The sequence below is a fragment of the Wasmannia auropunctata genome, unplaced genomic scaffold, assembly GCF_000956235.1.
Source record: "Wasmannia auropunctata unplaced genomic scaffold, wasmannia.A_1.0 LD336106.1, whole genome shotgun sequence".
NCBI lineage: Eukaryota > Metazoa > Arthropoda > Insecta > Hymenoptera > Formicidae > Wasmannia > Wasmannia auropunctata.
Window position 1 is genome coordinate 669816 of NW_012026784.1, and position 71645 is coordinate 741460.

The 71645-nt window shown below is 41.8% G+C and overlaps 6 protein-coding genes across 9 annotated transcripts in view; 3 read left to right on the top strand and 3 right to left on the bottom strand.

Moving 5' to 3' along the window:
* The first annotated feature begins 1486 nt into the window (after positions 1-1486).
* Positions 1487-4410, top strand: LOC105450952 (vesicle transport through interaction with t-SNAREs homolog 1A). The gene is made up of 4 exons (XM_011691094.1): positions 1487-1629; positions 1767-1825; positions 2741-3088; positions 3175-4410. Exons 1-4 carry the CDS (start codon positions 1536-1538, stop codon positions 3325-3327), a joined length of 654 nt encoding a protein of 217 aa, XP_011689396.1. The 5' UTR covers positions 1487-1535; the 3' UTR covers positions 3328-4410.
* LOC105450935 (long-chain-fatty-acid--CoA ligase 1) lies at positions 4284-25193 on the bottom strand. 3 transcript variants are annotated; one of them, XM_011691068.1, is made up of 9 exons: positions 24761-25193; positions 23983-24128; positions 15894-16017; positions 13946-14282; positions 12481-12949; positions 7945-8235; positions 5514-5735; positions 4865-5182; positions 4284-4691 (listed from the first exon to the last, which is right to left on the bottom strand). In XM_011691068.1, coding segments are annotated over exons 1-9 (2046 nt in total). In that variant the 5' UTR covers positions 24762-25193; the 3' UTR covers positions 4284-4553. The 3 variants fall into 3 exon arrangements, with proteins under 3 accessions (XP_011689370.1, XP_011689374.1, XP_011689382.1); XM_011691072.1 differs by lacking the exon at positions 24761-25193 and adding an exon at positions 24207-24704 and having other exon boundaries at positions 23983-24120; XM_011691080.1 differs by lacking the exons at positions 23983-24128; positions 24761-25193 and adding an exon at positions 17751-17926.
* Positions 25194-25531: 338 nt separating this feature from the next.
* On the top strand, positions 25532-27895 carry LOC105450958 (bone morphogenetic protein 2-like). Its single transcript, XM_011691107.1, has one exon. It carries the CDS (start codon positions 26404-26406, stop codon positions 27565-27567), a length of 1164 nt encoding a protein of 387 aa, XP_011689409.1. The 5' UTR covers positions 25532-26403; the 3' UTR covers positions 27568-27895.
* A 44-nt stretch (positions 27896-27939) lies between these two features.
* LOC105450972 (microsomal triglyceride transfer protein large subunit) lies at positions 27940-35197 on the bottom strand. Of its 2 annotated transcripts, XM_011691129.1 has the most exons (6): positions 34976-35197; positions 33988-34158; positions 33212-33235; positions 32541-32734; positions 30527-31195; positions 27940-30060 (listed from the first exon to the last, which is right to left on the bottom strand). In XM_011691129.1, exons 1-6 carry the CDS (start codon positions 34989-34991, stop codon positions 28309-28311), a joined length of 2826 nt encoding a protein of 941 aa, XP_011689431.1. In that variant the 5' UTR covers positions 34992-35197; the 3' UTR covers positions 27940-28308. The 2 variants fall into 2 exon arrangements, with proteins under 2 accessions (XP_011689431.1, XP_011689441.1); XM_011691139.1 differs by lacking the exon at positions 33212-33235.
* Positions 35198-46432: 11235 nt separating this feature from the next.
* LOC105450984 lies at positions 46433-48379 on the top strand. Its single transcript, XM_011691150.1, has 3 exons — positions 46433-46864; positions 46945-47016; positions 47895-48379. The coding sequence occupies exons 1-3, from the start codon at positions 46517-46519 to the stop codon at positions 48030-48032; spliced, it is 558 nt and encodes a 185-aa protein (XP_011689452.1). The 5' UTR covers positions 46433-46516; the 3' UTR covers positions 48033-48379.
* A 14381-nt stretch (positions 48380-62760) lies between these two features.
* The window catches only part of LOC105450992 (cone-rod homeobox protein), a 14655-nt gene continuing 5770 nt past the window's right edge, over positions 62761-71645 (bottom strand). Inside the window, exons 3-4 of the mRNA XM_011691164.1 lie at positions 67367-67803; positions 62761-63265 (exon numbers count right to left, since the gene is read on the bottom strand). Coding sequence (XP_011689466.1) covers positions 62761-63265; positions 67367-67803 — 942 coding nt within the window. The remainder of the gene's footprint in view (positions 63266-67366; positions 67804-71645) is intronic.

The window sequence follows — 71645 nt, forward strand, 5'->3', positions numbered from 1 at the left end:
TCGGCGGGAGTTTTCGAGCTTCTGACGAGGCCCGCTGTCCAGGATTCCGTGCCTCTTCGCTCAGCAGTTTTTCACCTTACCAACAAGCCTCTGTCGATACGCGCGCTGGCTAGGATTCCGTGCCACCTCTTCGCTCAACGTGTTCTCCGCGTATCGGCGAGAGTTTTTCAGTCTCTATATCGAGGCGCGCTGGCTAGGATTAGTAGGATTCCGTGCCACCTCTTCGCTCAACGTGTTCTCCGCGTATCGGCGAGAGTTTTTCAGCCTCTATATCGAGGCGCGCTGGCTAGGATTAATAGGATTCCGTGTCACCTCTTCGCTCAACGTGTTCTCCGCATATCGGCGGGAGTTTTCGAGCTTTTGACGAGGCCCGCTGTCTAGGATTCCGTGCCTCTTCGCTCAGCAGTTTTTCACCTTACCAACAAGCCTCTGTCGATACGCGCGCTGGTTAGGATTCCGTGCCACCTCTTTGCTCAACATGTTTTTCGCGTATTGGTGGGAGTTTTCGAGTCTCTGACGAGGCGCGCTGACTAGGCACGTGGACGTGGTTTGTATCTGTGCTAATCGTGCATTATATATGCCACATTCTTTACCTACAATTTGTGGATGTAGTACAGACATGAATTGGAATGTCATTTCATCAGAAACATCGTAAAATAAAAGTCATTTATTTATTTTCAATTTGTGCACGTAGCATAATTAGCACGGACCACATCCACGTTCTCGTGCTATGATTTGACAATGTTATAAGCTTATAAGATAGACGTGATATGTAGTTTCTTTTTTAAAAACGTGGACGTGGGGCGCTAGTGTCCGGAGGAGATCGCCGGTCCCACCCAAAAGAAGCCGGCGTGGCCGCTCTCACGCTTCTCTCTGACGCTGCGAAAGCATGCGAAAGTGCACGCGAGGCGAGCGCTCACCGCACATCTAACGACGGCCGATCATTGGAGGGACGCGGCGTGATTTCGGCAGCGCAATTGGCCCGCGAACAGTGACGTGTCGCTTTCGTGGCTCAGATTTCGAGGATCTCGCTTCATCTCGATTCGAATACGCATTCCGAAATGTACCAAAATGTAATATTAAAAATCATATACATATAGTTTACGTGCGCTTGAACATTATATTTTCTGAGAGGAGCTGGAGGAAGAATTAATTGTTGGCTATTTGCCAGAATAATTGTCACAATTGCGAAATAAATACTTAAATAACGATCAGATATCGCATGTATATAAATAACTACGCGTTTGATCTCTGATCTCATTTTTTTTGTAGTTTCCAGAGCAATTTTCTCGAGCATAAATGTCTGAAAAAAAAGAGCGTAAACTGAGTTGACCCAGTTCACAAGTCAATGAGTTTATGACGTTTTCGCGCACAAAAAACGATCGCGCGGTGGAGAAAAGTGATCTCGTCTCTTATTTTTTCTCCCCCCTCGGTTGCGATACCGCCTTGTAATCACCGCCTCGCGGCGATTCTCGATTCTCTCCAGTCGCCAACTGGCTCGCGTCGATAGTCGATGGCGCACACCCGTGTCCAAGATGGCGTCGCTCGTTGACAACTACGAGCAGCAGTACGCCGTTCTGACAGCTGACATCACCGCAAAAATCGGCCGGATTAGGATCCAGAGCGGCGGTAAGAGACATCGTCGGGAAGACGGCGGTCGAAGGGATGTCGCGCGTCTCGCGCGGCAACCCGACCGGCAACGCGGCCGTCGCCGAGGTGTCGGCGTTAAAGAGCGATAATCAATATATAAGTGACGTAATTTGTAGGTGAGAAAAGGGCTTTCATCCAGGATGTGGACCGGCAAATTGAGGAGGCGCAAGAGCTGGTAATTAAATTTGCGTGTTTACCCTAATTGGAGCGGCGGCGAACTGGGTGTCGCCGGATCTCGGTCCGTCGTACGCTCGATTGTATGACGCAGGGTTAGAAAAACCTGCGTTTTGCTATCCGCGTCCAGGACGCGTATATTATTGAACCGTTCGCAATGAATTACGATCGAAATTGTCCAATTATTCTCTGAATTTCTATTGTGTGTGTTTTTTTTAAAGGAAAACGGAAGAATTTCGATCGAAATACATTCCGAACAGTTCCACGTATGTATAAATACACGCCCAGTTCTTTTCATAAAAAAAATCAAGATACAACACATTATGGAAGTGGATACATATCAAATTCAGTCGGATCCATATGAATATTGATTAAGATATTAACCTTGTTAATAGAATAATGCATTCATGAATAGTTAAACCTGAGATTATCTCTGTCATGATAGAGAACATTTAAAAAGATTTTAGTAATCTACAAAAATCTTACTGTTCCCGACTCTTGCACTTATTATTATACGTGAATTTATTATCTATTTTTCTTAACATGGAATAATTGTTCTTCAGTTGTTCCTTCCATCCATTAAAAATTTTGAAACCTTTTCGAATTTCACAAATACATATATACAATATTTCATCTTTAACTTAATTTTAAATAAATTTGTACAAGATTTAAATTTATTTAAATTTGCTACTCAAACATTTTAAAAGTTAAAAAGTTATGAAAAAATTACATTTATTAAAAGGAAAAATTGATTTCAATTAAAGTAACCAAGAGATGATATTTAAAATTTATAAATTCTAAAAAGCAAAAGACTGACAGAGAATCAGGAACAATCATATCTCAAAATATGTTTCGTCTTCATTTGAAGTGATCCATGATAAAACATTTGTCTAACCAAATTATTTATAATTTGCAGCTGGAGCAAATGGAACTGGAGGTTCGTGGGATGAACGGAACGGCACGCGATCGTCTGCGTGGTCGCGTAGAGAGCCACAGAGCCGAACTGAAACGCCTGACGCAAGAATTTCAAACAGCAAAGAAACCAAAGGAGGACGTTACGGAGATCACGGTGGAGGAGTCATGGGATAATAATGTGACGGAAGACCAAAGAAAAAGACTGCTGGACGCCTCTGAAAGAATAGAACGGTCGGGGCGAACGTTACAGAATGGTTATCGCATGGCATTGGAAACTGAGGAGATTGGCTCTCATGTGCTGAAGGAGCTTCATGATCAGCGGGAAACGATACAGCGAGGCAGAGGGAGGGTAAGTTACTTATATGACTACTTGTGATTTACGCGAATTGCATTTAAAAAAAAAAGAGCATAAAATCACTAATGCTTTTTGTTTAGTTACGCGAAACAGATGCGGAGTTGGGACGAGGGTCTCGATTGTTATCGGGAATGATCTTTCGAAGCCTTCAACAGAGAATTATTTTGGCAGGAGTAGCATTAGTACTTATAATTGTCGCGTGCATTGTGATATACTATAGTTTTAAGAGTTAAAGAACAGACATTTTTTTTCTTCGGTCAGATCCACCAAGATGTGGTTTGGAAGTCGTATTTATTATCAGAGACTTCAAAATGTTATTTCTATCAAATTGCGAGGTAATTCTGTATTATATCGTCTAGCAAACTTTCGAACTTGTTTGTCACATTTTGCTACAGATTACTGGTCTCTTTCCCGTATTCTCCCATCGATTTGACCAGCATCGGACGACTGAACCATGATCTCTTATACAAAACCAATGTCTCAAGCGAGCGAGCAAGCAAAACTGGCAAAATGTCACGAAACAAGAACAAAAGAATCCGTTTAATTGTTATGTAAAGTCTTGTATAAAAAAATATTGACCCATTTTCATAAGGTGAATTTTAAAACGGTTTTACGATTCTTGTCCATTTTGTACGAAGTTAATTAAAACTGAAAACTGTATTGAACCAGTGAATGATTACCAAATGAATTATTTTCACAAGTAAACTGGAAAGGAATCGTAAAACCGTTTGAATGCTGTTATCCGAGAATCTTGATCAGCGGTTAACATTGCCCTGCGTCAAGTTCTGAAGATATTCCGAACCACACAAAATATATTCAACAAGAAATGTATTTATTAAATAATAATTCAAGGTTCTTCGACGTGCGCCGAAATTATCGGCGCACACTGAAATATTACCTCTTCCGGGTAATACTCGAGGATATATTACCTGTTCGAAGTTAACAAACTACTGTGTAATTGTTGTAATTTTGACCTGAGCCGTAATCGGGTGAGTTCACTGCGACGGTTCACTCTACCGGTTAAAAATGCATTCTATAATTCATCTCTTACAATGAGAATAACAACAGTCACTGTGTTACATTATTGAAGTAATGCGTGGGTAAGGATCGAATTGTAAATACATTCATCACCGAAAAAATATTCCAAAGGATGCTTGTAATTGAGAGAAAGAGAGAAACTAGACGCGCCTAATAATAACTCCTTTTATTACTTGTTATGTTATCATTTACCTTAAGTAGCCTAAACGGTGCTTTTTTTCTCCGTCTGCGTTCCCTAATGTACCTGTGAAAATGATAATAAAAGTATCTCGAGGATATTAACGAATATTCGATGACAATAGTGATTTCGGTGAGAGAACAGCGGCGAGGAAAGGCGCTTTGCTTCCATCTCTACCATCGAACGTTTTCCTTCACGTTTAGTGCTGGTGCGGACGAGCGATAGCACAGTCGCTCAGTCTGGTCAGTCCAATTGTTGATAGAGATCCTCTATCTGCGGTTTGAAGTACGCTTTCAGTTGAGGCCGTTTCGATTTCAGCGTTGGTGTTAAAAGCCCATTTTGTACGGAGAACGGGTCTGGATGGAGGTAGAGATCCTTAACCTACGGAGCAGATAATCAGGCGTCTATTAAATTCTCAAATTATCTCTTCTATGTTTCATATTTTTCCGCGTTTAACACGTTTTTATCTCCTACTAAATTAAATTAGATTAAATGAATTTGATGTCTGAATTTTTCAGGTAAAAAAGAAAAAGAAATAAGGGACGACAAAATACCTGTTCAAAGGATTTCAGACCGGCTTCTTTTCCCCACGCTAACATGTCGTCCAAGATAAGTTTTTTGACTTCTGAATTGGCGCATAGAACGCTCAGTGTACCGGGTATGCCATTTTCCACCGCCCAGCACTTGATTACGTCTACGTCTGGTACTACTATTGCTATGATACAGGACTTCAATGATTCTCCGTGGACGAATACTTGTTGTACATACTGACTGCGTATGTAAATGTTTTCGATTTTTTCCGGCACGATGTACTCTCCTTGCGACAGCTTGAAGATATGCTTCTTCCGGTCGATTATCTTTAATGTTCCATTCTGGAAGCAATTCAGTATATAAATATAAGTATAAAAATTATTTATATAATATTAAAAACTTATTAAAATTATATATTAAAAAAAAAATCCCAGTTATCTGATTTTGTACCTACTTAAAATATAGATCATTTATAAACCCTAACAGAAATTCAGTTTAATACTGAAAATTATTTATTTGGAGTATTAAAAGCAGTGTTTTCAGTGCTTTTAATATTCAAAATAAATAATCACTACCTTCCAGTATTAAATTTTTACAAGGAAAGATCTAAAGATACATTGCCAACAATATACGGTTATTATGGATGTAATCGCGATAAATTTAATTGCTTACAGGCTGCCACATGCCGATATCCCCTGTGTGATGCCATCCCTGTTCGTCGATCACCTCGACAGTTTTTTCCGGATCCTTGTAATATCCCATGAAGACGTTAGTACCCTTGACGCACACTTCACCCTGGTTGTTGGTCGCGTAGTACTCCATCTCCGGAACGTCGACGAGCTTGACGCAACAGCAAGCCACCGGTGGTCCAACGTGTTCTGGCACGTGATCGCCCTGCATTCAGACGAAGACCAGAAAATAGAAATCCATAGAACAAATTAACAAGAGAGGTAAAGAGAGATTATTCTTATTTTCAGAAAGTATATCGATCTATTATAGTTAAAAGCGATTCTGTTATCATTTTATAATATATGCAAAATATTTAAATATAATGAATCGATGTATCTTCCGAATACAATAATTTAACAGCGTGCAGCTAATGGTTTTGTGATGGAGATGGCACACCACGTGCCCTGGCACATGGCTCCAAAGCTTTGATTCGATGAGCTGACAGAAATATCTACGACTGCGGCGGCTTTTGCCGTCTATATATTTATGTCGATACTCGCGCCAAGAATAGAGAGAGAGAGAGAGAGAGAGAGAGCACGCGCATCACTTGATTATTAGTCAGCATTCAATAAAAATATCGTTTTAATTTCGCCAGTTTATCATCGCGGTAAACACTTCCGCCGTTCTAGACATGAGTACCTTTTTTAAATTTCAACCATCGATGCTCGAAGATAATAATATACCTTATATATCCACTAGATTTAATTAATAAAGATAAGTTGAAGCGAAACAATAAATCGTTTAATTTTAGAAAGAATATTGATTTATGAAATGTATCGAAAGTTACACGTTGCGTAGGAGACGCGGACACTTCACTGTGTAATTCGTTACAGGCTGTTAAGAACAGGTTACGCGCGTTCGCGTTCTCACAAGCATAATGAAGGGCAAAGCGGTATTAATTACCAGAGATTTACGCTTGGATGATTAGGGTGGCTTATACGGAGCAGCGTTTCTCAAACCGCGCGCGATGCGCTCCAAGCTTCCACGGGTTTGCAATAAAAATAAAAATTGTGTCGTAAATTTATCTACTGGATGAAGATAATTTTTTCACACAGCTATGTCGATTGGCGAGAGCCAATAAATACACGACTCTGCGAAATGCGCCCTGAAGTCAGAGCGTTTGGAAATTGCCAGAATTATTTGACTATACGTATTCAACTTCGGATTACATTCAACGGCGATATAAAGGCCGATTTCATCAAGAATCATGAATTGTTTGTTGACGAAAAGTCTGATAATGGAATAAATCGATTAACGCGGATAAACGTTCGGGGGCAGGAGCACATGTGAGGAATTTGCGGAATTTTAACGGAGATCTATGTACATCATGTTTGCGTCTCCGATGTTTCTGCATAGCGCTGATTTTGTCGCAGTGCCAAACGGCGTTCGATAAAGTAACGGGCACTCGCTTCTCGCAATACTCGAACACTCGTTCTCGGGTTTGTAACGTTAGTAATAGAATCGATAAAAGTTCTCCATAGTAAAACGATATACTTTCCACGTGGCATTATCCAGCTTGTTGTGCGACGTTATTTATCGGCGATAGCGGTAGTTTGCGATATTATAAATAAAGAAAGAAAAGCAAACGATAGTCTCTATAGTAGCCGCTGCGTTATATAAGAAAGAAATCTTTTGAGTTATTTCGGAGTTCGGTCAGAGTTTGTACGATTCGCGGCGTGTTTAGCGCTTGAGCTTGACGGTTTTCATAAAAAATGCATTCGCAAAGCACCTATTGACCGTGGTTTGTATAACTATCGCCCTCGTGGTCTTATATCGCGATCGAAAGGTCTTTACATGCGCGTATATCTACATATATGTATTATCGTGATGCGTAGGATGTTAACGGTCTTATAGACGTACGTCAATCACTAAACGCTCCATTTTCCACTCTTTTCCGCCGAAGAATATAAAGAAGATTCGCACAATTGTATTATCTCAGTTAAGAGAAATTCTTTCATATTCCGCAGAGTGGAAGAAATACATAATTAAGGAAAAACAAACAGAATAAATAAAATAGGTTGAAAAATATAGAACTGAGATAATTGCGTACATAATTATACAAATGCAGAGATTGCAGAGATGCAGTTGTGCTTGAGAAAGCAAAAGACTTATAGATTCTTGGAATCGTATAATATAGAATGCAATCAAATATGTTATAAATGAAATACGTAACAAGAGCGCGAGAAATGTAGGATGATGAAAGGGCAGGATATAAAGGTCCAAAGTACACAAAGACTCGCGTTAGACGATATCGCGACCCCATACTGTCCAATTAATCGACTTGAAAGCTTCGTGGAACCGAAGCGTGGGAGATATTTATACGGGCCGGCCGTAAAATCGCGCCCACAGTTCCGGCGATTGATTAAACAATTACCTGGATGGTGAGCGTTATTGGCGCGGTGCACTCCGTTTGGCCGTAGCCCTCGACCACGACGCAGCCAAGGGCGCACCTGGTGAACGTGAGGACGCTCCCCGCCAGCGGCGCGGAACCCACGAGCATCAGCCTCAGCCTGCCGCCCATCGACTCCTGGATCTTCTTGAACACGATCTTGTCCCATATGCTATTCATCCTCACAATGCTCTTCTTGATCTCCGTCTCCTTCGCCCGCATGCCCATGTTGAAGATCATTCTCTTCAGAAACGAGTTCTGCAGTTCGGCTTGCACCTGCAGAACGCCAAGCGAGTGAAAATCACCACTGGACGAGTTGATGTAGACCCCACGTTATTAAGAAGATACAAGTAGAATATTCTATGATATTCTCTATGATATTATATAACTCCCAATATATTAAAACACCAAGTAGACAACAATAAACTATTAATGTAGTGTCGACTATGAAATTCAAACTCCACTGCCGTTTCATCCACGAGAATACAATCAAAACAATTATTGAGATGAGACCATGACATTTACAAATTGTAACACAGAAAAGAAATAATATAATTTTGATCATAAATTTGACTAAATATTTTAATATCATATTTTAGATATCTTAGTACGCAGTTTTTAGCTTGGTAGCTACTGCTATACTACTAGCTTTAACGGAATATTAAGTATTATAAGAGACGTGCTAACCACGCAGTACGTGACATTTCCTGTGTGATATTTCCAATGATATCTCCTGTATATTTTTAACTTTAGAAAACATAATGTAATGCCTTCTTCTGCGGTACTAAATGTGCATCATTGCACTTTGATATATTTAGATGAACGTTATAGAATATTTTGTTATCATATTATTATACAGCGGAGGAAAATCTATTTGGATAATTGCGACGTCGTGTCTTGTCAATCGGCTATCAGCGCGAATGATGATGAATATATGCACCTATATACTGCAGATTTTCAAAATCAGTAGAGAGAAACATGAGTCAAATGGCGAGAATTATTCGCCTTTCTATATATTGTCTCTCGTCGATGTGAGAATTATCACCAGATAACTCGCACGAAGCTCCGCATTATCCACCAGATAATCCAAATATATAATATGATCTGATATGTCGGCCAATATAGTGTAACAACAGATATAACAAATAGAAGACACAAAATTGTTAATATAATTTTAAATATGTAAAACAAGATCCACTTGAGCCACACGTTCCGTGTTATACACCACAATCCAATCAAATCATATGGTATTATCAGTATTTCTGAAATATAATAAAATATCTCCAAATTCGTTGTAACACAAAATAGAAAATATAAAACTAATATAATTATAAATATGAACAAATTCATTTTTTTTAAATATTTTAATATTTTAGTACACAGCTTCTAGCTTGCTAGCTATACTGTCATACTGCAGCTTTATTGAAATCTGAACTTATGAAACGTGGCAACCTCAGTGTCATTTTTTCCTGTATATCCCACACGGAACATGAGTCATGACATTCATTAAGTCTCATGTCCATGATTTAAAATCGGTCTGTGAGATTTCGAGCGAATAGAAAATTAACCAATCGCATTTATCAAATGCCAAATTGCTCAAATGTGATTGGTCAATTGGTCTCTCTGTCCGAGATCTCGGAATAATTTCTAGTATTACGTAAACGTTGAACTTTAAATATTGATAATCTCTCTAAAATTCTCTAAAATTCCAGTGACATCTATCTTGCTGAAAGTCAGATAGATCTTCAATAGAGATCCATACTACATCTATGATAGATCCTCTACAAATCTATCATCGACATTCATTAGACATCTGTTATATAATACAGACTTGATAATCTTGATATGCGGCACCGCCAATAGATGGAGATAGCAGAATTCTAATTTTCATATTTAAAAATAGAATGGAATAAAAAACGTTGCATTATAACATACATTATGCGAGATTATTCACTTAATTGTTTTAATAAAATAATTTCTTGAAGGAGAATTTTCAAAATTGGCCTCCAAGAAAATAAGTAAGATATGTTTCTTTGACAGTACAATTTTGTTTATTCTGTGTGAAAATTAATTGAAACGGAAAATGCGGAATTATAAATCTAGTAGGAATTTGTGGAAAGTTTTATTGACATCTAATAGAGGTTTCGAATCTCCATGATGGAGATTCTATTAGAAATTTTTGTTCTAATATGGGCTAATATGTGTTTATTTTAGCAAGCGTAATGCCTTCTTCCGTATTACTAAACGTAACAATGTTAAAAATATGCGTCATTGCACCTTGATATATTTAGACGGAACATTATAGAATATTTTTGTTATCATAAGCGGATTTTGCTATCATAAAAAGGAGACAAGTCTATTTAGACAGCTGCGATGTCGCATTCTATTCTGGCTGTCAGCGAAATGACGCTAAATAGATTTATAGGTATGCCGCGGATTTTCAAAAATCGGTAGAGAGAAACGTGAGTCAAGAGGCGAGAATTATCCGTTGTCTTTCCATTGTTTCTCGAAGTGAGATAATCGAGGCACAAATCGCTACGTGACTTGTCTATCAAATTTTATGCAAACTCAGCATAATTCAGCGCTCCTCTGTCGCAGCACCTGTTACGCGCGTCATCGCGCACGTGCGCGCCGAAAACGCGTGACTATTCCCGTTTGGCTTCACCCCCAGATTTCGGAAGCTTTTTAAAGCCTGGAATTTAACAAGGGGGCGTATCGTCCCACGACGAAAGACACGCGAAAATACGTAATTCAACGACACGATGCTCATGCCTTTCCGCACCGCGTGATCGAGTATCTCTAATCTCATTCAGACAGAGTCACACCGTCTGGAATCAGTTTCGCATCTATTTCTTCCGCTTTCGCGATGCAGCATAAAACGCCTGACTCACGGCAAAGGCCCCGAATATTTGAGATCTCAAAGAAAACAGTAAAAGCTTCTCTATTTTCGTAAAAATTAATATTGCAAATTGAAAGGAGACTGAAGCTATGAGAAAACCATTGCATTATATTTTCTCATAGATTATTTCTCATAGAAGGATCACAACACATCAACAATAAATAAGAAAGGATATCCCGAATTATACACGAAAAAAAAAAACGATTTTGCTGAAGTATCCAAAAATTTAGCTACAGATTTAAAAATAATTTTATTAGTTTGTAATTATGTAGAATGCTCAAAGCATAATGGACAATGCCGCAAAAAATTTTGACATTCTAGCAATCAGCTTGAGTGTCCCATAATTATTTTCAGATCTGTATGTAATTAATTTTCAGATACTTTAGTAAAACCGCTTTTTCAATGTACTTTTAATTTTTTTTAGCGTAAAAAATGCATAGCATATCATTTCTGAATTATATCAGGATTATAAACAACTGACTGTTAAGTGTTTCACGTGCAGATGTTACGAAAGGAGCGTTTAAATTTGAAATCGAAGTCGAAATGCAATCGCCGCGTTGTAAAAATATTGAATGGTGTTGTGGAAGTGCAACTTCCGTTTAATGTGATGAACCACATACAGATAATTCCAATTATGCAAGCGGAAATACATAAGGACTATTTAAACTCACTTAACTTCAACGTTCAAAGAGAAACATTGAAAGAAGGAAACGCCCACAAACCTCGAAGGCATCGATGTCTTTTTTATAGGAATTTATAACGCTATTGACATTTCGCCGATCGTGTAATATAAGAGAATGATTGTTCGCGAGCCATTTTAGGTCGAGGGAAAAAAAAAAGATGTTGACGTAGTAACGCCCCACGACAACTCCCAGGTTTTAAAAATAGGCGGAATACGCAGTCATCGGTCGCGAAAGCGCGACCGTGGATTATCTAATCGGAAAAATCAATACGGATGGATTTAGAATCGTGTAACTTTACGACATTTACCTCACCTACGTGAAATTAACGATTGTAATATTAACACACGCGAATAACATGTTTTGATGGATTCTATTACGATGGTTTAAACAACGGCGGATTCATTAGCCACATTCTTCAGGTATTACGACGGTACGAGACGGGCCGTATGACACATTTATCACGCGATCCAGTAGTCGTGAGAGCAAGTGCGAACTAAAAATAAAATATTACAGATCAACGCAAAACGCACGCGGACAACAGCAATAAACCACTCGAAATAAACTGCCAGTGATAAACAAAATGCAATCGCGCGATCCGAACGTGCGATGATTTCGAAATTTAATCGTTATAGACGGAAGATACTCCGCGGCGGACAGACGTTTCCTCCGTAAAAGTTCATTGAGCATCATTGAAGTTTCATTTCCGTATCCTTCTCTCTGATTTTTGCGGAAAACCATTTTTTTCGCGTTTTTTTGCAACTATAGACATCATGTTCATTCTTCTATTTGAGAGCATTAAAAAAAAAAATTGACTTAAGGCTTGAAAAATGTCTTAAAAGAATTAATTAATGAGACATAGATAAAACAATTATTTTGCTTTACATCTCTCCAGAATTCCTTTTCGGAAGATCTGAAAGAACAAAAATATCCGTGGCTCACCTTGTCATATACACGATTCAGCAGCCTAGGCACGGCCGGCATTACGGTAGGCCGGAGAGCTTTCATGTCCTCGGGCAGCTTCTTGATGTCACCGCTGTAGAAGCCGACGCAGCCGCCCACCATGTACATGGTGTTCTCGCAGCAACGCTCGAGCATGTGGGCCAACGGGAGGAAGCTGATCATCGTGTCCTGGGACGTGATTCCGTGGTCGCCCATCTGCATCAACACCGCACAATTGGATGCCATGACGTTTTGGTGGGTCAGCATCACGCCCTTTGGGTTGCCGGTGGTGCCAGAGGTGTAGCATATCGTGCAGAGGTCGGACGGCTTCGGCGGTAGCTCCGGATGGTTCCTCTGCGCGCCGAGGCGTTCGATGTCGTCGAACTTGTACACCTCGACGCCGCGGTTTTTCGCCCGTTGATTCGTCGCCGGCCGCGTCTCCTTCACCACCACCAGCTTCCGTAGACATCTGTTAAAGTTTGAGAATTGATTGAGATGACGGAAGGAACGCCGCCCGTATGTTTTTCAGCCGCAGCAGAACGCTACGCCTTGTATCGTCTAGCGCTCTTGGCAGCGTTACAGATTAACACTTTCAACATTGGGCTTTTAAAGCTGTTTTCGGGGGGAAGGCGGCCCTGAGAATGTTCTCTTTGAGGAAACACGGAACGTGTGAACCATCTGGCTTCCGGCTCGCGCGTTGCGTCATGTGAAGAAAAAATTGTTAAAAAAGGTATGTATTCTTTACATGTATGTACATTCGTCAAGTACGCTTAAGGTGACAGTATTGATCTGGTAACGACGGAAACACACTCGGCACACACATGTATTTTTAAAGATAAATGGATTTTGCGATATATTTTCTTTTATCTGAGCATTATTACACGCAAACGTTATTAGATGGTAATGGATTGTCATCACTTAAAGGGGAAGAAATTACCCCATCAATTTAGAGGAATACGTTTACACATTAATTATTCAACATTATCGTGAAATCAATATTTCGGCATATTAAATTACGGACTGAATTACACGAGTCTTTTCTATCGGCATGCTAAATAAAGCGGCGTTTAATTCTTAAGCGCGTGACTCCATCAATAATCGATAACGTCGATGTAGGTGGACTTGCCGAGTAGTATAGTCGCGCGAAATAAATTTTCCAGGGAAGTGCCAATTATGATTGGATATTTGTGCGCCGCTCGAGCTTTAAAACCGATTGCAAAGTCAAACAACTGAAAATAGCATATTAAAAAAATTGCTTATTTAAAGATAGGAAAATATATATATATATATATGTTGAGAGAGAGAAAGAGAGAGAGAGAGAATAGAGATATGCACAGGGTAATCTCAAAATTAATTATTAACGATATTGAGGCCATTAGAAAGCAATATATGAATTCATTGTAGTGGCTGAAAGACATTTTCTTCGTGCAGCACGTTCCAAAGGAAGATTTACGTCACCACGTACCTCGGCGCTTTGTCGAGGAGCAAATTGCACTTTTGGTCATCTTCGCATACCACCAGATTAATGTCAGCCTGATTTATGATGTACGCGCAGGCGTCCGGACCCAAGGTGTCGTACAATGGCACCACCACGAGCGAGTACGAGTAGCATGCCTGCTCGGTGAGAATCCACTCGGGACAGTTCTGACTGTACAGGCCTACTACGGTTTGTTGACCAGGGACCAGCCCCAGGGATACTAGGCCGGAACCAAAATTCTTCGCCCTGAGCAGCGTCTCGTTGTAATGAAGCCATTGGTATGGTTTGTTGGGTCCGTCTCTCCAACCCAGACAGGGACCGTTATCTGCGAATTAAAGGAATGCTCGTATTAATACTATTAACTAAGAAGAGCGTAATTACATTAAATATTTATGGTATATGTCCGATATATATCGTATTATATAGCGATCAATTAAAATATCTGCCTATTTAGAATACAGTAAAAATAAAAATGTTTTATTTCTCAAATTATTACACAAAAATATAACATGAAATTTTGATAGTGGAAGGCTCGATAGAATACAAGGTCTCTCTATTTTAATATGTAAAGCGATCGATATTATATATATACGAAATAAGAATATATTGATTATTTCGTTCATCAGGCAAGATTTTATGCCAAACAATTTTTGTGGGATTTATAAGTACATTCCGCCTTTATGCTTGTACATCATATAAAATTCATAAAAATTAGCTATAAGAACTCGTTTGGCGATAAAAAATGTCCACATTTATTATGAAACTCCATAATGTCGTCGTAACTAAGATAAGCTATAATTTAGTATATTTACAATTAGTGAATCAATTACGACATATGTTATCGTGTCTTTACAATTCATAGAGAAGACTTTTTTCAGATCTGTGTATCTAGCTAAAGTTTTAGGTACTTCAATAAAATCGTTCTTTTCGTGCACATGTTCTTTCCGTTCTTGGAACAATCAGAAGTACGTCCAAACTCGATCTAGAACGGCGAAGAATAGCGCATGCCGGATAGTCGTTCATGAGATTTTTCGTGCGATCGCCGAGCGAGCGGACCATCTGCAGCGAAGATTATCGATCTTCAGACAGGTCCGTGTCGGCATTGTCTGCCGTCGCCGTTATAAGTTACGTATAGAGCAGCGCGACAGGTGTCGGTTGCGCGGGCGTGGGTTACGCAGAGTGGCAAAAATAAGAGATACACACGCGGGACTGAAATAAACTGTCAACCTTCGTCGGAAAGGTCGTCGATTCGGCGACGACGACGAGGCGAGGAGAGCTAGGCGAACCGTCGTCCGCCACCGCGTACCGCTATAATCCGCGCCGATAATTCGCGGTCGTTAAGCACCGCCCGTAGTTCGTGCGCTCGTTATAGGAAGCTACTCGCGGCGACGGGCTTGTTTATTTCGCTTTATAGTACGACCGTGTCGCGCGCGTTGCTTGCCAAACGAACCGCTAAATCGACACACGCAATTGCGAATGTCGCGGGTGTACGTACGGACGCGTGAACGTCAAGGTTGATTCCACGGATCTCAAGCCCTGTGTCTACGATGCTAGAAATCGCTCTGTGAGATCTCTCGGAGCGGATTTCTAGCAGCACAGACGCAAGGATACGCAAAGATTCCCGATTGATTAGCAAATTCATGATTCAGCAAGATATTCAGTTGTTACCCACAATATTAAATTTTTTCAATCGACACTAAATACATTAACACGTATCGATTAATTAAGGCGCGCAAGACGTTGATTGAATACTTATAATTACTTTTAATGTTCGCGAACGATTCTATTTCCTCATACAGACCTTCTAAAGAACATTCAGAGAATGACCTTCGTCCTAAAAAGAACGTCTTTCTTAATTCCTAGGATAAACCGTGCTGTGTGGACTGCGCTTCCGGAGGATTAAGGGAGCTTTGCTTCCCCGAAGATAAGGACTTACTAGACTCCTTGGCGCCGCGACGAAAGCCCTCATACAGGGTGCGCGTATCCTCGTAAAGGAAGGTAACGAATTTGCCCTCCTTGCCCTCCTTGTAGAACTTCGACACTCGGATGTGCTCGTTGCCCTGCGAAAGAAGAGGTGAGAAGCCATGTGAAAACATACATCCGGTGCACGCTCTCATTACGTAATCCCGAATGTGCGGCAAGAGTGCGGCACTAAATTTAACCGCGGGGAATGCACGCATACGCGGACCCGCGTGTATCGGATCGTCGTGTCGCGTGCGGCAGCAGCTGATTACGCGGCGAAACAAAAGGGCGCAGGTGAAGGGACGGCCGCGCATATCGCGCGGCGTACACATACACATACACGCGCGCGTTTCCTATATATCGATCATCACCACTGACCGACGCCGCGGACGTGGGCTTCATCGACGTGCTTGTGCAACGACGACGTCGAACCACCCACATTCCCGACGCACATACCGTCGGCGAAACATCCCGTGTACAAGGGGCGTCATTGAAATAGCGCACGTATCCTTGCGCGGTAATTTGCAGCTTCTTTGCGTCGAAATATCCATTTCTTTAATTAACGAGCGACAAAAGGCGATCTGTTTCTTCGGAATTGGGTTTGCAGAGTATTTGGATTCTCGAAACCCGTTTGCAACCCCCGCAATGCGAGAAAATATTTTCGGCTAATCGATATTTAAAGAATTACGTTTATAAGCAGGAAATGAAAAAGTGACGAGCTTCTCATTTTGATTGAATGAACCACGATGTCTTAGCTTCTAATTCAAGTTCACGTTTTTCAATAGAAATCTGGCTTCTGATTTATTCGTGTATCGAATACAACATGTTGTGTTTGTGTAAAATATTTAACGTAAACGAAATAAAGCAGAATAAATTGTATGTATAAATAAATATATGATTGTTACGTGAAGCGTCATGAGACACGTTTACATATTGCGACTTCTATCACAATTACATCATGCACTTTCATTATTACGATGTGATAATGACTTGCATTTTTACATCAACGTCACAGTAATCATGGGATATAACTGAGAAAAGACTTAATGCTGTTAGCGTAATTGTAAACGAAGGATAAGCCGCAGTCATTTGTTACTTAAATAGCAGTTGATATTAAGTATGATATGAAATATAAATTTTGTACATGCGTAATTTAATATTGTAATTTATCTCAAAGAATGCACGTTAAAACGTTTACATCAAAATATCATATTAAACGTTTATTAAATGTATATTACAATATCATAAGAAATTTGCATTTCTTTACGATAAATTGCATCTAATTTGTATATTTAATATTGTACGCACGTGTAATTTACTCAATCGATTAATCGCGTTTAATTTTATTTAATTAATTATATTTAAACGTGAGCTGCGGATAGCTGTTTGAGTGACGTAAAATCATTTCTTATGTATCGAAGGGTTTGAAGTCATAAATGGATGTAATATTGATAAAATGCGGGGTAATAATAACGATCATCCGTCTTCTTGAAAAACCAATAACGTTAAAATATGCCTCGTGGCACATTCCTAGTTTTGCCTACGATTCTCGTCACGAAACGCACTTTGGCGACCCACTTGTAGTAGTTTCACGAGAAGGACACAGAGTCGCTGTTACCAAATATCAAAATACAATTTTCGCGAACTTCCGCGGAGAACGGACGAATGAAAACTCATGAAAATATATTTTACGGAGGACATCGCGATTTACGAAAACACAGGATTCGATGGTCGCCAGGTAGATGCGAATAAGGGAACGAAACCGCCGCGCGTATAAATCGCGGAACCGCGCGAAAGCTCTCTCTTTCCCCAAAGAGGGATCACTCTCCACCTTGAACGTGTCGGATTGATCGCCGAGATCTAACGGCGGGTGGATTGGCTCGTGAAAGAAGCAGCTTGACGACATCCTGCACGTGCAGCACGCACTCGTTAACGGTACGCGCACACACGCCGCCGGGTCTCGCGGGCTCCTCGCGAGAGATCGACTCTTCTTCGCGCGGGATACAAGACCAGGTCGGACCAGCCGGACCAACGCGCCCGCGGCCACTGAATTCAAGTCGAGCTTGTAGCCCGAGTTTTTGGCCCGTGGCGCGGATGTCAAGCGGATGATGCTGCTCGCCGCGTGAAGGAGATACGTGCCATGTTACTGTCAATATCATCAATCATCCTGAGCACGCTGTCCGGATAATTTGGATGAATCAGATGCATCTTTCAAATTTTTTTATAAGGAAACTCCTAAAGTATTTAAAGTATCTAAAGTAAAAAGTATCAACATTTTGCATCTACTAAAGATTTTTATTTATTCTTTTATTATATTTCTCTACTAAAGTCCAAGACACTTTTCATTTACATAGAGATGTGCAAGAGTATCCGGATATTGCTTGATTTCGGACAGCAGATGGTTATTCGATAAAAAAATATATCCCTCTCTGTCGAGGTACATATATGTACGCGTGGAGTTTTTCAGGAAAATTCAGATCTCTGTGGCAGAGATTCTGTACGAAAACAAACAGTTCAGTTTCTCTCTCGTTTTCACACTACATATATATTTCGTATCATCTGAAGTCAAATTCTGCATGCCTATAAATTATATGGCTTCAACTGAATAGATGTGTTTGCTTTTGCAGATTAGGAATATTAGCTTAAACCTTAACTCTTCTGTGAAACGTGGAATTGATTAAGTACAATCCGGAAAATTTCTAAGCGTTTTTACTAAAAAAATCCATTATTACAATAGATTGTGTAAATCGCGGTGGCGTAGTTTATATGTTAACAGCATTAGCACGGGATCGGCGGCCAACCGGCCTTCGCAAGGCCCATCGTCCGTGTGAAGATCCTCAACTTGTTATAAATATAGTGCGTCTCGGCCAAGCGTCGTCGTCCTCGACTCTCGTCGCCGAAGAGAGTTTTGGACGTTCGCCAGTGCGAGTATGGCCGGTCGACGGCACTCGCATCAACACTCGTTCGCGGTAGTGTTAATTTTCTTTTCAAGTTACCGTTTCTCGTCGTGAGTAGGTATTTCCTCTAAAAAGTCCGAGATCGTCTGTCACGGCGTGTTTTACGACAATGCAGCGAAATATGATCGAACGGAGACTCCGAGATTTTCATCATCCGTTTTATGGATCACTGACTGGTATTCATTGGTGGTGTGAAACAAAAATCTGGCCGGAGGAATAAGAACGGGTAACGTAGAATATTACGTCGCTTCGAAACGTTTGAACTACTTTACATAACTCAAGATACCTTCCATATAACAGATATTTAGAAACAACTTGAATGCTGATTAAATTGCTAGTTTAATCTCATAGATTTTTGAAATAATTGTTTCTTAAAAAATGAAAAGCATTCTTAAAACAATAACAAGTTTATCAGATTTCAACCCGATTACCGATTACTCAATTTAAATGAGGAATGATTATTGAAATCATGTTACATTTATTCTCATAATAAATTTAAAAAAAATCGTTATTATCAGTAGCCATCCATTTTTAAAATCAACAAATGTAATATAAATTGCTTTAAGACTTAACGAATCACCTTCCATTTTTCTTCTTTGAATTCTTTAATTTTATTCATTCCTCTGGTTTCTTTAACCAACTTTAAATTGAGTTTTCTTATTAATATTTTATATTTTGTTGAGGAATCCATAAAAATATTTCGTTAGATTTCGAATCGTGGGATCATAGAAAAAAATAAGGTTCACCATCTAGAAAGCGATCAAATCGAATTTAGGAAAAATAATTAATTTTGTATTCTAAAGAAATACTAGGGCCGACATTAAAGCAAAAAATCCAACGATTAAAATTTATAACTTCACGAATTTTATAACAATAATTAAAAAAAGTTACACACATTGTATAAGAGACTCATAAATATTAACATGTTGATTGGAAAAAAAGTCACGTTGAGTTCACCGGAATCAATATCCCTCAGCGTGCGCCCTGGAAGGAAGCTTATGTAAACTGATAGTCGAGACGAGAGCGGTTGCGAGCCGATTGGTAAAGTTAATCTGCAAAGCTCATTACATCTAGTAGTCAGGCTTCGAAAACAACTTCGGCAAAAGTATCTTTGACGCCCGATATTTTGCACAAAAAATTTCATTACGTCCTATATGTGATGTTGGTACTTGTGTGTAGCACGTTCGCGTACTCATTCTTCATCGCGATGAATGAATTGTGGACACGTTATGGACGTAATTCAATGAGCACGCGAAAGGAAAACGTGGGAAACACGTCTGACAGCTATCGCTTTACCTACTGGCAAATTGTATACGACTTCGGGATACACGTATGTATTTTTACATCTTGTCCGCGTGCGTGACTTTAATCGAGCAGATGAGTGCAAATGGTTTTTGTCGTTTTCAAATGAAAGATTTTTTTTTTAATGAATACCTGACAATTTCTGTCTAAAATAGAAAAAGTGCATCGAGGTCAACTACGAATATCCTCCGATTAATAAAAATAATTTCGACGCTGCAATATTTCGTTCTCAATTCTAAATACGATAGATTTCTTGTATCACTTCAATTATTGCATAAAATATTTTTAGAAAGTAAAAATATTAAGAAGTATTTAGAAATAGATATTTAAAAAAAATTAAAAAATAGATAAAATAATAATACGTCAGTTTTTGGATTAATAGAAAAAATATATAGTGTGACAAATAGTAGTTTATAAACATGAATAAATGGCATCATATATATGTAAAATATTTGAAAAATATATGATTACAAATTAGTCCCATAAACAGAAAAAAATTCGATGCAGAAAAAAATTAATACATAGATAGATAATATTGCTTATATATAAAGTGTCTCGATTTCAATCTTTTTTCGATATATACTGGAAAGTCATGTATTTTGTTTTAAAGATTTTAATTAATTTATGATTTTATCTAATCTTCTTATTATCTTCTTTGTTATATTGTCAACATCATATAGAAACGCAAAAGCAGACACACATGTCAACCGCTGTAAATATTTAATAGAAATTGTTTAGAGAATATTAAGTTAAGTGCTCTCAACTAGTTTAACGGCTGCGCATGTATCGATATTAGTCACTTGGTCTTATCAATACGACAGCTTCTTATTACGTGATAATGACCAGTAACCTTTGTACCATCGAGTACGATGCACAATCACGAATTTAAATTAATGGTTTGCGCTGGCGGTAAAAAGATAAGAATAATGTACGACTAAGCAGATAACAAAAAGTAAAAGTAAATATTTTCTTACCCATCAGACAGCACGCATGTCTAAAATCGGATTGTAAAACACCTTAAAGACATTTTACCTTCAGTTTTGTCTGCTGCAAGTGTGTCTGCTTCTGCGTTTCTATACGATGTAGAAAATATAACAAAGAAGATAGTAAGAAGATTAGATAAAATCGTAAATTAATTGAAATCTTTAAAACAAAACACATGACTTTCCAGTATATTCGTAATCATATATTTTTCTGAATAGTTACTCTTGTATGTTTATAGGATATACGACGTGATTTATAACAAATTTTTATTTTATCGTTAATAATAAACAGTAAAACTTTTGTCTTCCAATTTAGAGAGAGGAGCTAATTGGTTAATCGGTACTTTCAGATAAGCGAAATGGTAATTGCAATCACTTTTTTCTCTCATTATCAGTACAAGGTTGAAACACAATGTATTATAGCATCGGATAATAATTCGATTAAGTATGATTACAATCGGGTAAAATTCCTCAAGCAAGAATTTAGAGGGCACTGTTAATAGGGAACATTTTACAAGATAGAATGAGATAGAAAAAATATAAAGAATAAGAAATTAACTGAAACAAACAGATATTTCATTCTATCTTCAATTTGCAATAAAAAATAATAATAAAACAACCTCGATGTCGACTCTTACTAAAAAAACTTTACATTTGGACAGTGCGGTATCATATAAGGCTAAAAATGTTGCACATAAATAAAGTAATGCGTTCTGCGAATGTAGCCTGTATATATGTAAACGCAGAAATATATCAAATAGATATGCACATAAGACAATTTAAATAAATGTATGCAATGTGCAATCTACATTACTGTTTAATTTAAATAACGCTATCAATGGAACGCCGTATCTGCGTAACTTTCCGTTTGCGAGCGGAATAACGTGGAATGCGTAGTGGTATAGAATCAAAGAATTAAATTAATCAAGTTGTTTTCCATTCGTCTGCGTAAGATGCATATATAGTAAGACTGATTTTCATCTGCAAGTTTATATTACTGCACTTTGTAACCACATCAAAGTTCACTTCAAAACGATCTATAGATAATTTGTGTTAGAAATCAACACATTCTATTTATAATCTTACGCGTCGCGTAATGTAAAAATTAAAAAAGGTATGTTAAGTCAATAACTCACATTTTTTGCAATTATTTGTTGCCGCTTTTCCGTGATGCTTATCATTGGTTATCTCACTATGCTTACTTCCTTGAGCGGCTGTCATTATATATTTTGACAGTTATTACGTGTATTGAGATTTGTTTTAGTAATATTGAGATTAATAGTGTAATAGCAGTATATATATACTGCTATTACTATATATATAGTAAAATAAGTATAGTAAATAACGCTTTTATCTGTAATTGATGAAAATTACAAAAGTTTTTGTAGTTCTATTTTTAGTTCTTTTTCAAGAATTTATCAGAAAAATATGAAATTGGTATTTTTTATCATGCTTTATCTTAAAAGTTTTCCGTACTTTTGTAATTTTCATCAATTACAGATAAAAGCGTTATTTACTATACTTATTTTACTATATATAGTAAAATTCTCCAAGAAGTAAACCGCGAGCCAGTGCTCCAATCGAAAGCACACATTCAGCACGATATTATTGTAAATTTCGAAATGGAACACGAAACTGAATCCGTTCTTTTCAATTTCATCGTATTAAACTTTATGCTCAAAATAATACGTTCGGACATTGTAGAAAAGAAAAGGCGGAAAAAGAAAGATCAGGAATCGAGCAAGAAGGGTAGCTAAAGGGATGGAATCTACCCTCGAATTGGGGCATTGAGAATTTTGGCCCTCGATTGTAGAGAGACTCGATCGTTCAGAAAAATCGTAAGCCGGCGCGTGACTCGCGTCAAAGCTCGTGATTCGTCTTGGCTCGTCTAGGCTCGTCCCAAGATCGCAAATTGATAAGAAATAGGCTAAAATCGTCGTCCTACCAAGTTCTACGATGTGTAGAGGCTCGCCGAACCATAGCAGATTCGTGGCCTTTACGCGCCGTGGAAACAATTGGCTCGCTATGAAGGCCATCACACGTACAAAAATTTTATAGTCGTAATCATAAACGGTTAACCAATTACAATCAAAATTGTGGTCTTACGTTTCAGAACGTTCGACTGTAGTTAATCAATATGCTTATACGATCTTATGGCTACGATTAAAATTTGTGTACATGTGGCCTTGACACGCTATCGCACTTTTACGATTCATGATTCGTGACTTCTTGTTTCCGCATTCTGTTCGTAGACTCGGGCACGAAGCAAAGAGCTCGTGTCTTGGCGATACAATAAAAGTAAATAATATAATAATTAATAATAATAATAGTCCTACGTCATTGTCATGCTTAAGCCAGGATTCCACGACCTGTAGCTCGTCAAGGCTCGTCACAAGACCGACTCGCAAACTGATAAGAAGCAGGCTAAAATCGCGGTTCCACGCCGCGTGTAGAGACTCGCCCGAGCTATGGCAAGCTGAGTCGCGAGCTATAGCAAGCCACCTTGCTTTCCACAGCGCGTAAAGGCTCATTGATCCACGATTGCCATCGGCGAGCCTTTACACGCCACAAGGTGGCTCGCGACTCGTGGCTCGTTGTTTCCACTTAATGACCCGTTTACAAAGCCTTTTGAGTTGTAAATTTATCTCGACAATCTTCAAAAACAATGCGCTACGAGGTGCGAGTATTGGCAAATCATTCTGATTCCACGGAGTCCCACGATGCATTGAAATTGATTCACTAAGCCATGGCGAGCCGTAGAATCTCAGCTTAAAAGTGTCGAACGGACACGTGATGTTACATATGTTTTTTTGTTCCTTACCGGTAGCAGTGTTGCCTGAGCGTCGAGCGGAAAAAGCGGTTTCTCGGCCGTCGGTCTGGAAGCCCAGTAAGCCACCCCGGTGACGAAGAGTGCGCCGGCCGCGCCACCCAGATACGGCAGATAGTCGTCGAATTGAGACTGTAACACTTCGTTTAAGATCGTTTGAACCGTTTGGAAGAGACTGCCAAAACTTATGTAATCGGCCTGAAGGCGACGGCTACTACCTGCATAACGGACGGGTCTAGACAGGTACAAGATGCGCTATTGCCGCGAGTCGTCCGACGACTTTGCTCCCGAGCGTGATCGCTCACCACGAGCGACTCGAGCGCGGTCTCGTAACGAAGTGACTTGACTGTATCCGTGCCAAAGTTCGAATCCCATGGTCCTGATTGTCCGCGGACCTCGCGTCACTATCTATTTACACGGGCCCGTTATCGCGTGAAATTACAATGCTACTCTGCAACGAACCGCGGCCGCACGACGATTCCCCCGCGGAATCACTCTCAAGTGCTCCGCGCGAATTAACGACTTTGCGACGCGGAATTGCTCTCCCGTATCTTTCGTAACAACGACGCGAGAATATTGTAATCTTGAATGGCAAGGAGCGAGAGAGAAAGAGAGAGAGAACAAGAGCGAGAAAAAGATAGAGAGAAAAAAAGTGAGAGGGGATAAGATAAAGAGCGGACGAACGAGCGAGCGTGCGAGCGTGTGAGATACCGGCGCGCGGCCGCGTGCTCGCACGGGTAAAGTCGATAAGCGACAAGCGTGTGCTACTCACTGGCGTGGGGAGAGGCAGAAACCAGGCCCGCTGCGATTATCCGCGCGAGATCCTCGGCCGCGTCGAATACGACGGGCGCGGATTCGAGGAACCGAGAGCGAAGGATGGCGCACCAGGGTGGTCGGCTTGGATGGCCGGAAGAGTGGCTTAGGTCAGGGCCACGGCATGACACTGTCTTTTCCCTCGCCACCGACCACAAATTGCTCAGCTCGGCTCGTTCGCTCGTTCGCTCGCTCGCTCGCTCGCTCGCCACTCGCACGCTCACACGCACGAATGCGACACGAACTGAACTTCCCTCACTGCTGTAAACGCGGCGCCATGACGTCACCTCCGCGCACCACGGCAGCGAGAACGGCGCGAATCGATGCCGGGCGGCCGGACGGGCGCTGCGACGACCACCCTTTCGTCGTCACCGCGACAGCAGCCACCCCGCGAAAGCGATAAAATCCACCACCGTGCGCAGCGCACGCGCACATTGTCGCGCGTCGTGCGCGCGCCGCGGGACGCTAGTCGGTGAACTTTGAACGGAGAACCCTTCTGTATTACCATATTGGCATACTTTATCGTTACTTTTGTACGATACCTTGAAAAATGAGGGCGAACAGAGACTTGTGGAGATATATACACGTCTAGATCTAACACATATATGATATAAGTATATTCCTCGAACAAAGACCTGTCAACCGACGACTTAGATAAGATATTGCCATTCGTTGGACATGCTGAATACTATAAGATATGATAATTTATAACGATTGAAAATAATAGGGGGGAGTGAAGGCACGAAGATATCTTGAAAATAATACGATTAAAAAATACGGCAGTATGTCAATGACGAAAGATTTGAAAAGCTTTTAAAAAGCTTTTTAAAAACTAAATAATTTTAACATAATCTGCCTTAAGGTTTGTTTCTTAAATTTCCAAACGTATTGAAATCTTTTTGAATTATTATATTGAGCCTTAATAAATTAATTTTATTTTGGCAATCTGAGATATAAGAAAAGTAAGAAAAACATTATATATGGCTGAAAAATTATTTACATTATATCATAATTGTTTTAGATAAAAAAATGTTTAATAAGTTACATAAGTTAAACGTCTTGCTTACACGCGATGCAAAGTTAAGAAAATTGATTGTACTAAGTATACCGACAAAAAATATCATCGATTTTCATTATCTAAAAGTATTCTTCGGCTAAAGATACCGACGAGCCCCACAACCGGGGGTAGGCATGCAGGATCCGCTCGGTCGAGTGGTGGTCTGCGGTTGATAAGGACATTCCAGGCGGTAACTTCGGACGTCTCGATTGGCGGCTATTTGGAGAGAGCGGTTCTTCAACCGGAGCTCTCATCTTCGAGAGATGCGACGTTCGCAGTCCGAGGTAGAACAGCATCGACATCGTGTCTTCCTCCAGGTATCGGGTGGATTAAACCAAAAATTAATTAAAAGAAAAGCCTCGCGTATGCCTCGTATTTTATTGAAAGAGAGAAAGAAAAAAAAGTAACATGCAAGTTGCGAGGTGAACGAGCGTACCGCGATAGATTCTCATGAGAGCTGCGATTTTTATAGATTTTATCCCGATATATAAGTCCGATAAAAAATATATCGAGATAAATGAAAAAGAAAATATTTTAGTATTATTATGGGAGTTTCTCTGATAAAATCTGTGGCCGTTCCGCCTTCGTCTAACAATAGAACACATCGAGGCTTTGCTATACGAACTCCGGGATACTGGCTGCTGTTGATCGCGGGTGCGTTCTTCGTCTGCTGTTTGTGGAAAACCGGATCGATCAGTCATTGGAGCTCCAGCATGCGCGCGAAAGCCTTGATCCACTTTGACTTGTCGATCCCGTCGTCATCATCGTCGTCGTTGTCGTCGTCATCGTCGTCGACGACGTCACGTCGACCGCTCTTTGACAGGACCAACGCGAGACTGTCGCGCGACGCCGCGCGCCGGAAACATCGCAGCACCCTGTCCAAATACATGCTGCAGCTGTACCATAGGCGTCGACCGGACGCCGACGTCGTTCGCGCGATTCAGCCAGTGCACACTTCCGGTCCGCTCAGCGACGGCGGCAGGATTCTGGAATTCGTGATCCCGTCCGCGGGCGTCGACGAGACATTGGAGGCCGCGGAACTGCTCGGGATAGCTGGCGCGATAGTCCGAGTGCGATCATTGAACGATCTGTCGATGACGAGGAGGAACGGAAGCGAGGAGATCCGAAGATCCAGAAAGGACGACGCCTGGCGGGCCTTTGACATCACATCCGCCGTCGCCGGCAGGAACGGCGACACCGTCAAGCTCTACATTCACGGCAGGTTGACCTATCATCCTTACGGTGACGGTCCGATCCTCCTGCTGAATTACAGCAAGGCCAGAGACGGTCGGCGCCATCGCCGATCCGCGGAGGAGCAGGAGGAGCAGGATCGCTGGGAGGACGAGCTGCCGCGAAGACGACGTCGGAACAGCTGCCGCCGGCGACCCATGTACATCGACTTCGCCCTGATCGCGTACGACGAGTGGGTGGTCGCGCCGCCGGGATACGAGGCTTATCAATGCATTGGCAAGTGCTTCTTCCCGCTGGGCGATCATCTCAGCCCGACCAAACACGCGATAGTGCAGACGTTGATGCACGGCGCGGTCCAGGCCAGCGAGGATCTCCGCGGCAACAAGTTTGTCGGTAGAGCCTGCTGCGTACCCACCAGACTGGCACCCACGAGTCTACTCTATCTGGACGCGAGAGGTACTCTGACCTACGAGTACGGCTACGAGGACATGGTTGTCTCCGAGTGCGGTTGTCGCTGATTGATTATGTAATGTATTGGACCGTGCATTTTAGACGCTGGACGACAAGTATGTGTCTTTCGCTTTTTTATTAACAGAATTAACGTAATATTGCGTAGAAACGAGTGTACGAAATGTAGAATATAAATACAGTTGAACCAAGATGCGTAACGATCTTCTAAGAAGAGGAAAAGTATTGCCTTATCTTTATCGTGTGTGATGTCAAAAAGAAAAATTGAAGTACAATGTAAAAACAGACGAATCAAATATAAATTGTATTTAAAAATTTTCATATACAAAACGGTCTTGTTAAAACTGCGATTAATTTTTAAGATAATTAAGCAAGAATGAAAAAGAAAATTTCCAAATTTTAATCTTAATTCATCTCCTTTGTCTAAAATTTTGAAATCTATTTATATTAATCCCACATGGTAACTAAAATAAAATTGAGTAACAAATATAATTAGAAAAGCAGAAAAGACTTTCCTTACAGAAGACCACAGTTTAATACTTAAAATAACTAATTATAATTACTTTTAATATTAAATTTCTGTAAGGATTCAATTAATTTCGAACGTTATCGAGGTTCAAATGTAGCACGCTATCCATTAATTTGAACGTAGGCGCTACCATATTATCATACGCATTGTCAGATTTCACCCTAATAGTCACAAAATAATAAAAAAAGTATAGTTTCTGGTCTGGTCCTTTTACCGATTATGCATCATAAAAAAAAAGTCACTGAATAGTCTTCGGTATGCGTTAACTTAAATTCGTAAGTTTCGCGCACATTTCGTTGTTCTTTTGATTGAGCATGTAAGATCTGCCGGGTGAGTGGACCTTCATCCGGCGCGTTTTCCTCAACCTGTGCCGGCTGCCAGGTATTCTCTCGATTTTGTAGATCTGATGCTTCACCGTGGTGACCGGTTGGCTCAGTTTCATGCACAACGCCACCGGCCCGCTAAAGTCCACGTCAGTGGACAGCTGAAGTTTCGGTTCCATCGCCATCGTGAACTCCGCCTTGCTCTGCACGAAGCTCGTGTGCACCCGAGTGCCGCCGTGGACCGTCACGCCGGCGTTCATGTCGACCAGGGAGTGCGCGTTTCTCGACCACAGGCTAAGCTGGATCTCGCCGGCCAGCTCGAAGCTCACGGCGCCCTGAATATCGATCTCGGCGACGAAACCGGATCCCAATGGCACGTATTCGCTATGACTGTACAGAGAGGCGAGAGACTGGAAGGCGGGGGTCCTCGTGTCCGCCGTGCCAGACCAGACGTGGCCCATCAGCTCGCCCTGCCCGGAGAAGAAGACGAACGGTCGTATCCCGACGTCGAGAAGGTCAATTTCCATTCCGGCGGTGGCCACCTCGGCTTCGTCGGCTTGCGTTTCCTCCTCCTGATTCGAGACGAAGCCGCCGAGACCGCCGGCGAATAGTCCCAGCGAGAACATCGCTTGCCGCTGCTTGTTGCTTTCCAACACGACGTCCACGATACCGCGCTTCAGGAGACCGGAATTCACTTCCTGGACGGTAACCAGAGAACCGTTGCTGTCGGGCGAGCGCAAGAAGTCCCTCGCGAAGGCGGTGCTGAGACCCCGCTGTGCTTGCACGTGATAATTGTTGAGTGTCACGTTGTCGCTCGCATATATGCCCCTTAGGCACTCGGCGAATCGCGTGACCCTCTCGGCGATTTGCCTCAGACGTTGACTCAGATACCTGCGGACCTCGTAGGCCGAGTCGTTGTTACTTAAATACATCACAAAGTCGCGCAAAACTTCGCAGGAAGGCTCGTTCTCGAGGATAATGTCCAGCGCGATCGTACGCGCGCTGCTGTCCCTTCGCGGTCCACCGATCTGATAGAAAATCTTGTGCGCCGCGCTCTTCAGCTCGTCGGTCACGGCTTCGCGCGGAAGGGTCCTCAAGGCGCGCCAGGCGGCGACGCTGATGGTCCTGCTGTCACTTAACGCGTGCACCAACAACGTGGGTACCGCCGCTGGACTCCTCAAGTTTCGCAAAGCTCGCAGGAACTTGAGCTTGCACTCCTCGCCGGTGCAGGTCTCCAGGCCCAGTTCCAGGCTGACTCGCGCCTTCTCTATCATCGCGGCGGACCCGTAATGCCGCGCCATCGCGCCCGCCGCGAGCGCATAGGTCTCGGACACCTTGTCGTTTTGCATCGTCTCCTCGGAGCGTCGCAGAATATCTCTGGCTACGTCGACGTGTGGCGTCGGCGAGAGAGATAGCGCCCACAGATACCGCTCGGTCTCGTCACCGGTCTCATCCTGCCGGAGTATCTTCATGGCGGTTTGATGAGCGGACAGTGTAGACGCGGCGCCAAATACATCTAACAACTGCATCTTTATCCGTTGATTGCGCGGCGTCTTCAAAATCTTGTGCAGCTCCTCGGGCGAGGCGTTTCTGACTAGAGGTAAAAGCTTGAGAAAAGCCGACGCGGATTTCGCCGAGCCCAACGCGGAGGCGGTGAGCGTTTCGTAGTATTCATCGATCGCCTGGTTAATCTGCAATAAAATATTTACTTAAGCGTTAAAACAAAATGTAAATATCAAGGTATTTGTTTAAAAGATTGGGTACATGTTGCGGGTTGCAGCATAAAATTTTTATCAAGAGTCATTAATATAATATTCAATGTTTCATACAATATTTCATAAGAATTAACAGCCCATTTTTAAACACGTTATAAGAATTAAACTAATATAGTAAACTAATATATTGAGTGTGATTAGTTACATAGCCTGTTAATTATTTTAACTTATATTTCAACTTTAAAGGATATTCACGAAGGAACATTCAATTCTTGAAATTATTTAATCTCACCAGCGCGATAACATTAAACTCTTAAAGGTGTATGATACAAATAGCAGGCACTATTTATCTACTTTTCGTAACATTATGCATCAGAGAGTTATATATCCTTGTGGTCCGAAAAAAAAAGAAATAGACGTTAGAACAGGCAAAGGGATTTACCGTGGGACATCCGGCATCAGGACATATGGCGGGCATCGGTCGGAGTACGAGGTCAGTGTCTGTATATGCGGTCTCTGTGTATTTGGGCTGAAGCAGCATCACCGCCTGCTTCGCGGAATTTGCCTGGACCGCCGTCGCGCTCAGAGCCTCGGCTGCCTGCCTGAGCGTTCTTTCCGACACGACACTCGTACCGACGTCGGGCTTGAACACCAAGGTCATTCTGTGCATCTCGTAATCGACCACGTGTTCCGGCAGCAGCGACTGCGTCAGCACGTACGTCGAGTTGCGATAACTCTTAAGTTGGACGGCGAACATCGGATTCGGGTGCTGCCTCGGCGGCGGCAGCGTATCGTACGTGCAGGCGGTCTTACGTTTTTCGATAACATTATCTCCGGACGTCATGTAGATTACGTCGCAAAGGCCAGAAGCGTCCCGTTGACGCACCTCGTCGTCGAGCGTTCGGTATTGCAGGAGACTAGCTAAGCCGCGCTTCAGGTTCGCCGACGACGCGGTCTCGGCCGGGTCCATGTACATGGCCTCGACGTCGCCGTGTCGCCAGAGCACGAAGAAGGGCTTCTCGGCGACCTGCTCCACTTTGGATGAGTGCTCCACAAAACCTTCCGGCTCCGGAGCTCGCCGGGATTTGATCCATAATTGCGGTGACAATAACTGAAGGAGAATGTCATAATATAATATTTATTGTAAAAGAACATTAGAATTCGTCAAGTATTTGAGAATTGTGAACTATCCAATCTTATAAAATTTCCTGAGATATATGCAAACTGTGCATATTAAAATTTATTTTATTTAAAAAAGTTTTCAGTTGTGAACTAAAGTAATATGAAAAAAATATATCTTACTTATTTTAAGGATATAGTTACTTTACATTAATATAATTTGAATTATAATACATTTTAATATAATATATTTTGCATTGATCAATAACCAATATGTTTAAAATTTTTCTCGATAAATTCCAAGCTTGTTATTAACTGATTTGTTAATGAATTATTTTCAAGGCTCTCTTCTTCGATGTAGCTCAAAAAACATTTTATCTCTCTCGGTTAGAGGGTTATCAGCCAATGTAAGCCCGACACGATTTTTCTCATTAATCGACGAACGTGTTTTTACGAGCCTTTAATAAACCTTTTTAAAAGATGCTTTATTTCTTGTTATGAAAACTTTTGTAGGTGATTCATATGCAGACAATGAACATATTCGAAATGTCAAATGCTTATCTGGTTTTAAATTTCATTATTAACTCGTTAGGAAATTTTCTACAATTACACGTGCAGAAAAAGAAAAATATTTATACGAGTACAACATAAATTATTATATTTTTATTTTAAATAATTCTCTGTACTATCTATGATACAAATAACTTGTCAAAGAAAATAAATATTACTGTATAAGTAATTTATCGTATCGTAAAAATATCTCATTTGTTAACGCATCAAACTACAATGAAATAAATGTAATATAAGATATATTTTAATAGATAGAATGCCAAAAGCATTTGGATAGTTTTACAATTAGTAAAATTTTAAAAATAAATTTGCATATATAATTAAATTATATAATTTTAATAAAAAAATATTTTTTCTTTATTTTACATTTACATTTTTTGCGGAAAGTAAAGTCATTATGTCTGATATGTATCATAAATATGCACATAAATAAAATTGCAAAAAATTTATGGAAATTTAGCGATTACAACACATCTTTTTAACACCACTAAAATTACTTGATGCATAACAGTTAAGACACTTTTGACAATTTAATAAATTATTACAGCTATTTCTTTTGAAGAAAATTAATATTTTTTTAAATTATTTATAATTAAAATAAATTTTGTATAGAAAAAACGAAAAGGATTAATTAATTATTTATTCGTCTTTAAAATAAAAATTGAAATGAAACGAAGGACGACTTAAATCACGACTAAAATTACTTGACATTTTTAATACTAAAACAATATTTGGATACTTGGAAATAATAGTAGAAGGTGGCATACCTCGAATTTAAGTAAAAAGGTATTGGGATCGTTGAAATCCTGCCACAGAGCGATGATATCGAGTTCGCTGGTCAGCCTGAAACCGACATCACCCCCGGATTTCGGCGTTTCGGCCTCTCTGAAGATCAGCGTGTTCGTCAGCTTGTATTTGTGGCCGCTTCCTACCTGCCAGCCTCTGGTGCCGCCAGCCACGGCTGCAAGTATTATACATATTTTCCAGTAGTGACTCGTTATCGCGTTAGAAATCATCGTGGGGTTTTGTGTGAGGTAGATACGTTGCATGCGGGCGCGAGTGGACGCGCGGATATGTGCATGTGGATTAAATGCTCGACGACGTCACCGATCGCGAGTCGCGCGTCGACTGACAACGACAACGCCAGACGATGAGGATCGCTCCTCTCTCGAGACGGCACGAGAAGAGACGCATGGTACGCACTGTGTGTGTACATGTGTGTGCGTGTATACGCGCGTGTGTATAAACGGGGTACCGTTAATTTGTGCGGAGTCCCTGTTACACGACGGGCGAGAATGGGCGTTGCGCGTGATTTTTTAAAATTCATTTCCCCCTTTATTTAAGACCGATTGCTGTGTGAAACGATCTGACGAAATTTTACTGGCTTGTGAACGTTTTTCTTAATTACGATTCTTGATTTGACGATGAAAATAGTCACCTGGTGCCATTTGACAGTACGAACCTGTAAAAAAAATATTTCTTGTATTTTTTATCGAGAAATGTAGATCATTGTATAGAGTGTTCGATAAAACGTAGAGCACTGACTATAAAGACTACTTCTCGTGAAGAAGGAGAAACAAATAAAAAGTATAAAATATATTTTATTATATAAATTCTTTCGGTTAATGTAAAAGAATTTTTTGAGAAACTATTTTGAGAATTCGTTTGCTTATCAAGACATGTCTACGTGTAGCTTCAGAAACTATTTACATAGGATTACTGATATCGTTGTTAGTTTTACTTATCGTGTTTCTTGATACGACAATGTATTTTAGCATGAATATATATTTTTATGTTATGAGCTCCGATTAATTTTCGTAAAGAGCCATATCCAACGCAGATTCAACGTACACTCAAATTGACGCTACATTTTTATATATAGATTTTTTAAATCACACAAGCCACAATAAAAATTATATTCACAATCAATCTAAATTTTTGGTTTGTCTTTCCACGAAGAAACGTTTGCACGGTTGCACTAGAATTTACTGGAGCAACAGTGCCATACTTCAATGGACCACTATGTTCCGGCCGGCTCGTACGGCGCATTTTTCAATGAATGACTTTGGGGAGACAGAGGGAACGAGGGGTCACCAAGGAGAACGGCGTAGTGCGGGCGGGGGGGAAAGTAAGGGGAAAGTTCGCACAGGGTGGGAGCGATACAAGAAAGGCAGGGGAAGACGGCTGTAGGGAAGACCACCGCCGGTAACTCACCGAGGAGCGTCAAAAGGTAGACCAGGCAGACGGCGAGCATCCTGGCCGTGCCTCGAAGACGGCTGGCCATCCTTTCCTCGCTCCTGCTGTTGCCCTGCGCTGCGTCGTGCCGCGACGTCCGTTCTGTTCCGCTCCGCTCTGCGCTTCTGTGACCGCGCTTCTTCGCAACCTCTACGAATAAACACGAATAATTAGACGGGGCAGGCCTGGCGTTATCGTGGTCCCCCGGTTCAGAAACCCCTAGCCCCCCCCCCCTGGTCCCCGTCGTTCCACCGTGAGCCCACTCCACGGGGACTAACAGGGTCTTTTGCTCGTGGTCCCCTCTTCGCACGCACGTACGCACGCACGCACGCACACACACGTACGCACGCATCCGTGACAGACGCAGAGGAAAACGAGTATCGGTTCCCCTTGATACATCGGACTTGGACTCCGCGGCCGTCGCTATGGACTGTAAATCACATACGCGCCGCGCGCGGAGCATGTAATATCGTGATCGCTTGATAATACGTTGTAGCGCACGATGACCGTCGTCTCGCAAGGATGCGAGATGTGCGTGGAGAAAAGAGCCATCACGAGTGCGGAAGTCGACCAATTTGTCCGATCCGGACTGACGAGTGCGCGCCCATACCAAGTGTCCCGGGTTCTTGGCAATAGACAATATATTGGATTTCTTTTCGTTGGACGAAATGACACGCGTAAGAATGAGATAATACAATATCACATCTATTTAACGATTGTCTGCTAGGTGCGATAGTGACCTAGCAGATAGACATGAATGTTGAACGAGATATTATTGTTTCAAAAATTTTCAGTCTCCTTGGAGATTATTTTCTTTTTCATTTAGACCTATCCGCATAATTGATATTCGGCTGCATCAATATAATTAAAGTTAAAGCGTTCGGCTGACGAATTCATGTCTTTTTCTAAATATCATATATTATATTTTTGATATAAAAGAATAAAAGAAGAAAAAAAATTTACTTACTTTCAAGTACAGCCATAGCAGTATTTTAGTTATTTCAATACGTTTTATCTCTCTCCAAAGTTAGTCACTCGCTGTTTGAAACTCTTTTTGATTTAACAAGTGTAGAGTCATAAATATCACAAGACAGTTCAGACGGATTAGAATAATAAACCGATGAGGCAACGAGTGTCTCCTTATCTGTGCTCGAAGGCAAAGTAAAGCGTGAGGATTTAAAGTAACATTTTGTTAAAGCACAGTCCAAACAGATCGGAGAAGACGACGGACTGAGTGGAACAAATTGGAGACCTCGCGTAATCAAATGTAATGGCACGCACGAGCACGAAATAATATGCGTCATGGATCTACGGGGCAACTGTCTGCTAGATCGAAAGCGAGACCACGTCAAACGAGATGTCGTCGTTCCGTTCGAAGCGAGCAACAATAATAACGAATGTCCGTGGAAGCGTTCTTATCAATTAGCCTCTGAACTCATCGGATGACCTCATCGACACCGTCGTTCAGCCGATCCTGCTGAATTTCGATATCCGGTTTCTCAATTCATTCGAGGCGATATAACCATTAATATGCCGATTTTTTTCGTTTACGCAAAATAAATGACCTTTTAAATAGATTATATTATAAAGTTTAACAGCGTTAAATGCGACAAATTAAACGAATAAGCACGGATTTTACGCAAGATTTTATCGTTTAAGCTACAACGTGAAATCATGTGCTCTAATTTTTTATTAATTTTTCGTATAAATAGTATATAAATGAGAAAAAGATTGATAATTTAAAAATGATTTGTTAATTTCTTTTTCTTATTATTATTTTTTACCTATAAAATTAATGTCTCAAATATATTTATTAATTAAATATTAATAATTTTTTCTTTCTCTCTCTTTTTCTTACATATGCATTAGATTTTCTTTAAGTATGTCTTTGACTCATATGATCGATTTGAAAATTAAAAAATTTGACAGGTCGATATATAGAATATTTAGTTTAAAGCATATTCCTTAAGATGGCACAACAATCCATTTCCAAAAGAAACTTAATCTTGTTTCGATAAAAATACGTTTTTTTTTAAATATTTGTCATAATCAAGTCCAACAATTGATCTAATTATTCTTTTGAAAAATTTTACAAAATATTATTTGAAAGCTAGATATTGAACACGCGCTGGAAAAAGACGCTAACTGGCGTCAAAACTGCGAGCCATCTCTTTGAATCGATAAAATAACATTTGTCGGCAACTGGAATCATCCGTCGTTTGTATAAATTTTATGTTGCAAAAATTTAAATCAATAATAACATCTCTAATGATAATTAAAATTTAAAAAGAAAACTTAATGATTGAAATCTTTTTGCCAATAACTAATTTAAATATTTTTATACTTAATTATAATTATTATTAATGTTACTAATTATCGTAAAAAAAATTATCTTAAACTTGTGCAAATGCTAATAAATTGTAAATTGTAATAGATATAATTCGTACAGTCTTATTTAATAATTGCCGATTAAAATAAAAAATTTGTAAATGTTGTACATAAATATTTGAGAAAACATAACGATAACTTTTAAAGCTACAGCTATATGTAAATTCTACTAAAATTTGATACCGCATAATCATGATTTTCGAGCCGTAACTATTTGTAATAATCGTTTTACACGATTCCATCGGAAATATACGAAGCTTTGCACATTTCCGTTATACATTGCAATTTTGTCATAAGTAATTTTGCGAATCCAATGTATGCCATTATTCCATTTGTTATTGCATGTTATAATACGCATATTAATAAATAAATGTATTAATTAGCTGCTCAAATATACATAAACCAGCGGAAAAAGCGGAAATATCGATAGCGTCGGATAATCGGCTCTTTTCATGCTTTATTTCTTCGGATCAGCGAATGATATTCTTGCTAGATAATTGAAAAGAGCGAGAAGAAAAGTGAAATCTCTCGCGTAACATCTACGCGTTTATACAAGTTGTTTCAGAAGGAGATGATCGACTTTTAAAAAAGTAATATATGTAATTACTAAAATTATATAGATATTATAGATTATAAAGAAGCTATATGGCAACTGCTAACGATATCAACATAATTTATTCCTTTTTTAAACTTACGTAGCATTTTACAAGTTCATTTTGTAAATCACATCAAAATTAAAATTTTTTCCAAAGCTTCACAAAGTTGTACAGCATTAATTTCTTCATCGTCTTATCTATTATAATATAATGACCATTCGAAATGACATTTTCTTTGGAATGTAAAAGTTCCATTTGAAAAACTTGTCTTCTATTAAACATACGAGTGAATATATTCGTGTGATTTCGGTTTGCGATTAATTGTACGACATGGATATACAATGATGTAGTTCCACGATTTAAAATATTAGCAATATCGTAATTTTGCTAGCGTCTATCGCGAGTTTTCCTCCTGAAACGTCCTGTACAAACCTGCGGAAGTAACCGTTCAGAAGCCGCAACGAATGAACGAACCAACGAACGGGCGAATGAGCGAGCGCGAGCGCGCTAAATAATCATAACTCAGAGAGACATTTGTAACGCCAGCCTCTCGCTCGTATTTATCGCTGTTGTTGGACGGTTTGTTGCAGCAATAACGGTAATGGGCCTCCCCCGCCTCCGGCTTCTCGCACTCCCTCCCTGCATCCCACCACCGCCCCGACCTGCTCCGTTGCGCTCTCTCTCTCTCTTTCTCTCTCTCGCCTCGCCGGCCACCCCTTGCCGAGCGATTTATCCTCGGGTAATTAGCACGGGTAATAATTAATGCGGCCGCGCATTGTGCTAATTATCAGCGAGAGAACCTTTTAAGAAATGAAAGAACATTCGAAATAAAACAGGGCGCCGCGAGGACGGTAAGGGGGTAGGCAAGGGGTGGACGCGTCGGTAGCAGCGAAGAAGACCGGGAGGTGAGTGTGAGTGGAAGAAAACGGACCGAAAAGAGTGGAGGAGAAGGAATAAAGAGAAGAGGGTTCTTCGCGACAACTACGCGTGTTTGTACAAGGTGATTTGATACCATCGAAACGTTTTAATCACAAATTTTATAACAAATCAAGACTGTAATAGGTAGAACGTTTGTCATTCAATATTGCAAATTCCAATGAGAATTTCTACCGATATAGATTCTACTCGTGAAATTAATTTAAAAACAAGATTTTATTATTCGTTTATTACGTTCTATAAAATTAATTCTTAATAGTTCTTAATCTACAATTTAAAAAACTGCAAGAAAGTTTGATTTTTTTAAATTTTTATTTCTTTTTTGTAAAAATTGTAATAATCGTTACAAAATCTCTCTCACTATGAGAGGATGAGCTAAGCCGTTTGTTATTCCAAGAGTTACAAAGGGAGGAAGGAAGATCTCTCTCTCGCGCGCGTGCGCGCGGAGATAAAACTCCATTGTACAATTCCCTCTGGAATTAACTTGCAATATTAAATAACTGTCGATCTTTCTTTCTAATGCTTAAAAAGTAATCCGCATGTTCCTAAATTGCAATATTTGCGCGGTCGATAGGACACGATGATGGGGCACGGTCCTGAGAGGGGTAGCATACACGCGTTTCGCGGCGGGACTCGCGCGTGTGTTACAGAGAAGAGCGAAAGGGAGAGAAGTGTGTCCGCGTGCGGACTCGCGACAACCAGCGGAGTCGAGCAGCTATCCATCAGGCTGCTTTTGTCGCCCTAATGAGAGCCTGAATTATTCAACCTGGAGACTCTCTTCTCCCGGCCTTCCCCGGTTATCCCTAACGTCGATTCCCTTCTTCCGCGCGGCCGAGACGGCCGCCCCATTCGCAACGCTCGTACGGGACGCTTGAAAGTCCTTCATTCCTATACGTATCTACATTACGTACGCGATCATTAATACGCCTCACCTTCCGGTTAGCGACAAACTCGAGAACGGCCGCTGCGCTTGGAGAAAATCAATTCGAGCCTAAGCGGTGCCTAAACAGCGCGCATCATCGTGTAAATACGATAATTATGGCAGATGGTGTTTAACTGTAATGCAAATGCATGGTAATATATAAAGATAATAATTGCAACGTCAAATGTAATATATGTATATCGCAAAAAGATCGAAAATGATATTTTTGTAACACTATCGAAAATCCGCGCCTCTTTAAATTATTCTGCCTGTCTCGTTGTCATAATATTGAATTTTTCATGGAAGGCAGCGCTTCAATTATAATTAACATATACATGAATTCGCGCGCGAAATCTATCAGAATATATATTTTTAACTCTCAAACGCGCCGTAGTGTTACCGATCTGGTGGCATAATATTCATATGCATAACTTTTACGCCGGCCCCCACACTCCTTCATTCCATTTAAATTTACCCGTTATACGCTGAAATGTACAAATATCGTTTTTAATGGCGAATATTTCGTACATTTGTACCGGGCGGGTTCGGTGGCAAAACATTAAACGCAATCAAATGAAAATGTGATATCAAAATAACGTGATGGAATTTCTCTGTGAAGTGCATTAATAAGCGTTAATAATCACATAAATGCCGTCAAGGTATTATATTTCGGTCTAAGCAGCTGAACAGCCTGATGGACGTCGGACGAAATCGTGCATGTGTATCTCCTTGCAGTAAATTTCGCAATTTTCAGAGTTTTTTTTTTTTTAATAATTTCACGAGACTGTCAAATATATTTTTTTTTATAATTAACGGGAGAGAGATATTATTTTTCAAGATAACGAGTAAATTATAAAACGATGCGTTCGTGAATTAATTCGCAACGCCTATATCGCCTTCAATCTCAAGTTCCCTTTTAACAATAACGATATTAATAACTGACGCGTGCAATCGTGCGAATCAGGACGCGGCCGGGGGTGGAGTTCCGGCGGCAACCACCCGTTTAAGGGGCCACTTCCGAGAGAAACGGCTGCCGGCGAGAGCGCGCTGTCGACCAATTTCTTAAGAATTTTACAGCCCCGGCTAAACTTTCGTGATTAACTACTTCCGAGTTGTTTTCAAAAGTGGAGCGTATATTACACCCGCTTGAACACTCCCGGGGACGGAACTCGTTTCGGTCCTCGGCGAAACGTCTAAATACGAGCTTTTACCGGCCGACCTCCTTCGCGCGACGCTGCCCGGCGGCGTCGCGAGCCCGCATTCACGGCGCGCCTCTATACGCAAAGCTCATTTCCCCACCGAGATAATTGCACTGTGATATCACCGCGGCCCATCCTTTCTTTTTTTTTTTTTTTTACGTCCTTGCGGAAACCACCCCCAGAGGACGACGGCGGCTTTTATTGCGCTCCTTTACACGCTGATGGCTTACCCTTATCTTTACGTCGCACCGCCGCGGCGTTCCCCCCGGAAACTTTCTAAGTCGATAAAGCTTCCGTCAACTACTCACCTTCGAGATTTTCGCATACGCTTCTTACGCCACGTAACCGGATGAAAAGATACGACATGGTACATCGACATCCTTGATCGATCGGAAAAAGGAGAGATATAAGAAATTTTTTTTACCATTTAAGAGAAGATCGCGTTCTTTAACGTGAGCTAAAAAATTAAGATGCTTGTGCATAATTTCTTTCATTACAGCACAAGCTAATTATCTTCGGTAAAGTCAAGAGTCGATTCGGAATTTATATCTTAAAAGAATAATAGTATCCCTTAAATATAGATGAATTTTAGTTTTATTTATATTATTATAAAAATTATTATTAGAAAAAAATCTTTTACAAAGAGCTTTTAAATCTATTATAACAATACATAAAACAATAAATGTTCGGGTGAGCATATATAAAAATATCAGACATTTCTAAAAGACTGATCAAGTTTTAATGTATCTTTCGTTGGAAAATCTATTGCATATAAAAATTAAAGTCGCACGTACACACTGCTATGAATTTTGTTATCTTCAATTATTATAATTATGCAATTTCATACATAATTCCCAGGCGTCTTCTAAATAGAGGATTGCCCCGTATCAGAATACGACAGGAAACCTTGACGGTCCCTCTTTCCCTCGAAACGGAAAGTGCGTAATCGAAGAGGGAGCAGACTCGGCGTAACCAATGGAACGCCACGGCTAAGGAAGCACAATCGCGAGACGCTGGGCGCTCGAGGAAAAGAGCCAGAGGACGACAAGGGCATCCGGAGGGGGACACCTCGTAGGGATAGGGAACGGCGTTGCACGGGGGGGAGCGGTGGAGGGAGAACGAAAGAGGCGGCCGGGCCCGCTACATCCGCGAAGCTATTATAACCGCTCGAGCGAATCTCTATTAAAACGTGTTTACACTGGCTTAGGGGTTGACTCAGGCCGCGCGCACCCCTGCCCCCTTCCCCCCTGTCCTCCCGCGCACGCTCCCATCCACCGCCGGTCCTTGGTTTCAGCCAACTCGGGGCTTTCGTGGTTGCCACCCTACACACGTACACGCGTACGCGCGCGCCAGGGAGTTGTGTGTACGGAGTAATGCCTATCTAATTGTCGCGTGTATGAATAGTGAATCCCGGAGCACTCGAGGCTATGAGCCAGATCCGAGCTAACACAAGGGAGGAGCCATATGAGCTAATCTATATTATGATAGCCCGACCTCCAGGGTTGCGCTAGTTCGCCTCCCCCGCCTCCCCCCTCGTCTCTCTCTCTCTCTCTCTTTCTCTGTCTCTCTCGTTACCCTCGTTGCTGCTGCTGCTGCTGCTGCTGCTGCTACTCTACACGACATGCGGCCGTACACCGCTGATCGTTGATGGTGGTCGCTCGTAGTAGATACTCTTACAGAAGTAATGCGGTACAGTCGTTTATCCCCTTTCAACCCCCTTTCCCTCTTTCTAACCGCGCGGAGGAGCTTTTTTGAAACGGATTATTATATATGCGCGAGTAAATATAGATATTACATACCATTAAGATACGGAAAAGTAAAGATGCAGTATATATAGGAAGGTACTATTTGTTTTAAGGAAAGTAATTCTTCTTATATAGAATTAATATTTGTACAATGGAAAAATCATTTTATCGTATTTTTCATTTTCTCCCTCAGTTTTACATAGGATTAATCTTTATGGAAGATACCGCAGCAGAAACGTAACGTTTAATCGTCTTTAATTGCGAATAATGTTTCGTAGACGTAAGTAATTCGGAGGACTAAGTACGGCGCGGAAATATTTAACGCGTTAATTGGCGACGGTATTATTATTGACTCGCGGGGGTTATCATAAAACGTTCACACCGTAAGAAATTCGATGTCGTTGATAAGGAATTAGAATCTTGTTAATGAGAGGGTGAGACCAGAGGGGAGGTACTGGGGTGCACGTACGCTCGAGCACGTATATTCGCGGGCTCGGTCCCTCGTTCCCCTAACTCCGTTCATTATTAACGCTCGTTTATTATTATCTATTCGCGCGCGGCCTGGTTCGCCCCCGTTACATTTTCTGATGAGGTTATATTACCGCGAATTCTCACGTGTGGCTTATTGAAATTTCGTATCTCGCACGCGGCGCGTACGCGGCGGGGGCCCCCGCGCGTCTTACCCCACGTTAAATAAATAATCGCCTTGTTACATACTGAAGCTACACACACGCCGCTTATACTTACGCTTACTCGCCGCGGGACTCAACTCTCGCTGTGTTTTTCGTCATCCCTCGGGTGAAATCTCGTTTACTTTGCGCCGCTTCCCCGCGGTCAGACCGTCCGGCGGAGACTAATCCCGTCGGTTAAAAAGGAAAAGGACGATTATACGGCGCTATTGAAAATATTTTTATACAATTTTTCCTTATTCTTCTTTTTAAATTTTCAATACTTTCAAAATTTATTATATCATATATCTCTCGCACAGTCTACATATACCTCAAGTATCATATTTTTAAATAGATGAATACGATAAATTAAGGCTGGAAGAATGAAAGAAAAGAAGAGAAAGCCGCAGGATCAATTGAAAAATATTATCAAACACTCGATACGATTAATTTCTACAAACTCGCTAGAAAGAATCCGCGATGTAAATCACTTAGGAAAAAAAAAAGACAATAGTTGATTATTATCAGTGCCGATTGAGCGTCTTCGCGACGCCTAATTCTTCGACAAAGAAACGAGAGAGGACAAGCGAAAGAGAGGGAGAGAGAGAGAGAGGGAGAAAGAGAGAAGCGTCGTAAGCTCCTGTTAATTTATCACGACGGAAGTCTGGGGGTTGGAACTACTCGTCGTAATATCTGCCGAGCCATCCTTCTCTCGTCCCCCGAACGAGTTCCGTCCTGCCTCCAACGCGCCCCGCCGTTCTCCACCTCGCTCCTCCGCCGCGCGGATGGGAGAACGTCTTATTTTATACACAAAGGCCCCCGCGATAGCGTCGGCGTTGGAGGGTTTTCGACATAATGTCCCGACAGCTATTAAATGTGTATACGCACGCGAAGCCAGACGGCACGTGACCATACGCATGACGGGTGAAAGATGCTGCCGTCGAGCGGTCACCCGGTAGCTCTTACCGAGTGTATCTAACGCGCTAAATTTACCGTGTCAAGCTTACGGGTCGTAAGATCGCGGAGAACATCGAGAAGGATAATCGCGATTAATTGATTATTGCTCGCGAAAGAAAAAAATATCGCAAAGCTATCTTATAAAAAAAAAAAAAAACTCACTTGGATGTAAATGTATAGTGCGTCCGCTAATTTTGTTTCATGTTACGGATAAAGTTCTTTCTTTGAAAATATTAGTCCAATATATTTGAATAAAAATATTATAACAACATTTGAATAAAAATAATGACCATTTTTATTATTATTACAAAGAAATTAAATTATAATAAGGTTTGTTAATTCGCAGATTTGAGAAAATCGCTGCAGATTACCTTCGCATTGTATATTTTTTGTGGATTATAATATGCGCAAACACCACAAACAAATGTATGAAATCCATTTCGCCGGTAGATATGGTTAAATCAAACGTATTTGGCGTACGCGTAATCGACTGGGCGTCGCGTACGAGAAAAGCGGAAGAGAGTAGTGGCATTTCGGGGCGTCGGGACGCCGGACGTCGCAATCTCGTCGTCCCGCCCACCCTTCTTTTCGTGCCCACTCGACGTGCGCCATTGTGATGGTAATATGTCTGGTCGGGAATCAGGGTCGGAGCTATGTCATTCGAGAATTAATCGCTTCTTCCACGGTCTATTAAATTGCGACCGCAAGCGCCGTCACTTCTCTTCGGTGAGACTTGCGTTGAAATACCCTTTGTAGCAATGAACATCACTAAAATGTGTAAGCAAAATTAATGATCGCGTTTACGGTTTAAAATAAAAATACTTTTAATCGCTACAAGTGGCTAAAATTGAACTGAATTATGCGCATTTCCTGCAGAAGGCATATTTCGATATCATTTGACAGGAGATTTAAAATAAATTTATAACAAATTTTTTTTGATTCTCTACAATTTCATCCATGTCGAAGTCCGGTGATACTTTACTTCCGGTGAAACTTCCGGGCGGGAGACATCGCCAATTTGATAACGGGCGAACACTCGCCAATAGATAGGCGGACAGAGACACGCGGGAGTTTCTCGGATCGAGAGATAAAAAGGGGGAAAGTGGGATGATGAGGAGAGAGGGGAGCGGGGGAAGGGGGGGGGAGAGAGAGACCGGGAGAGCAGGATAAAGAGGCACGATAGACACGCTACGGATACCGGAAGGCAAGAGCCGAGGTTGGGTTGAGGGGCGCCATTACGTCCGGCCACCCTTCGGTCCTCCACTTACCCCTAACGACGTTCCGGGCAAATAAAAGTTGATTTCTCTCTTTCCCCGTCCCGTCTCGCGTCCCTCTTCCACCCCGCATTTCTTACCCGACCTCCCGCTCTCGCTTCACTCCTCCCTCCCATCGCGCGAGCATCCCTCTGTGTCTCGTCCCTCCGTTTCGCCGCTTTATCTCTTTACGTGCCTTCCGCCTCATCAGCTGGCACAGGCTATTCGTCAGTATATACGTATACGTGGACCCGCGCCAGTCGATAGAGTAAATTTTGGGTTGCTCCCGCCGAGTTTCAGAGATCAGATCTATCTAAAATCAAAATCACTTATCCGACCGGACGAAATGAGTCATTGTAATTTTATAGCAAGCGTCGCGACAGATAGACTGTATCTCGAAGTCTCGAGAACGCGGTTTCAAGAGAAACTTGGTTCTGGAATTGGCACCCGATACGATAAAGATTTTAGACAATTGCCTTTCAGAGTTACGAGACACGCGGAAATGCTCCACAATATAAACATGAGCATGTGCTCTGGCCCTTAATGACCGGGGCGGTTAATGATCGCTTGGCACGTGCCGGATCGCTTTCGATAAATCCGGCAAAGCGGGCCGATAATGATAGGGCGGCGCCCGTGCCGTTGCTCGTAGGGTGTCCCGTAAATATTTCCGGTTGCCGGTTGACGATCCGTCGCACCCGTAATGCAATACCTGCAAGCGTAGAATGGTCCCACTCATTTGCATACGAGAGCCACGTACGCCATTATAACGCTGTGAAACAGAGATAATCTATTCATCATGAATCACGCGAACTATATCATAATATGCAAACAATAAATAATAGATATATCTACTTTATTAATTAATGTGAGTTTTAATTTAAATTTAATAGATATGATTTTAATGTAAACGCGGAAATTGCTGACGACACACAAAACGCTTGATTTGTCATTAATACTCGTAAATTGTCATTAATTTTGAAAGGCTTCGAGTCGAATAACCTGGTCTCGGGGGTTGAAAAGATCCGCGAATTCTTGAACGGCGCGGTGTCTGATTCGCCGTCCCGGAACGTCGGTTGCGAGCAACAGCTCTACACGCGCGGTTCGCATTTTTTTTCCGTCGAAAGCGAAACACGATGCACGATCGGAGTGTCACCGACGCCGCCACGGTTCCGCTACTTCCGGCGCGGGCGAGAGGGTGAGAGGGCGAGAGGGCGGAAGGGCGAGAGCCCGACGAAAATCGTGTTAGTGCGCGTGTTTTCGCGCGATCCAATCCGCGGCGGATTAACCAACCGAGGGAAACCTCGTTACTCTTCGAGCCGACGATACCGTTGCTCTCTTTATCCGATTCTGTTCCCACTTTCTCGAGATAACGCGCGCAACCGCGCCATTTGCGAAAAGCTACCGTTCACAGGCGGCTATCACATCGACGCGCCGAAAATTGCAGAGGAGTATATAAATATATATATAGAAAACGCAAGATTATATTCAATGAGATATACTTAATGAGCCTAACAGAGATAATGATAAACTGATTAATAACAATTTAATTCATAATTGATTAATAAGTTTCACTGACGCGTATGTATTTAAATTTATACGTTTAATGAAAATAATTAATTTCTTTTCTTCAAAAAATTATTGAAATATTTGGAGAATAACTTATATCTTTATTTTGAACTCAACGACATTGTTATTTGTTAAACCGTGTGACGTTTATTTACACAAAATAACGCGCCGCGCTATCATTCGTATACCGAAGCTCGGACGAGTGGATCGCGGCGCGTACCGCTTCGAAAGTCATGTAAATCAGAAGGGACGTCGAGAGTTACACGCTACTAGTGATAATGGAAAAAAACGTGAAATTGCAGTTTGAAAGTGTTTTTACGACTGATCTAAAATTTACCGAATTGGCGGACGTTATTCGCGAGTACGACGTTAAGAGCGCGAAGCTACGAGACCAGATTTATTCATATCACGCCGAAATTCTCGAGCTACAAGACAAGATCAAAGCTAAGACAAGATCAGAGTGTGGTTGTATAACGTTGAAAAACAAGATATCGGAGTTGAGACTGGAGATAGAATCGAAGAATGCAAAGATTGCGGTGTTGGAGCAGGAAATACGTCGCGAAGGTTCCCTTTATGAGATGAAGTGTTACGAACTATTGAAAAATCTATTGGCATGCAATGACAAAGTACTTTATTATATTTTAATTATTACGAATGTTGTTACAATTACATTTTCATTAATACGAAATGTGCATTGTTCTTACAGAATAACGAGCGAAAAACGGAAATTGTGCGACTGTGGGTGGCCATGCTGCGTATAATCGCGAAAAAATATGATGTACGCAAACCGTGATTTTAAATAGAAGACATCAAAAACATGTCCGCAATGCCGAACGACATGTTGTAATTTTTTGGGACGGCATATGTTAAAAACGGCTTCTAAAAGATTAATATTTGACATTGCACAATATTAATTAATCGTCCGGACGTTATGTTAATCAAAAGTTTTTGGAAATATATTGTGCGACTTATAAAATATTGGTCTGTCTGTGAATACCTACTATTGTGTCATAAGGTGCCAGATTACAACGATCGACGATCGAGTTAGCGTTAATAAATCACGTTATTAATTTTCACTTAAAATTAAACCTGAGTCATTTTTGATCACGTGATACATCTTTCAAAAATTAATTATACTTATAAGGTGTCTTTTTCTCATTCGTTATCACAGAAACGATAGTCGTTCCATTAAAAAAAAAAGGAAGTGCTAAGTTTAGAAATTTACAGAATTTGTTTACACGAAATCTTAGCTTAATTTTAGATTGTCGTCAGCAAACATTTTATCGAGCGGTAATTGTCAATGACAATTAGATAAGGTGAAGATTCGATGTTACTCGTAATAAGAATTAGCTAAATTATTTCACACAAATTAATTGAATGTATATTAAATTGTCTTAGAGCGGACATTAATAATATAATATACAATATAATTGCACAAAGATATTGATCATTTAGAAGCTATTTAAGTATATGCCATAGTTCTCTTGGAACAGAAGCAATCAATGTCTGCGATTTTTTAAAACAAAAGAAAAAAAATTCGCGTAAATAAAAACTATTTTGTTTTATTGATTGCTCCACTTCCGGAACTATCACGACATCATTATTATTAATTTATAAATTATATCTTATATGTAATAATATATTTTTTTTATTTAGGCCGAGATAAGAATAACAAGATTGGAGAATCGGAATCAGACATCATGTCGAAAAGATATCGATTTTGATCAACGTATAAAGCAACTCGAGATGCAAATAGAGAAATATGAGAATTTGTTGAATTTAAAAGGTTTATGATTCTGCGAGAACATTTCATCGTGTTATATACTAATCAAATTATTATCGATTATTGTATATATTAAATTAACGTGTGTATGTAATTTACGGCATTTCTCACGTGACGATTTGATAATTATTAGAGCTAAAGTTCAAGTGTAGAGAATACAAAATGTAAATACCGCACTTTTAATATTACAATAATACAATAATAATTTTATATTTTATATTTGTAAAACGTAGAGAAATGCGAATTTATCTTATATGTTATAACATCGATTACAGATGGTAATAAGTTTTTAAGATAATATAAGTCCAGCGATATAATAAGATTGAATTTAATCGAGATATATGTATATATGTAAAAGAACTATAGCGTCAAGATAAATCATAATTATAAAATTAAATTTTAGATGTTCACATTACACTGTTTAATTTTAATATGCATATATAATATACACATGTTATACATGTAGTTTTAGAACAGTGATATTTTTTCCCTTTTTATTATTATTCTTCAAAATGCGATCGCGACAGATATTACGAATACTCCATTTTTACGATCAAGCAATCAACTTTTTACGATTGATCATTCTTCCGCGATTAAAAACTCGAATAAGCGTATAAAAGCGATTTACTGAAGAAAATATCTCGCGTGATTTACTCAATTTGAAATAATTAAAACATAAGAATTAAATTACTATTTTATTGCAGTCTTTATGTAAATGTATCTAGAACGAACTTATTTTAAAAGATATAAGAAGAGCGGGGGGAGGGGGAGTTTCTCTGCAATCTAATTGTAAAAATAAAAAGAGATCAAATTAAGCGCAAATTATTGCGCGCCGATTATGCCCGCGCGCGGGCCAACAGGATCGCGTGTCGCGCGTGTAGGAATGCATAATTAAAAAATTACCGGCCGAGCTAGCGGAGCTAGTCAACACCCGGCATCCGGCGACCGAAATCGTGCGTCGTTTCCGGATCATTGGCCGCATCGGCGTGAAGGCCGTAAAGTGATACGCGAATCGCTGGAATACCGAGCGACTCGGGTGATGGAAATAGAGCCGTTATAGTATACTGTTCATTAGAAATCAGCTCGACACGAAGGATACAAAAGATACTTACGTTTAATAACGCGATAAATATTATGTAGCGGTCAACAGCCAAACACCGCGGTCATTGCTCGCGACGCGCAGTGTTTGTTTACGCTACCATTCGCGTAATCGTGCAGAGGCCCGGAGTCGGCGGCGGCGGGCGACAATGCTTACTACGTTTTGCGCGGTTATTGAAGTTATTCATGAATATACGGTCGTGGTAATTAGCGCTTCGTAAGTAGTAAGTTAGGCACGACTATTCCTTGCGATTAGCCATTATCAGCTTGTATCGTGTATATTCGTACCTAATTAGTCCCCGGGAGTGCCGCGGCAGCGTCGCGCGCAAAAATGTCATATTTTTCATCGAGTTCGACAATGAATTCGCGCGCGATCGTAATTATAGGTGTATTTACGCGAGTGCTATGTTGTGCTGTGCATTCTTGCAACCGAGGGATCTCTGTCAGAGGAGGAGGAGGCCTGGGCAGGCATCAGGCGATGGCGGAGCAACCTCGAGGTGAGTCTCTTATAATATATATGTGTATATTAATTTTAATTCATTGTTAATTTGTCCGAAAAAAAGAACAATTAAAAGGGAATTTTATGTATGAAATCTTACGGAAGCTCGAAAAAGAGATTTTTCGAAATATTATATAATTATATTTCATCAAGTACGTTTAAAAATGTTTTTTAAAAATATTTTAAATTATTTTGGATGCTGTTACAATTGGGATTCTTACGTTTGTGTTACAGATCGACGTAGTTACTACTCCGCTACTGCGCATCTATCGGTAAATGATAAATTTTTTATTTTATATTGAGGTATAAACAAATCTTTTTTTATTTCTAAATTTAACGAAATAAATATCAAGTACATATATGTTGTATTAATCTAATAGAAAGACAGATAATGACAGATGTGTACATAGATCACAGATTAAATGAAATGAATAGGCTAGAACAGATTATCTTATAGTCAATTACATAAAAATACTTGATGTTTATATCAAAATAAAATTTCTGACTTACATATTAAAAATAATTCTGATGGAGCGTATGAATGAAAAACCAGTAAAGATATAAAGTTTGTACTAATATAAACATGTATTATATATCGAGAAAAATTTATACTTACGACAAGCAATGTTGATAGAAAAGTTTATTATCTTGCTTCTGATCTCACGTCATCTCTAGTCGGGTGTTATCAGCCTCGTTACAATTACATAAAACTTTGGACGTTTTACGAGAGAAGTAACGGAGCGAAGTTTCGCTCTTGCGAACCCGCTCATCGAGTCATAATTCGATATTTTTGTCACGTCATTATCATTCGTCGCGTTCATTATTTCTGGCAAACGATCCCACATCAATTGGCCGCGAATCAATATTAGCTGTATATAATATATTTAGTGTTATGTTGATTATTAGCCCGAATCAAAAATTCCCGAATTTATTTTGCGGCATAAAAAAATATCAGTTTGATCGTGCTCATGCAAATTATTCAATTTTTATTAAAAAGCTTTCGGTTGATATAGCATGTACAATATTTATATAATTGGTTATTTTGGATATCTTATTATATTTTAATTATGCAATATACCTAGTAGTACCACAGTATTATATATAATTTAATTAAGTTTAATTTAATTCAATTATATAATCGCGCATTGCGTATACTAAAAGATCGTATTTATTCATTGTCAGATTTATAATACTTAATGGATCACGTATACTGAAAACTTTAATGTTTATTTCCTCATAAACATTTTTATAAAAATATCAATTATTTTATTTTAAGAATTTGGTAGTAATGCGATATATTAGCACAAAATGTATATGCAAAAAGAAATATATAAAACGGACAGACATGACGGAAATGTTTGATCTTTAAAGAAAGCAAAATACAATTTTTTATACTTGTAAAACAAAGTATCGATATTCTTTTTAAATAAAACTAAAAACAATGGAATTAAAAGGGAAGGGTAGGTGCAGTTTTCATATCTAGATTATGCAAAAAATATATTAATTACAAATGATTTGGTAATAATCTGTTTGCGAATCGAATCGTTTGAGTTTATCGATGATTTTCAGTGAAAAGGATATTTAAAAAATTGTCAAACGCGAATAACAGTTTCCGTTTATTTTCTCATTTTCTACAATTAAAGGTTTATTGTCAAAAATAATTAAAGAAGCGACAGAAATAATTACGCGATTTATCTAGGTCGAATTTATTTTAAAAGATACAGGAAGAGCGGGGGGAGGGGAAGTTTTCCTGCAAATTAATTGTAAGATCAAATTAAGCGCGAATCATTGCGCGCCGATTAGGCTCGCGCTTGTAGAAATGCATAATAATGAAAAAATTGTCGGCCGAGCTAGCGGAGCTAGTCGACACTCGGCAGTGGCCGAAATCGTGCGACGTGACGCAATGATAAGCGCGTGTGAATACGGCTTTGTTTACTAATATCGTGTGTGATTCTCCAATCCTGCCTATTCAGGTTTTTCTGCACAACACCATCCTTCTAATCCATCTTTTCCCGCGGTCGCTTAAACGCGGGGGTAAGTGCAACGAATCTTTGATTAATATCCTCGATCGAGCAAGTGATAATGATTTCTTGACTAACAATAAATTTTTAAAGAATAAATTTCGTGCGCTTCTCCGCATTTTGGGGAATCGATATAGACAGATCGAATCAATTAATTCCTCGATCGCTCCGGAGCAATCTGTCCGAACGCGACAACGGCGTTATTCCCGCGATAACCCGGAAATGCGCGTAACGATGTACTCATTACAACACTTTCGTCGCAACTTTCGGCATTTTATCGTGTGGCCGAGCGACAAATGAAGCGAGCGATCTGCCCGATTACTTTCCGCCGGAAAACGTTTCGCGGGGCGGACGAGGACGGGAGGGACAGGGGAGGGGAGGGGGGCAGCGAAGCGAGCTGGGGAAAAAAACGGGAAGGGGTTATTGGGAGCGTTAATGCGCACCCGGCATAGAAACGGGCTGGGAAAACGCGGCCGGGCGGTAATATCGTATACGCAAAAATTTTTTATAAGTTTTGATTTATAAACCGTTTGATGTGTGTATATCGCGCGTTGCGCGAACGAGCGGCATTTTATATACCGGGAATGCATTACTAACGTTTTATGAGCACCCTTCCCTCCCCTCCCTCCCCGCCCTGCCCAGCTGCTGTTACCCCCCGCGCGCGCGAGCTCGGGGGCGGGCGGGCGCGCGCTCTTTGATCGACGGGAGAGAGGCAGAGCTGATGGAAAAATGCGGCGTGCATAACTCGATTATAGACTGCACACACATCGGCGTGTATGCGAGAGCGGCGTTTTTACGCATCCCCGACGACGGTGTCGGTGTGCAGCGACGGCGTCGGCGTCGGCGTCGGCGGCGTCGGTGTTGGTGGTGGGAGAGGGGTAGGGGGGAACGGATATTATACCGGTACCGGTATCTGACGTCACGGTGAAAACACTCGTTTCATTTGCCCGCCGTAAATACCGGCCGGATTAAATCAATTAGCATCAATTTCGCATGAGGATCTTAATCGCCGCCGCCGACGCCCTTTGACGCTTTTTGGCCAGATTTGTTACAGCGATCTGATCTTCTCTTTTTACTCTCGCATTTTTTTTTTATATATATATTTATACAGCTTCGCGTCAAATTTATCCGCGCGCTGTCGATGCGAAACCTGTGGAAACGCGGATACCAGCCGGGGAGGGGGGGAGGGGTGAAGGGGAATGAAAAAAGCGTGCGGAAGTTCGAGTCTCGAGCGATGTAAATGTTTGAAGAGTTAATTGATATAATTGAAAAATTGCGTTACTAGTGGAGCGTATATGTTTTAAAACACGCGTAATATTTTCAGAGTCAGAGCGGGAAATTGAACGATACGCGCATTCTATAAAAGTATTTATTATAGAACCCCCGTCGTGTATAAAAAATATATTTTTAATTTAATATTGTAGAAAATATGGGTAGGAATACCGTAGTTTTCAACATAGATTTTCAAGTTTTCATTTTTTTTTTTTTTTTTTTTTAAATGAAACGTGATATTGGCCATCACTTTTCGTTTATCTTCGTTTGCCCTATCTATGCTGCGCCAGGCATATTTTACGGACACCTCGTGGAGAAAGCTGCTCGTAATTTTGCAAAAACTGTTACGGTAATTTTTGTCATTTTAGCATCCTCTAATCTCTCTTTTTTTCTTTGTCGTCGACTGCCTGTTTTATCTTTATATTATTCTTTGTTCTACTTCACAACACATTAACTCGCACTTTTTTCATCGTGCTACTATGTTATTCTTCATAAATTATCTTAACTGCGTTGATGCCGCGCGCGGTATTGATCTCATCTCGAAATTTCCCGTGCTCTAGTTTAAGTTTCGTTTACTCTTGTTCCCTTTTTTTTCCGCTCATCTCTTCCGCAATGTGCCGATATTCTTTCGAAAAGTGTCAGGAGTAGAATCGCGTGATACTTATCATACTTGATGAACAAAGAATCTATAAATTTAATATTATTTTATTTTCCCACGCGCGTGTCAACAAGTATAAGAACGAAAGAAGAGTGAGAAACTGAAGAAAAACTAGCCGCATCATTGACGGCGCTCGTGAACGTCACTGCAAAATAACGGACTAGCCTTTTAGAGTTTACCACTACCATCGCCGCCGCCACCATCACCACCACCACACCACCACTTCCGCAAAATTTATTAAATGATTTATTTGATGTTTGCCATGCCGCGCGCGTACGTACGCACATACCTGTGCATGTGCGTGTATGTTTGTGTATATATGTGTGTATGTGTGTGCGCGCGCGTATCGAGCGGGTACCATACACAACCACCCGCACACACCGGTCACCCTCTCTCCCTTTCAGCCACCTCTGCGTATATACCCTGTGTGTCGGCCTGCACCATCGGCAGGCGCAGCCGAGCGTCCGCCAATTATTCAGCAAATGTTATAATTGGCGCATTCCATTACGCGTAATGGATCGCACTTAGCGGCTGCCGGTGTGATTGGGGCTACAGAACCGTAGAGAGGGAGGGAGAGAGAGAGAGAGAGGACGAGAGAGGATGATGGCCGGTTGGCAAGGAGGGTGAGAGCGGGGGGGGGGCAGAAGGAGGTGAGCCCCAATCTCGATAATACGACCGTAGTGAAGGATACGACCTGACGCGTGCGAGATACCTGAGGATAGGGGCGTATCGCACGGGGATTGATTTGCCGCGAGCAACAAGAGAGCGATTATCAATTTTCAAGTAAGCCAATATACTCGAATTACATCGACTTGATGAATACGCTAAAATATATATGATCAGGAAAACAAAAATACGTTAAATCCTTAGCGTTGGACTAATTCTATCATTTAATACGCACGTTCTGACTAAAAGAGAGAAGACAGGTTTTACAAGGCTTTGCATTTTTTTAAAAGAGATCCATTCGTAGATCAGATTTACAAAATTCACCGTACACGGAATTCCCCTTGATTTTTCTTACATTTTTAATTGGCGTAACGCGACTCGATTATTTTAGGGGTTTACCGACAGTTATTTGCTCTACTAACTCTAATAATATTCACATTCCCATATTCGTTACACACATCCAACGAGTTTATCAAGTATCTAATAATTCACATGATTTTATGTAATAATATGTAATAGTAATGAATATGCAGTGTAGTAGTGAATTAACAAGTTCGCTAATTTTCTTCTTCACTCACATCGCCGCATAATCGCGTAATAAGTATTCAATTATCCAATATCGCCAATGATGAATTCTGCATCTAAGGCCCGTATCAAACTACACGTTGCAAATTTAAGAGTTTACGAATTGGAGATTAGAATTCAACTAAACGGAACGAAAACGGATTAAAATTAAATTATCTGATTAATCAAATTCTAATCTTCAATTCGCAATCCTCAATCTCCAATGCGTAGTCTGATACGGGCTTAACAAAAGCTAGAACGAATCTTCTTTCCTCTCGCTTATTTTCAATATGCTCGAAACATATATTTTTCTCGAAAAGTTTCGATTTGAGAAAGAAAAAGAAATTGTCTTTTTTTTCGTATTTTAGGTAAAATCTGAGCGAAATTAATTTCACCAAAAATACAGAACCATCTCTTTGTGTCTCTCTCGATCGATTCTCGTTCTCGAGATAGATCTCTCTCGCGATAATAATATCCGCAATTAGAAACGTCATGCGAGTGATTCATGCGACCGTACACGCACACATGCGCGCGCGTGCGCGCGCGTAACGCTCTCACACGTACGCGACTAATCTTCGGCCGGTTACGCGGTTTCGTCCGATGAACGTAGATTGGATAGCGGGCCATCATTTACCCGGAAACACACGGCGCAGGACGCGCGGCCAGGAGCGCGCGCGGCTGCGGTACGCGCCCGTACACCGTGACAATTATTAGGATGGCAATTACGGTGGCGGCGGCGGCGGCGGCGGCGATACATGCGCGAAGCAGCAGCTACCTACGTTTGCACACGTACACACACACACATACACGGCGCGCATACGTTCCGTATACCTACACCACGTGCAACCCAGAGCGAGAAAATCTACCCGGATACCAGGAAACAGACTCAGGTGCGCTGCGCCGGCCGGTATTGAATTTATAATTCCATTAGGGACCGCGCCGCTCCCCGATCATTTTCGCGTCTTCGCCTTTCACGGCACCGACCGCCACGTGCCGCCGTCGCGCCGCGCCGATCGAACCGCCGCGCCGGTCGTTTAGCATCTCGCACTATTTTCGGCCTTGCTGCGCAAGTAGAATTCGAAAAATTCTTCAATATCTTCAACGGTTTTCTCCGCTGCTGCTTGGCTTCTTTCGAGCTTGATTAAAAATGCAATTCACGACAAACGAAAGAGATAACTGTTTACAAATAATACTTTCATTATCTTTAGTAGTGTTTTTTTTTTTAATGTCAATTAGGTATTTCTTTAATTCTTTTCCATCCTTTCAATTATGGCATAAAGTCTGATGATTTCTATAAAATAATTATTTTCTAATATCTTTTGTATTTATCATACGCTTTTAATATTTTAATTGAAGAATCTGTTTCTAAATTATCTTGCTGTCGAAAGTTTCGTTGTAACACGCAATATATCTCAAGTTTTTCACAACACGTATTTTAAGACAGTTTGGAAATAAACTCTCTCGTTCCCGCAATCAGGATGCAAAAGGATTATAGGAAATAAATTAGACCAACGGATTAAATGAGATCGATGGCATGCAGTCGAATCGCTATTGATACCATCGCCGCGCTTCTAACAAGCACGCGAACGGCAATTCGGCATGATCGGGGAATGGAACGGGAGCAGAGAGCGAGAGAACGAATTTTTCCCGCGGGCGGGATTACGTCTATCCTGTATACGTTACACGTGAACCAGATATGTCGATCCGATCTCTCCCCGCCGGAGTCGAAAGAGAACGAAGGAACGGCCGCGAAGTGGATTCGAAAATTGAAAATCATTGCGGCTTCTGATCCCCTTAGTTTCGCCAGACAACCTCAATAAATTCTCCGCTCGCCCTCGCCGCCCGTGGCTTTATTCTTTATAAGGCGTTATATCGGGGAAGGATCCACAAGGAGGGTCTCCCTCCTTCGGACTCTTTCCATCCGTATCCTCCTCTTTGTGTCCGGCGGTATCTTTGCATCTCTCACTTCAACGACGTTCCTATATATGTTATTATCGTCGCAAATTGTGTAACCGTTAATATAATTTTAGCCATTTCAATTTTATCGGGAAGAGTGGTGATGTCGCGTTTTTTTTTGCTTGATACCAAGATAAATGATAGAACATCGTACATCAGGACTGAGAATACTAAGCTAAAGAGGTCGAGCATTGATGAATAAAACAATAGAAGGGAAATATATTTGTTATCCATTGAAAGCTTACAAGAAAGTTTTCTCCCTTTTTTTTTCATTTTGGCGCTTTAATCATGTTAAAACGTTTTCTTTTGAGAGGGAATAAGAGAGTCTGCGGAAAAGTTAAGAAAGATACTGGGAGAGCTTTTAAGATGAAAATTGGAACATCAATTTTTTAATATTCTTCGTCTTCTGTTAAAAAATAATCGAAGTATGTGGTTAAGCTGTTCAACGTGTTAGAAGTAAACGTGGGAGAGATCCGTCGACGTAATCTGAATTATTATTACGATATTTGTTAGTTTATAATTAGTATGCTATTGCGAAGGAGTATTTTTCGTTAATCAAAGAAATCGAGAAATGTCGTTAGCGCGAATCCCGGCGCGGATCAGCGAAAGATCGAGATCCGTCTAATAAACAATTGCCTTCGTTCGTGGCGTCGAGCGCGCAAAGTGGCCTTATTTTTCCCCTAATTCCATCAGGCTGAAAGTGGCGACGCGGCGGCGCGGCGAAGGCCAAGAAGAGTAGAGACAGACACTCGACGGTAGCATAGTGTGCCGTTGCTGCCGTTGCTGCTACTACCGCTGCTACTGCTGCAGAGTCCTGAAGCGCCGCGTTTCTCAACGGCTTTGACATGCAAATTGCCTGACAATGAATTTCGTAAAACCTTTTACCGCGGAGTGCGCGCTTCGGGGGTGGCAGAGGCGACGGGACGCAGAGAGAAAGAGAGAGGTGAAACGGAGCACGCCCTCTTGTGCACCGACCCTACGCATACATTGGCGGGGGGGGGGGAGAAGGGGATAGGGGAAGAAAAGAGGGATGGCTCAGGAGAGAGACGCCAGACGACGTCGCGGTATTAATCACTGTCTACCGGCGTCAGGCAGCCTCAACCATCTTCCCTCTGTTAAGCGTGAATCTCGTGATGCTCGAAAATCAGTTACTCGTGCCCGATTAAAACGAACCCTCTCCCCGCGCGTGGTCGGATTGAGATTGATCCCGCGGTATCGCGCAGCGAAATGGTATACGTTATCGAAGATACCGATTGTAGGAAGAATGGAAAGAAAATTATTCTCTATTGTACTGTACATTGAAAAAAAGCTCAAGAAATAATTATCAAAAGTATTTTGTTTATTGGTATTGCAATATTTAATAATATTATCAAATAATAATGGTAACCAATCGTTAGTTAACAATTACTAAATATTATCAATATTTAGTTATACATAAAATTAGCATTTAATTGGCTATATTAGTGGATCATTTAAGTAAAATTATTTTACCAAAGCTTCAGTAACTATCATCTAGGCTTATTAGCAGACTTTTTTTTCTATTATGCTTAACTGCATAATCTTTTCATTTCATATATCAAAGACTAAAAAACTGTTTGCAAATTCAATTTTAAGATCGCGCGAAATAACAGAATTTTATTTACGACGTACGATCACTTTAATTAACTGTTTCATGCTTACTTTGATGTTTAAATAAAATGAAAGAAGGGCCTTTCTCTCCTTTTCCATGTTACAGAATCTATTATTTTTTTCAAATATTTCTTGAACATATCGTTTGGCTGATCTATTCCCATATGCGTAAGGATTCAATTTTATTCGCTTTCTTTCCTCGATAAGGTATCACATCGAATCTTTGCAGAAACCGTCTCTCGTGTCAACAGCTATTTTATTCGCATGGCCGCAAAGATCGTGTTCGCCGTAAAAGAGATACTCCGCGCGCGTTGTCTGAATTGTAAAGGACCGCTAAGCGACCGCGTTGCGGTGGAGGAAAGACAGAGTATCCGCAAAATCCGCCCATCCCGTTCTCGGCGAGTTACGAGGAAAGGAACGTATATCGGAGTAGGGTACGGGGGGATCAATCGGATTTTTCTGCGAAAACGCCAGTCTCTGCTCTCTGCACACAATGACGACGAGAGCGACGGTACCGGCTCGTTGAATCCCGGCTAGCCGCGTAATGGGTATCGAGAGACATCGTTAAGCGTCGATCGCCTCTCCCAAAGTGGCCCGGCGCCTTGATTCACCCTCCCCTGCCCTCCCGCCCTCCCTTTCACTCGCTGCTCTCTCTCCTTCTCTGTCTCTCCCTTTCTGTCTCGTCCTTCTATCTCGCGCCACGCTGGGCAAGGGTGCTGTAAGACTATGTCGGTGCGCGTTGGCTATAGATCGCGATGGAGTCCGGAGGTGGTGGTGAAGGAGGATAAGAAGGGGGAGGAAGTGAGAAAGAGAAGCACAAGAGCAAGAGATGGTAGGGAAAGGGAGGAGGTGGGAAGAGGAGGTTAAGGAAGGTAGATGCGCGGAGGTGGAGAGGAATGGGGGATAAACCATGATGTCGTTGATTAATACGGTTTACCAGTAAGTGTAACGGAGTGTGCAGAACACGCGCGTCCGCCACCCCCTGCCGCCCTGCCGTCTTCCACTGGGACGGCTGCTGCTTTTCCTCTCTCTATCCACCATCTCCGTTCTCCTTGGCCATCGCCACCACCACCTCCGCCGCCGTCGCCGCCGTCGCCGCCACCGCTGCCGTCGCCGCCGCCGCCGCCGCCGCCGCCGCTGCCGCCGCCACGGAGGCAGAAGAGCTGCCTCCCTTCCACCCCCGGCAGAATTCGTTGCACCAACCGGGAGCCACGTGCCGATCAATGGCGTCTTGCCGCTGGTTGGTCGAGCCGGGAACAACCCCCTCGCTCGCTTCTCCGTTTCGCGCCCTCCCGCGCCGCCGCCACCCTCTCTCATCTCTTTCTCGTTTCCTCCACCTTCTCCTACGTCTACCCCGCCGCGCACGCTTTCTCTCCTTTCTTTTTACTCCGCGAGAAGACTCGGCATGTACCCTCGAGGAGGGTTGATCCCATAAGAGAGGGCGAGCTTTTCTTATGAGGAGCATTGATTGCCAACACTCCCCCCCTCCCTCTCCTCCTAGTTCTTCCCTCGTCCCTCGCCGTTGCCTTCACGCGTCTCTTTACCTTCTCTCGCCCTTCTACTGCGATTCGCTTCTACTTCCGTGAGAGGCTGCATCCCTTCTCTCTCTCTCTCTCTCTCTTTGTCTCTCGCGCCGTTGCATTATTTCCCTTACTTCCTGTGTTTTTTATCCGGTTCTACTCGGCGAGTCGGTCTCCTCGCCTGTGTTCTCTGTTATAGCACAATTATTTGTCTATATATAGAATCGAAGAAGCGCGCTTCTTGCTCGATACCCCGCGGATGCCGCGGATTGGCGGACAGCGAGGATGGAGAACTTATTGAGTTGAGATCGAATCGCGGAGCGATATCCGCGCCCCGCGATATGCAATCTCACGGTAACGTGCTACACGGCAAAACTAGTTATGGAATCGGAATTTTCGGGACGGGAAATCGGACGATGTGGAGCAAAATGCGGGATAACCGAGTTCGAGTACCCTTAACCGAACCCGCGTATATATGGGAGGGACGGCTAAGATAATTATGCGAACGAATGATTTATACACCCAGGATTCATCACATGAGAGAACAAGTTTATTCGATATATCGCTACCACAGTTCTGACTACACAGTTAATCGCTACCTTACGCTATACCTTTTCATTAGGCTATCTTTGATTAGCACTGACTATTTATTCGGGAGGTAATATACAGGTCTCTACAAACAACTACATCCGTTTCGCTTCTACGCTTTTTCGCTTCGCGAAAATCCAGAGGGATTACGACATAAATGGAATTATCTCGTCGAATTTACGCGTAATCATCAAACCAAATCCGTTCTGTAATTTCGCCCTCTCTTCTACGTTTTGGCTGCTTCTCTTCTTTTTTTTTATCTCTGTGCCAAAAACGACGGATTTTATTTGATGAATTACGGTACTCTCGCAAACGTAGCAAAGATCTGAAATCGATTAATATTGCCGGCCGATCGACGATTTTTTTTTTAAGGCATATAAGAGTAGTAGCCAACTCGAAACGAATTTCTTCGTTTCACCTCTGTGGCACGGGAATTAAAATCCATATAATCTCCGTGAGATCAATTTAATTCAAGGAATATATCTCGACATTTCTTTTTTTTAATCTGACAGTATCTGAAACCTGAACCGAGATTATATCGGTTTCGATTCCCGCTCGTAGGAATTTTATGATGAACGCACACTCGAGCCTGTCCGCGTGGGCTTGAACGAATCGACTGGTCGAGCGTGTCGAGCAATTGAATATACAGCGCATCAGGCACGTGTTGGTCCGTCGCGTCTTCTTACTCGCGTGGAAGGAAACGAAACCATCCGTAAACACTTCTGCTACACATCTCTCCCCCGTACAGGTCACGACGCGCGCGATTGCGCGTCGCGTTCTCTCGTTCCCCGTTTTCGCCGCGTTTATTCTCTCATTATGTACAATACAAACGTATCGCGACGTTTATTAGCATTCAAAATTCACAAGAAGCCAGTCCGAAATCTGGCTTCCTCCCCCTCAAAATTTTCGTTAAATACTCTTCGCTTTGATTAACGAATTCGCCAAACCTTTTTTTTTACGATTTTTACATCTGGAACTTAACGACTTTCATACGTTGTAGATGATGAATAGTGGGCGATAACACAAACGTGACTGTGGGTCGCGAGTTGAGGCAATAAATAAAACATAAACTCTGCATAATATGAAGATTTAGACGCTATTGCTGATTATACATATATGTGAGAAAAAGGTTTATGTGTGTCTGAGAATACTACAGAAGATTATTGTAATGCACCTCCCGCCTATTTACATCATTCGCGGATATAACAAAGTAATCTGCAAATTGATAATGCTGCATTATTCAACGGTTTATTGCATATGCAATGAGTATTAATGGTATCTTGTTTGTTTCTCATTTTTATTAAAGTCCGAAAACGATAGAGAGCCGAGGAACGTCGGAAGTAATCGCAAATAATCAATTAGTAACTTTTAAAGTGAAAAAAGTGCAAATTAAACAGGACTCTGTTTTATACTTAACAATTGTTGTAAAATCGTCTTAGGTACATATAACTAAAGTCAACTGGGAAATTTGCAAACGGAAATTACTTTCTTCCAAAAATTAACGTGTTATATGAGCTATAAAATAAGTTTTCTCTCCGAATTGCGCGAGTTCTTAAGAGGATTCACGCCATGTTTATTGTAACAAGTCGCAATCGAAGACAATATGAATACAATTTACAGTGTTGCACGAGCCGCCTTACCGAGCCAAGTTACCACCTCGTGGCACATTGCGGTTCGTTAATTCTTCGTCCTCCAGAATTGAGACCCTTAAACTCGCCTGAACTATCACAACGTCGAAACTCTCAGAAAAGCTTTTTTTTTTTCGTTTAAAAAAATACGAGAAGATTAAAATGCAATTACAATAAGGAAAGCACTTACAAAGATTGATGGCACAACATCGATGAGTTCAATTTTCGACACTGTATTTAAAAAAAACTTAAATGGTAATTCAATGAAATTAACGACGAAATTAAAGGAAGGATACATTTTCATTTGAAATTTAATTGAAAAGACTACGTCTCCCGGTAGTATTTATATTTAAAGAAGCTAGAAAAATAATTCTTCGTATATGTGATAAAACACACAACAGAAAAACATACAACATTCTATATATATATATATTTATATCTGTAACATTTTATATTTATATAACATTCTTCATATATAACATTCTTGAATTTCTAAATAGCATCGAAATCCGAACTCACCGAGATTGTTATATCGCTGTCTAGCTTCGACTTTGCAACCATCCAATACGCGCAGAATATTCTTTTCAGATTTATATCTCGCGTTTACGAGACGATTTCGGCATTCGTGTAGGAGGCGATCCTAGGGATCTTCCTTGGTAGTGGGTTGTATCTGATGCACCACGCCGGGCAGGTGGTGGTGATGATGATGCTCCGGTCGCCTGGAGAGACCCAACAAGGGCGGCAGCAGCGGCAAGTGCAACGGTAGGGGTAGCCCCCCGGGGAAGCCGGCGAGACCGCCGAGGAGAGCCGAGGCGGTCGAGTGTTCCTGAGCTTTCCTCCGGAGCTCGGCCAGGCTGTTGCTTCGATGGAGATCGGTGGTGCCGGTACCGGCGGCACCGGGTTTGCAACACCCGCAAATAGAACCGGGCCAGCCGGTCGGCGACCAGGACAACATTTCCTGAAGACTGCCCGGCCGATGCTGATCGCTGGTGGTCCACAACGACGGCGTCGTCGAGGTCAGCGATGTCGACGCGCTGCTGACGACTTTATTGAAGAGCGGCGGCGAGAACTGGGCCAAATGGGGCGAGAAAAAAAGGGACGTCGGCGGTTCTACCGGCCTGAAGCCCGCACCTATCCCCGTGGTGCTGAAAGTTCATCGAGAGGGAAAAATGAATATGAATGTAGAAAATAGAAGTAGAATTAAGAATGTAATATAAAACATATGACATAGTATGAATTTAATTTTTTAATTTAAAAATTAATTTGGAGTAAAATGCGCTTTTCTCCTATTTAATATTAGAATCGCTGTGAATTTCTAAAATTGATAAAGATAGAAATATTTTCCTGCTGCATTGAAACGTTTAATCATCAAAAATGTAGTTTAGTTGTAAAAATATTTTTGAAAAAAAAAGTTTAGTGCAAAAATGTAGAACACAATGATCCGGAAAATTTCGACATATGAGCTTAAATTTTTAAGGTAGGACAAAGTTGTCTCGTCCATGATTCTTTTAAAATACATACGATACATTTTTTTATTCGAAATGATAAAAGAATATTAGTAATATATTCTTTCTTTCTTATTTCATAATTTCATTTATAAACTAACGGCAATAGCACAATTGACGCGCACTGATATACACGTAGACACAGAAACGTCTCAATCGTCACGCCGGAAATGATCCTTAACTCGTCCGCGAATTAACGCTATTTCAAGCACCGGCGCGATTATCGCCAAAAGGACGTCGCAATTTCGCGCGATTCCAACTACCGGCGTATCAGCGTAGCGAAAGCGAGAGACAGACAGGCAGACGCGAATGAAATGTGAGAGAAAGACGAAAACCGAGAACGGATGGAGTAGAGAAGGAGAGAGAGAGAGAGAGAGAAAGAGAGAGGAGCCGCAGCCTCACAAGCGCTAATCCGATTAGCACGCGCGATGTTCCGCATCCTCCGAGAGGAGCGGAGGCTGCTTTGAGGCGCTGATGATTATCTCAAATATTAATCGCAAATATTGTTTAATTAATGTAACGAGCTCGAGTCGGTGCTCCAGTCGGAGCCGAGATCGGGAAGAGGCAGGAGGGGGAGGGGGGAGAGGAGGAAGAAGGAGGAGGAAAGGATGGTGGAGGAGGCGAGCGGGAGTTAGGGCAGGCAGCCCACAGCATTTAGGTCGTTAGTAGGGTGGGCGGCAGGAGGGCAGGAAAGACGCAGTTCGTCGGCAGGCTAGAGTAACGGATTTCAGGTGGTTGCCTGGGGGAGAGGGGGTTGTATTGGGCGCAAGGGGCAGGGGAGGAGGGAAGGGGGTGGCAAGCCGCGACGCGCGCGCGGGGAGGCGATAGAGACGGCGTCGGTGTGGTGGCGAGGAGGAAGAGCCGAACCGCGGTAAGCGCGATAATTAGCGGCAATTAGCCGCGTAGTCTACCGTGCGCCTTGCCTTCGTGCGCTCATTTACTTGTCGCGCGCGCGCACACACACACACACACACACACATCATGCAAACGCCATACGTGCACACACCGGTTGCCGTTCGCGTGATGGACGAAGCGCGACTTAGTACATCCCCCCTATCTTATCGACGCGTTTACTCGGCACTGAGTTACGGTGTCGAGTTACGGTGTACGGAGGGGTGACGGCTGAAACGCAGATTACCTCGCAGAGATGACGTAAGATTAGCATCCGCGCGCACCTTTGAAACGAAAAAAATCATTGCGAGAGGAAAAAAAATAAATTAGATAATAAGTTTTAGAGAAAAACGATATCTCGAGACTTTTGGAACGAGATTTTTGGATAATTAATTTTGCGTTAACTTTATCATATCCTTGATTTATAAAATTAAACTTCGACTTCATCACGACTGCAATATTCGTATCTTAAATTTTATCATTCGGTTAATACAAAACAAATTATGTATGTGAAGCATATATTGCAAATTTAAATTCTTATATTTTTCTTATAGATAAAAGACGTCAAATTTGTATCTCGATAATTTGAAATGTATTTTATGAGTTATCTTTTTATTTTTTATTTGTACCTTTTTTAATTCTACGAATTTCCAGTAGAACCCGTTATTCAGTCGAATACACGCGTGATTACTTTAGTTACTTTATTTAATATTTATGTGCTCCATTTTACTTAGGTATATCTAGTTTTTTATCCTATAATCGCTTCTAGATAAGTAACGACGTCGATAACTACGATATTACCTAGACGAGGTCGCGTTTCCCGCGTAATAAGACTCCATTAAAATCTTTATTTAAAATTCAATAACATTAAACGCTCTCAGCTCCGGTAGCGCGAGTATAGCGTGGAATTAAAGCGAGTAATAAAAATGACATGGGAAAGCGATTCTGAGATGAATGTATTATCGTTTACACGCACACACACATACACTACAATTAACAATTTTTTAAATACAAATTTCAATCGATAGAGTGCACTCTTTTACACTCGTTTTTTTACCAGTCGAATCGATCTGTCGACGCGAAAGCTTGCGTTTTATCAGCCGAATATAAATGCAATTTCTGAGACAGACTACCTATTCCTCCTCACTGGGCTAACAAGAGAGTAACGCGCGTGTAATCAATTCTTACGCAACCTTCCAAGAGAATCGCGAGACAAAAGAGCGATCTGGCGACGAGACAACGTCTTTGCGACGCGGATCCGCCCTTGTGCAGCAGCACGAAGCCAGCTCTTAAAGGTAGCTAGGTAGAGCTAAGGTAAGAAGGAACGCAGAGCTTACACCCTCCCTCCCCTTCTCTCCGCTCCGCTCCCCCGTACACCCCCTCCGTCCGCGACCCCCGGCCTGGAGCTTCGCCGTTCCTCTGAATAAATGATGGGGATATATTTACGGCGAGCGGTTTTAAATAAATTACAACTGCGGGGACGGCGAAGGAGTATCTTCCTGCCGTTTCTTCTTTACCTTTTCCCTCGACCCCGGTACCAGGCCCCCGACCGTTCCTCCCTTCCCTCCCCTCTTCCCCCGACCGCCCGAGCCTTCCGCTATATATACGCCTCTCCGTCGTCTTCTGTCGACGTCTAACGTGCCCTCCTCCCGCGAGTCTGCTACGCATGTCTGCTACGCGTGTTTTTCGGTATTTTTTTTTGTTCCCGGCCTTCACGTCGATCCGGCAGAGAGCCCACCGTCGTCGTCTCGGGGATTATAAACGAATGCTCCGGTCCCCCGCGGAAAGAGAGGATCGCGAACGGGATAAATCGCCCCTTTCCGATTCCTCGGACGTGCTCCGGTCCCCTTGTGTACCGCGACCGATGAAACGCGTTTCTCGCAGAAATATTTTATGTGGCTCAAATGTTGTATTTTTCTATATTTTCTATGCATACATACGTCAAATTCTCCTTTATAATATTTCAAACATTGATAACATAAATAGATATTTAGACAAACAAGTATATTTTGTGGGATGTAAAATTAGAGAAATATCAAAATATATTTTATCATGAAAAATTATTTATTTAAATTATTATTTATGACATTCATATAGAATAGATATTAAATATTGTGAAAACATAGATGAAAGGAATATATGACTGCTCTTCGACGATGCGCGAAATTATATACTAATGTGACTAATAATTTGCATGTTTATAAAAGTCTAATTTCGAGAGAAATGCTTTAATCTATTATACTTGTTCGAAACTATGAAATCTCCACGAAAAACCAGCTTTGTCGCCAGCTCTTTAACCTTTTTATCCATCACAAACTCCTTAACTCGTCAACGCTTCTTTTCGTTGACATGCGAGTCGTAAACGCGAGAGACGCCATTTAGTTTCACGAGACAAAAGTCCAAAGGCGAAAAGCGGTGCGCATCGCTTTGTCGCCCCCGCCTCCGCCGTCGCCACCGCCGCCGCCGCCGCCGCCGCCGCCGCCGCCACTGACTCCCGTGGAAGCTGCAGTTTAACGAGGCGACGATTATCGCGATTATACGAGTGGCTATGACGACGACGCGCGGGAGAGGCGCAGGGGGAGAGCTACCGGGAGAAGAAGCGGCTTAACCGGCGGGCGTCGGGGGCCAACGATGCCGTCACGAAGAGTGGTTTAATGGCGCGTATCGAGCATCCGGCCGGCGGTGTTCAGCGGCGCTTGCACCCACTTACCCGTTGAAATCGTCCGAGAGTTTATAAGGGGTTGAACGGGACTGGGGGGCGAGAGGAGGGAGGTGGTAGAGAGAGGAATTCAGGAAGGAGGAGGAAGATATTTCCTAAAGACGTAAATACAAACGAAGCTAAGAGCTCACCTCTCGGCGGGTGGTCCGAGGCTCCCCACGGTGCTCGGTGGCGGCGGCGGCGCCCTTATGGGGGTCGGCGGTGGCGTCGAGACGCCACCCAGGGACGGCTGACTCGGCTGAGGCCGGGGACTGACCGAAGCGGAAGTCGTGCTGGGGCTCCTGGAGCCGCCGCCGCCACCGCCACCTCCGGCACCCTCCGCCACGGCGTCCTCCGTGTCGGCGGCGCTACTGCTCGTCGTGGTGCCCTCCGGATCGTTCCCCGTGGGACTCGGGCCCGCCGACGAGGACGTCGGCGCGGCCAAGGCGGAAGATTCTACGTTACCGCCACCTCCTCCACCACTGCCGCCGCTGCCGCCACCACCGCCGTTTCCACCCTCGCGTTTGCGTTGCTCCTCCTTCAGTCGTTCACTCTTACGCCATTTCGCCCGCCGATTTTGGAACCATACCTGAAAATTACGATCGCCGCGGTTAGAATAGATTAATATTATGGTTAAGCTTTGGAAAATCGATAATGGGAAGCGTAACTTTGATGCAAAAGTTTCTGTTTTATATAAGTAAAGTTGCTAAATTAACTCTTTTTTTTAATGGATAGAAAAATTCGTTGTACACGAGGAAAATATACTGCTGATATATAATTCGGTAATTTCCAGTTTATTATTAATTGATGCATAAAATGTCGAAGAGGTACATTCAAATATCTCACACATTTAATATTCCCTACTACAATATAATAATTTTTACTCTACGTTTTTATCTAGTGTCTTTAATATGTTTTATCTCTTTTTCATAATACAATTTTTGGGTTTCGCTAAATATGAATAAATATCATATCGCGATATATATACGTGTGCATCCAGGGAAGTTAAACTTCTCAAAAGCCAACTTCGCGGAAGTTTGCATAATTCTCTGATTCAATATTCTCGACATCTCAGTCATCTGACTATATACTATAGCGCGGCGGATGAGAGAGGGTTAAGTCTCTCGCGAAAGTCACGGAAACGACGGACGGAGAGGTGGACGGATAGGAGAAAAATGAGACGGACGGTCGTACCTACGGCACTCCGCAACGTCCGCAAATGTGCAAGGATAATTGCATGCGCTGGAAGAGGAACGGGGGGAGGAGGTGGCATTCTGAGGCAGAGAAAAGCACGAGGGTGCGGCAGGTTGGTTGGCGAACGTTGGGGGAGAGGGATGGTTGGGAGGCCGCGGGGCACTTTCCGCCGTGCATGTTCAACGAGCCGACAGCAACCACGGCGGCCGAGTGTTTTTTAAAAAGCTCGAGTTCCGCTAACGAGGCTAACTTGACATAATACCGGCTGAAATAGACTTTATTACACCCAGCGGTTCTCCGCCGCTGACTTCTGTCTCGACAATGGGTATACAATAACCGCACGGGTCCTCGCGCGGAATGCTCTGCACTCGCGAGACGCACACGCCAAACTAATAGTAAAACATCATTTTTAATCAAAGATTGTAGGAAGTAGTTGATTAGAAAAATTCGTAAAAAGTATCCGATGCGTTATTATACAAAGTGATATTACATTGAAAAATATAGCATAAATTGGAACATAATTGCGCGATTTTCGGAGGAAATTATTTTGAAAAGGAAAGATTGCATGCAAGTGTATATCTCTGAGAAAAGTACGTAGTACAGACTACGCGAATTTCACAAAAAAGTCCTTAGCAGGAAGAGCTGAAATAGGATTGGTACATCTTATCCTGTGTAATGGGTCTGGAAAATGATTATATCTTACATTCGGAGCGCGGAACTTTTGCGGGAGGAAGCACGGGAAATGGTTTAATAAAATAAATACGATGGGTACGACTTTCCACCGCCACCTCGAACATCGCGGGGGAGGACGGGGGATGGGGCGGCAGACGGGAAGATATAATAATATCCTAAGGGTTATATATAAGAGGGGTGGAGGGAGGGGGGATGGGGGCGAGTAATAGCTGGGAACAAAGCCATGGTTCCGCAGGGACCACCGCCGTTTTTCTTTCCACCCTCGCGCGCGATAGCTCTCTCTCTCCTCTCCACTTTTTTTTCAATACAAATTTAATCCGAAATTCGTTGATAATGGGCGTAAAACGTTTTTAATCGGCCGCACCCCTTTGTTAAACGAATGTGTCGCACTTTGTCGCGCGGGATTACCGATCGCACGTATCACACTGTGACACGCTTTTTAAAACGGCGTGACAACGATATACTGATTAATTCACGAAAAGCTGTTTTTCCAACAGAGCTCGTAAATTGAAAAATGTCTGCTTTTCAATAAATCTACGCGTTTATAAAAATTTTCCTTCCATCTCTCGATACTTAACACAATTCGCAGAATTCAAATATTTTCGTCGAAACTATACCGTGGATGGAAATACTATTTCATTATAGCTGAGCTGCTTTCCTCGTGGTCCGTAATACGTGAAATTTTCTACATTTTACAGCTCCAAAGAAGCGTGGATAAATACATGAAGAGAGAAGAGAAGAGCTTCGCGAAATCCAATCGCCGAAAATAGGAGAACCAACGTAATCGCGGGATGCCCAGCATCCCCGCGCGGTCCAGGGCTCTCGCAGGTCGCGCGAGCGCAGGTGCGAGCGGCGTTTGATGCGGCGCGACGCGTCTAATTCACGCACGCCAGGTAATTGCCACCTCGCACATGCGTGCATGTCCGCGTGCGGTGCAACAAGCACGATATACGCACACTTGCACGCGTGTGCGCGAGGAAATATACATATACGCACACCCGCGCCGTGTGTGACGTGATGTCGTGCGGTACGTGCCTCGACGATACAACGGACCCTCCTTCACAACCCCCTTCTCGCCTGTCCCCTCCCCCCCTCTCTAGGAGGTTCTAATTGGAGCCTGGAGAAGAGGACGGGCGCTACGTAAACGCGCCTATTTGTCCATTATTCCAGATTCCCTTTGTCTTCGCTAATGAAACAATGAGTCTGCGCCGTAATTGCGTCACAGCCAGACCAACCGCCTCTCTTCCCATCCTCTCCCTCTGTTCCTCGCCGTCTCCCTTCTGTCTCTTTCATTGTCGTATGTACACACACAGTCGTCTCTCTCGTAAAGATCGCTGCCTTCTCGCTAGCTTCGTAAATCCGCACAATGCACGCCAGGCTGCTGCCTCTTAGACTCTGTGATCGAGGATCCTTCGCGAGTCAGGATATTAATGACGGGAGGGCGAAGCGCCGAGATAGTTACGGAACTCTTTATCGGGACACGCGAGCTATGTTCTGTTGTACTATGAGCAATTATATTTAAAAAAAAGAAAATATTTTGTGGAATTATTACATTATCGACTTGATAGTGCTATGAATACGGAAGGAATACATTTAACTTGAAAATGGCGAAAAAACTGTCAAAAGGTATCGCCTGAGATTCGACGGGGATGCACGTTGGCGTCTGTCTCTATGAGAAATCAAAAGCCGCCATTGGTAATCAGATATCCTCTGCAGATGTTCCGACAGGATTTTAGGCTGGAATCGCTGTTACGCTGCAGGGATTCTCAGTGCGAATTACAGCGGCGTGAGTAAATATGGCCGTGAGGACGTAGCCAGGAGTACAAAGTAATCCCGAGATTACCGGCTTACTCTGTCAGAAGATTACGTCAGGTCGAGGGTGTCAGCGCGCCTCTTGGGGGTCCAGGGGTCCCCCCGCCCGCGTCCTCCCGCCCTGCCCGATTCACCCCTCTATACATACGCTTTTGCTCTTGCGGCAACACCGTACCAGCCATCACTGACAATCGATCATATACCCGCGATCTTTTACAGATTTTCTTTTTAATTTTCAATCAGTCGCTGAATCTCAAAATATATTTTCACCCTGAACTAAATCTCGCGCGTTCCCCCATCTACGTCGCGCGTACAACGTCATACATAAAATATACGGCGCGCGTTATTTTTCGTACGATAAATTATAAATATGGCAAATTTTTAAAACTCCGGGAGAGTGGCAAAGGACAAAAATCGATTAAAAAAAAAATTGTCGAAATTTCTGCTTTGGATCGCGGAAATCCGGTTTACGCATATTTTTCGCGATATAATCATTTGGATACTAATGGATACGTAGGCGGGTAATACATTCTATTGTTACGCGAAATATTACGCGAGAGCGTACAGCGCGAGAAAAATGTACGCGCGGAATTTCTCTACTTAACGCTCTCTACGAGAAGGCGGACAAAAAAAATTACCGGGTTGCCACGCGTAATTTTCTCATCGCATTAAAACGCGGAATCCAATCTCAATGCGCTGAGACGCATTAAAAGATTAAGCTCTCGCCGCTGC

What these genes read in the sequence shown, in the direction of transcription:
- LOC105450952 (XM_011691094.1), top strand. Translation starts at nt 1,536, where the DNA reads ATGGCGTCGCTCGTTGACAACTACGAGCAGCAGTACGCCGTTCTGACA. An exon ending in GATTAGGATCCAGAGCGGCG is followed by an intron (nt 1,630 to 1,766) that starts GTAAGAGACATC and finishes CGTAATTTGTAG; the next exon opens with GTGAGAAAAGGGCTTTCATC. An exon ending in TACAGCGAGGCAGAGGGAGG is followed by an intron (nt 3,089 to 3,174) that starts GTAAGTTACTTA and finishes CTTTTTGTTTAG; the next exon opens with TTACGCGAAACAGATGCGGA.
- LOC105450935 (XM_011691068.1), bottom strand. An exon ending in CTCCTCGACAAAGCGCCGAG is followed by an intron (nt 12,950 to 13,945) that starts GTACGTGGTGAC and finishes AAACTTTAACAG; the next exon opens with ATGTCTACGGAAGCTGGTGG. An exon ending in CAATAACGCTCACCATCCAG is followed by an intron (nt 5,736 to 7,944) that starts GTAATTGTTTAA and finishes GTCTGAATGCAG; the next exon opens with GGCGATCACGTGCCAGAACA.
- LOC105450958 (XM_011691107.1), top strand. Translation starts at nt 26,404, where the DNA reads ATGGGAGTTTCTCTGATAAAATCTGTGGCCGTTCCGCCTTCGTCTAAC.
- LOC105450972 (XM_011691129.1), bottom strand. An exon ending in CCTTTTTACTTAAATTCGAG is followed by an intron (nt 31,196 to 32,540) that starts GTATGCCACCTT and finishes ATTCTCCTTCAG; the next exon opens with TTATTGTCACCGCAATTATG. An exon ending in CTGATGCCGGATGTCCCACG is followed by an intron (nt 30,061 to 30,526) that starts GTAAATCCCTTT and finishes ATTTTATTGCAG; the next exon opens with ATTAACCAGGCGATCGATGA.
- LOC105450984 (XM_011691150.1), top strand. Translation starts at nt 46,517, where the DNA reads ATGGAAAAAAACGTGAAATTGCAGTTTGAAAGTGTTTTTACGACTGAT. An exon ending in TATTGGCATGCAATGACAAA is followed by an intron (nt 46,865 to 46,944) that starts GTACTTTATTAT and finishes TTGTTCTTACAG; the next exon opens with AATAACGAGCGAAAAACGGA. An exon ending in TAATCGCGAAAAAATATGAT is followed by an intron (nt 47,017 to 47,894) that starts GTACGCAAACCG and finishes TTTTTTATTTAG; the next exon opens with GCCGAGATAAGAATAACAAG.